Below are 72,089 nucleotides of genomic sequence, written 5' to 3'. Positions count from 1 at the left end.
ACTGATAAAATGCATATATATGTTGTATTAAAGTGTATCTGTATATAACACATATACACTATATATAAATATTCAGTGCTCATACAGTTGTATACACTATATATATGAAGTGTAAAATAAATTTATATATATATATATATATATATATATGAAGTGTAAAATAAATGTATATATAGTGTATAATGCATACATGCAGTGCATGTACAACTTATAAAATATGTATAAAGTGAATAACCGATATATCTTGTTTATATAAAGTGTATTTATAGATGGTGGAAGAGAAAATCTATGAATTCGTTGAAGAATATGGATCTCAACAACTTGTTACAGTGCTGCTTTGTTTTCTTGGCTACGATATGTCTTTTGATTTTATGTTCTCATCCGATTGTCAATTTTTTTACCGAATGGCTAGTTATGTACGTGTCCCATGCTTATATTATTCCAAAGATGGAAAATCTCCTCTTCTCAAACACTAACACGTCAAACACTAACTAATCTAACGTGAATATCAAGATTCTAATTGGAAAATAAGTGGGCTAAATAGAGCAAGGGAGCGAAGCATGCAAAATTCATAAATATAAACACCAAGCCCTCTTTTTGAGCAGTTATACTTTAAATTGTGTTTTGAAATTTTGTACTAGTAATTTTTACCATTTGGACTTGTTGAGGTGGTTCAGGTTGAGACCCGAGGGGCTCGAATGGGATTCGCACATACACCATGTGGGTCCTACCATATGTAGCTATGTATTAGTTATTGGACATGTGTTTTGCACGTGTATTCCTTGTTAATAAGTTTAAACTTTCCACAGCACATGAATATTCTTAAAACATGTACGTGAGATACAAAACAAAATTTGAAAAAAACTACAAATACAATTAGTAAAATGTGAAATGAATATTAACTGCTATATATGTCATATAATTTTTTAAAACAAAATCTATATCTAGATCAAATTTTATGCTGGGAAGATATAGTGACTGATGATTATATGAAATAATTAAGTAAACTTTTTTTTGCTTTCCTTTGTACCATTTGAATATAAGTCAAGAAAGTGAACAATATTACACATCTTAGCTATGAGAGTAAGTGAGGATTTTGACATGAATCTCCAATATTTGGGAGAACAAAAGCTAAACCATAAGGGTGTTGCATGTACTACAACTAGTTGTGATTCCTTCAGTATAAATATTTTAAAATAAAAAATTACAGTAGCTATCATTGAGCCTAAGTTGCAGCCTTCATGTAAATTTGGTAACTCTAGACGACATTTGGGTTTGTTGGTGGCACTTTCGCTTAAAGTTTTCTTCGCGACAAAGTTTTGTTCACATCAGCAAAGTGCCTCTCAAACTTTGTTTCTGTAACGATCCGATTGGTCGTTATGGTGCTAATAACCCTTTTACCCCTGTTAACCCTTTCCCTAGGTCATCGGGCAGGTTTTGGAGTGACCTTTGGAGGTTTGAGCCTCAAACTGGAATTCGTTTGACCAAAACTTGACTTTTGAGTAAACAAACTTTTTTCGGAATTTCGTCGATTCCAAGAAGTCTAAAATGGTCATTTATGACTTGATAGTGCATTTGGTTCGATCCCAATGCAATTGGGAGTGTTTTGGAACTGGGGTTGGAACCTTGACTTTAGGCCATTGGGGGTTGACTTGGTCAAATAGACCTCCGTTGGGAATTCCGAGGCCACGGGTGAGTTCATAGTGCGTTTTTATGTGTGTTTGCAAGTTTGTTTTATATTTATGGGGCCTCGAGTGATAATCAGATTTCGGGACGAGATTGGTCAAAAGTAGAACTTTATGATATCTAGTGTAAACGTTGTGGCGGCCTAGTAACCACTGTGGCAGTCCTGCTATAGCGATAGGCCAAAAGCCATAGCGTTCATGTTGTTTGGTGACGAGCCACCATAGCTGCCATGGCGAGCTCGCAGTAGCTGAATCCTTGCCGCTACAGCAGCTTGTGAGTTTTGGGATGGCCGCCATAGCGGGCCATGTGGCACCATAGCGCGTGCGCTGCTGTAGTTCCTCTAAACGCCATAGCCGATGTCGGGCAGAATTCTATTATTTTCTTTAGTTAAAATCCTTAAACCTTATCACTTCATTTTCATCACTTTCTAAGCACTCTTTGGGAGAATTGATCAACTTGTGGGCTGAATCCTCTTGGAGGTAAGACCTATGACCCTAGACTTCATCATTTACGTTCCTAGATTCCTAATTTATGCTTAGAATAACTAGAATCAAAATAGAGAAGATAAGTGTTAAGATAAATTTCTTGGAATGGGTTTAGACTTCTAAAATAGAAATTGATAGTGAAATTGACTAGTATAACCATAGAATTTGATGAATTCCTTGTTGTTAAGCTTGTTTCTTCCTTTATTAATGGTTAATTTGAGGATTGAAGAATTACGGTTCATACCCAAATTTGGGGGTTTTGCTTTAAATCTGAATTAGGCTTAATCTTGAGTTGTTTTAGCAATTGATTAGTGAGTTTGATCACCTAGAGCTTGAATTGCATGTTCCCTCTTTCAATTTCCCGTTTTACCCTTGTGGCCCCTTTTCCCCAATTCTTAGGTTAGATTTTGACCTAACTAGAAATATAGCAATATCGGTGTCGTTATTCGTGGTTTTTTCTATAGAATTCGATTATGGATATACTTTGAGTACTTAGAGGCGCAATGAAAGGGCAAGGCCAAGTTGTGACGGTTCGTGGCTCTTGTTCGGCTTTCCAGGTAGGTTAAGGCTAACCTTTTGGTTAGATTTATGTTACCGATTCATATGTAGAGTTAGTGATTGTTGGATAAAACATATAAACCTTCAGGTATAAAGTCGGGATGGAATACTTAGGTTGGCATTGTTGCTGATTATGGCTTGTCGCCTTTTGCATTCTATTGGGTTGTTACGTTTTCGTGAGTTGTTAGCTTGTCGCCACGTGATTGAATCTAGAGTTGATGCTTAGTGATTACTTGTGCGTCTGAAAGCATAGTTATCGTGATTAAATTGTTGGAAAGGAAAGAAAGGTTATGATATTGATATTGCGAGTAAGATTTGTGTCCATATGTGGCACCATTGATTCATATATCCTTGATGGCATTTTTATCATGCATTCACTCATTTATAAATATTCTGGGTCGGGTTGGGCGCCACAACACTTGCTTGGATCGCGTTGCATGTATCACAACAGTGCTTGGAATTGGGTTGCCGCAACACTAACTATTGGATAGGGATGTGCGCCGCAGCAGGTACATGGATTTAACGGTCCCCCATGGGTCATGACTGTCGAGCCAAAGAGATATTCCGCCCGAAGCGTATGTGTATCATTGCATTTGCATTGCATTCATCTCATATTTACTTACGACATTGTATTGGACTTGTTGGTTGATCTTTGATGATACGTGTACTTGATAGTGGTTCTTTAGATAGTGTTTCGGACTTATAGTAGACTTGAGGTGATATACTAGACTTGGTGATTGGTATAGAATATGATATTTGGGTTGTGTTGAGTATTATCTGATTGTTAGCATTCCTATTTTTTCAGTCTCTTTCTTATATATATGATTTTCTAACTATTGTCGGCCTATAATGCCTACTCAGTACTGTGGTTTTGTACTGATACTACTTTGTTGTACTCTTTCTATAAGGGTAGAGTACACTGTTGGAGAGTCGTCTATCCCTCGAAGCTGATCCTGAGGCTTTCTTTCAGATTTTCTAGGGTGAGCTTGCTTAATGGATTCTGCAGCCCGGAGATTCTTCTACTTACTTGTCTTTTCTAGTTTCTAGACATGTTGATTATTCCAGACTTGTAGTATTTGTAGTAGTGGCTCTTGTACGGCCTTAGATCAGATTCCTTGGGATTATTGTAATATCTTCCGGACTTATTCACTTATCTTTATTATTATCTACGTTTGAGACTTATATTTGGTTATCTTGATTGCTTTGTTGTGTTTGAATCTATGATTGGGAAACGGGTTCGCCTACCGAGGTGGGGAATGGTAGGTGCCTGCATGTTCCCTAAGTTGGGGCTTGAAAAGTTGGTATCAGAGCCCTAGGTTACCCGATCTATCAGTACAAGAGCATGTCTAGTAGAGTCTTGTGGATCGGTACGATAAGCTCCGTACCTCTCTGTGGAAGGCTAAGAGACATTTGGGAACTTCACATTCTTTCATTCCTTTGTACTACTTTATTCAAATTGGTATCTGACTTTTTCTAATTGTTATCTGATCCGCTTCTATTCTCTCACAGATGGTGAGGACACGAGCTACTATCGCGACGGACGAGGTGCCGGAGCTCGCTGCTAGGGCAGGCACAAGAGGATGAGCACAAGGGAGAGGTCGCAGCTCAGCTAGAGGTCGTGGAGCTGCACCGCTAGGGTTGGGGCCCCTGTGACTGGACAGAGACGAGCACGTTCAACTTCTCCAGAGCAGCAGCCCGAGAGAGCACAGGCAGCCGGAAGAGGTGAGGGACCAGACCAGACTCACCCCAATGCCATGTCTGATCAGGCATTCCAGGATATCATGGCCCGTGTACTTCTTCATCTTGACGGCCAGAATGCCGTAGGTGGCACCACTACTCCAGGTGGTTCCCAGACTCGAATAAGGTATAGACTCCTGAGCAGGGCTAGCATGTGGGGATGCATCCTGCTGCTGCTATGGCCCCGCGTTTAGGTGGTTTCTAGTCCCTGAGGGTGCTCTCAGACCCGTGCCATTCCATCCTTTGACCGTTGAGGATTAGGAGCTCACTGGGAGGTTCCTGAAGATAGAGTCGCCCAAGTTCTTTGGCTTGCGCAGTGAGGATACATATGAGCTTATTATGAAGATGCATTAGAGGCTCTATGTGATGCATATTGTGGAGTCTCATGGGGTTGACTATGTGTCATTTCAGTTTCGCAGCGACGCAAATACTTGGTGGAGGACTTTTATTAGGAGCAGACCTACTGGTGCACCTCCACTTACTTGGACCTTGTTCCTTCAGGCTTTCTTGGAGAAGTACATGCCGCGTACTTTGAGGGATGAGCGTAGAAATGAGTTTCTTCATTTGCGACAGCACGGTATGACCGTGTCAGAGTATGAGGCTAGATTTCTATTTTTGGCTAGGTATGCTGCTCAGTTGATTCCCACGGAGGAGAAGATCGTAGGTTTGTGGGTGGACTTGTGTATCCATTCCATATTGCTTGTCTTCCTTTGGTGGCTTTGGGATCTTCTTTCCAGACGGTTGTTAATCATGCTTTGGGTGTTGATTCTGCCAAGACTCGATCTTTTAAAGAGTCTAGTGAGAAGAAGTCGCGTCATCATGTTGGTTATAGTGGTTCTAGCTACAAGGTGGGTCACTGTCATCCAGGCCTTATCAGTCAGTGTTACAGGCTTCGTCACGTGGTCCTTCTAGACCCAGTGGTTATGGAGCTTGACAATCCCATGGTGGTTCGTACTCTTCCAATTAATCGTGGTGGTCCCTCTAGTTCATCAACTTCCGTGCATCGGCCTCCAACCCCCAGATCTTGCTATGTTTGTTGTGACATCTTCCACTTTATGAGAGATTGTCCAAGAGTCATACAGAGTGGGTCCTAGCAGGGTTTTCGATTCCAGATTTCGAGGGCTCCGGCACCATCTAGTGGCCGGGATGGTTCTTCAACCAGAGGCTGTGCTCAGTCAGGCCGCAGTGGATCTTATCAGTCCATGGGTGGACACCAGTCAGATAAAGGTGGTTCTCAGGCCTCCAGAGGAGGGGCACAGTCGGACCAGAGTGGCCGTAGTAGTGGTCTTTGCTATTCCTTTCCGGGTAGGCCCGAGGTAGAGACCTCTGATGATGTGATCTCAGGTACTATTTATGTTCGTCATCGACTTGCTTCAGTCTTGTGTGATCCGGGGTCTACTTTCTCATATGTATCTGCTTATCATTCTGTTGGTTGGGCTTTGACTAGTGATCATCTTGATGTGCCTGTCTATATATCTACTTCGGTTAGAGACTCAGTTGTTGTTGATAGAGTCTTTCAGTCTTGCTTAGTTACATTTATGGGGTATGATACTTAGGTAGACTTCGATATTATCTTGGGTATGACTTGGTTGTCACCGTATCATGTGATCTTCGACTGTCATGCGAAGATAGTCACATTAGTTATGCATAGGATTCCTAGATTAGAGTGGAGGGGTAATTCGAGCCCTGCTTCGAAGAAGATCATTTCTTATCTCCGCGTGAAGAAGTTAGTTAGCAAGGGGTGTTTGGCTTACTCGCCCATGTTCGTGATACTAGCATTGATTCTCCGCCCATTGAGTTTGTGCCCATCGTATGTGAGTTTGTGAGGTCTTTCCTTCTGATTTGCTGGGTATGCCACCGGACCGTGACATTAATTTATGTATCGATTTGGATCTGGGCATACGCCCCATTTCTATACCTCCCTATAGGATGGCACCCGCTGAGTTGAGGGAGCTGAAAGAGCAGCTATAGGATCTGTTGAGGAAGGGGTTGATTAGACCGAGTGTCTCCCCTTGGGGTGCTCCTGTTTTGTTTGCGAAGAAGAAGGACAGTATGATGAGGATGTGCATAGATTACCATCAGTTGAACAAGGTCTCCATTCGTAATAAGTATCCCATTCCTCGCATTTATGACTTGTTCGACCAGCTTTAGGGTGCTTCGGTATTTTGGAAGATTGGTTTGAGGTCAAGCTACCATCAGCTGAAGATTCGGGCCGAGGATGTTCCGAAAATGGCCTTTAGGACTCGTTATGGTCATTACGATATTCTTGTGATGTCAATTGGGCTTACAAATGCCCAAGCTGCATTTTTGACTTTGATAAATGGCATTTTCAAGCCATATCTTGATTCCTTCGTTATTGTGCTCATCGATGATATCTTGGTATATTCGAAGAGTAGGGAGGAGCATGAGCATCATTTGAGGATTGTCCTTGGGTTATTGAAAGAGAAAGAGCTTTATGCCAAGTTTTGGAAGTGTGAGTTCTGGCTTGAGTCTATGGCATTCTTAGGCCATATTGTGTCTAAAGATGGGATCATGGTTGATCCAAAGAAGATTGACGATATTAGAGATTGGGCGAAGCCCACTACTGTGACTGAGATTCGTAGTTTCTTGGGGTTAGCCAGCTATTACCGTTGATTTATAAAGGGATTCGCTTATATTGCTTCTTCGTTGACTAGATTGACTGGGAAGAAGGTTCTTTTTCAGTGGTCTGATGCTTGTGAAGAGAGCTTTCAACAGCTTAAGACTCTTTTGACTTTAGCCCCGATTCTGGCATTACCCGTGAAAGGTAAGGATTTCTTAGTATATTGTGATGCATCCCGTGTTGGTTTAGGTGTTGTGTTGATTTAGGAGGGTAGAGTCATTCCCTATGTTTCCCGTCAGTTGAAGATCAACGAGAAGAACTACCCTACCCATGATCTGTAGTTATTAATAGTAGTCTTCGCCTTGAAGATTTGGAGGCACTATCTGTATGGAGTCCGTTGTGAGGTATTTACCGATCATCGCAACCTTCAACACATGGTCAATCAGAGATATCTAAATTCCAGACAGCATAGGTGGATGGAGCTTCTGAAGTACTATAACATCACCATTCTCTATCATCGGGGGAGGACTAATGTGGTAGTTGATGCCTTGAGTCGCAAGGCAGTGAGTATGGGTAGCTTAGCCCAATTGGTTGCTTCTGAGCGTCCGTTAGCCATGGAGGTTTAGACTCTGGCTAATAGTTTTGTATGTATTTATCTGTTATATCTCGTACTTTTGCGTGTTCGGGAGAATTCGAAATCATTTTGGATTTGTAAGAAACAAGGCTATGTGTTGATTTGAATTAAGATATGTGTGTGTTGTCTAAGGAAAATATTATTGTGGAAGCGTTGAAGAAGGCCAATGGGGCAATTGGAATTTCGGAAATTAGTTTCGGGAATTACAAAATGGGAGTTTAATGAATTGGGCTCACCAAAATGAAAACAATTTTGGGCCCAAAACCACGAGGGTGGCCGGCCATTGTGGCTTGGCCCAAGCCCAAATAATTGTTAGCATGTGATAAATTAATAAGGGAGCAATATTATATAACCATGCCTATCCATTGGAATGTTCAAGAAACAATTACAACACAAGAAAAATTGAAGAAACCCCATTGAGGAGCTCTCAGCTAAGCACACCAAAACAAAAAAAATCCCTAGCCTTTGATCTTGAACCAAAAATCCTACTCTTCTTGAATCCTTAACAAGTGCAAGACACTCTACAACGTAGTGCAATTAGTTTGGCGAGGAGGTAACGTTTGTGGCAAGTGAAAGTTGGAAGAAAAGGTAAGGATTCCATGTTCTTGTTATGTTATGAAAGATTATATATGTGTTGTGATGTATGGAAATGAATGAAAGTGTGAAAATTTGGTGTGTTGAGAATATGTGTGTGTGGCCGTGTGCTATATGGGAGGAGGAGGAACATGGATTAAATTATTTGATATGTTAATTGTGGTGTTGTAGCCTTATGATGTAAATGGAAGTATAATGGTTCAAAACTTGCATGAAAATTGGTTGTGAGTTGTTGTGGAAAGATTATGTGAATTTACTTAGTTTAATGTAATCATGGAAGTGGAATTACTAAAGTGGGAAATGATGTTGTTGTTAATGAATTTGGAAGAAGACGACGTGACTTTATTGTTTTGTCGCATTTGTTGAAGTATCGGATAGAGTATGGAATTGGTGAATTGTTTGAATCCTTGAGTGTTGTTTCAAATATCGTCAAAATGTACTTGAGTGATCCTTAATTAGTTAATGGATATGGAAAACATGGATAGTAGCTTGATATTGTGGAGTTGAAATGAAAGTTTTTGCTTTATGAAGAAAAGAGGAATCTTTGCATTCTAGTGCGATCTGTGGTAGTTTGTTTATATTGTTGAATGGGTTGTTGTTGTTGTTGTTGATATATTGAGCCGAGCTAAGTCTCGGGGATGCTATATGTATAAGGGAGATGCTGCCGAAATTTCGGTAGGCCAGTATAGACTTAAGTGATTTCTTAAAAGCTCGCAACTCACAATTGGTAAATGTGACCATTTGTAGATTTTTGGCGAACTTGAGGCTTGGTTTTGGAGACGTATAGGTGGCGGAAAAGGTATGTAAAGCCCATCCTCTCCTTCTTTGGCATGCCCTAGATCTATTAGGTTGAGATTTCGGCCTCGGGGACAATTCTGCTCTTCGTAATCCGAGATTGGTTTTTGTTACTATTCATTCAGTGCCATTGAACCCCAAAAGGTGCATTTTGCTTGAAAAGTGGTTAAACCTCCATAACTTTTACAAATGTAACCCGATCACTCTGAAACTTTGCTGGATGACTCCGTAGAGTCTAATAGGCGTGATTCTCGTCCGCCGCCTCGACTTGGCCCGAGGTGGGCCCGCTATCCCCGATGTCTCTCTTATTGTTCTGTTTGTCTTATTCCCGTACGGTAAGTCAAGGGAGCTCATGGTTATTGTTCCGACTACTAAGCGGGAGATATTTTATCTATCCGAGACGGATTTTAATGATTATTGACCCAATTGCGGGGACAGAAACCCTGATATGTGTTGTATGGCTTTAGCCAATGTACTTTTGTCCGGAGTTCGCAGGTAACTCCTGGTTATTATGCTGTCTACTATACGATAGGTGTTATGACCACCTTTATGATCATTATAAAATGTTTTTGACATCTAAAAATCTTACCCTGAGATTTTAGACAAACTACTTATTTTCTGTGTTTTCCGATATACGATTTTGGTATACCTGAGTCCTGTGTGATGCATGATCCTGGCATGCGTGATTTACGTGTGGAAAGTGATAATTTGGCATTCTGTATGGTTATTTTATGTTTTGCCGAGTCCCGGGCCGGTTATGTGAATATGCGCATATGTAATATTGGCCGCTGGACCCTCGACCGCGGCGTGTCCGACATTGACTGCTGGACCCTTGACCGCGTCATGCCGGACGTGTGGCTTTGACTGCTGGACCCTTGACCGCGTCCGCCGCACTTGTGGTTATGCCCGACATAGACCGCTGGACCCTTGACCACGGTATGTCGAATCTGTGATAGTGACCGCTGGATACTCGACCGCGGTATGTGTGATTGTGACCGCTGGACACTCGGCCGCGGTTTGTGTGATAGCGACCGCTGGACTTAGGGCTGCGGAAACGGCGCGTTGATTTTCCTATGTGAGCGAAACAAAAAGGTTTTCCAAAAGAAAGCAAGCATTTTGGCATTCCGATTGCCGTGTTGATTTCCCGGAACTTCCTTTGCCCGTTGTACGCCGGATACGACTCCTTAGTATTCTGGCTATTGTGCCCGCTTTCTATATATCGTATTTCAGTTGTGACCTTGCTTTCTGTGTTGTATGCTTTACATACTCAGTACATATTTCGTACTGACCCCCTCTTTTCGGGGGGCTGCGTTTCATGCCCGCAGGTACAGATTCTCGTTTTGGTGACCCACCGGTATAGGATCTCCATTCTGCGGTTCGGAGTGCTCCCCTTGCTTTCGGAGCCGACGTTTTGGTATATACTCTTTTGGTGTACATGTTTATGCTTGTTCAGGGTACGGCGGGGCCCTGTCCCGCCATATGATTCTGTCGTTCTGGATTAGAGGTCTGTAGACATAGACGTGGGTAATGTACAGTTTTGTCTAGATGTGTTGTGTGAATTGGGTTTGGGCGGCTCATCCGCCGTGGCGACCCTATCGGCTGCATGTACATATGTTTTGGTACGTTATGTATGATCTGAAAGCCTTGCTGGCTTCTATGCAGCGTATATGATTGTAGGCACCCGTGGGGAGCCTCGTCTAGTATTTACTTATGTACAGGTCACTTGTATGCTGAATCTGGTAACTGAGCGCGTAGGGGGTGCCCAAGTCGAGCACCAGTCACGGTCCACGGGGATGGGTCGTGACAGAAGTGGTATCAGAGCAGTTCCGTCCTCGGATTGTCTACAGACCGTGTCTAGTAGAGTCTTGTTTATCGGTGTGTTGTGCACCACATCTATAAACAGGAGGCTACAGGACATTTAGGATGTTACCCTTTCTTTGAATCTTAGATCGTGCGATAGAGCTGTGCTATTAGGATAACTCTTTTCTGATCGGTTGTCGTATTTTTCAGCGATGCCTCCAAAGAAGGCAACAGCCGCCCAGAAGGGCAAGTCTACAGCGGCAGGTGAGACCAGCCGAGCTCAGGTGATTACTAGGGCCCGTACCCAGATCGAGCCAGATGTTGTACCTTCGACGGCCAGTTCCGTTACGCCACCAGTACCGGAGGGGTCTGGAGCAGCCACAGCTGCAGTACCGGGGGTGGCCCCACCGCCAGCTCCCGCGGCACCAGTACCTGTACCCCCAGCCCCCCAACCACAGGCAGATGATGGGACCCTGAGAGAGGCAGTCTAGTTATTGACTCAGTTGCTGGCGGGACAGGTTCAGAAACAGTGAGCAGGAGATGATCGTGTAGACGGACGCAATGGTAAAAGGGCTCGTGATTTTCTGCTTTGTCGCCCACCAGAGTTTTCCGGGTTAAAGCCCGCAGAGGACCCTCAGGAGTTCGTCCAGCAAATGCAGCGTTCCCTGCGATTGATTAGTGCCTCCGAGACAGAGTCGGTTGAGTTGGCGTCATACCAGTTGCACGACGTAGCAGCTAACTGGTATGAGTCTTGGATGTTATCCAGAGGTGAGGATGCCCCTCCAGCGGTATGGGGAGAGTTTACAGAGGCCTTCCTGACCCATTTTCTACCTCCGGAGATGAGGCGGGCCAGAGTAGACAGGTTCTTGCTATTGAGGCAGAGGGGCAGGAGTGTCAGGGAGTACAGTCTGGAGTTTGATTCGCTGGCCAGATACGCGTCCACCTATGTTGCTGATATGACTGACCGGATGCACCGGTACGTGATGGGGTTGGATGATTATTTGGTTGACAGCTGTACGGTGATGGCGGCCCAGACAGGGATGGACATTGCCCGTATACAGGCCCACACCCAGAGTATGGAGGACCGACGCCGAGGGCGCCAGCCTGACAGGGATTATGATAGGGGTCCGCCCAAGAGATCCAGATCCGCGAGATATTCTGGGGGATCGTGAGGCAGGCAGCCTCAGCAGCAGGAGAGCGGATATCCTCCCCAGCCAGCACAGAGCACCCCCCCACAGTTCTCCGGCTGGGAATCGGATGGTGCAGAGTATTCGAGGGCAGGCCAAAGCTCTAGGGCTTCAGACTTTCAGAGGGACAGAGATTCCAGCCAGTGGAGGCCACCTTTACCCCGCTGCCCTCTCTGTAGGAGACACCACCGGGAGGGGGAGTGTCGTCGTGCCACGGGTGCTTGCTTTACCTGCGGCCAGCAGGGCCACTATATGGTAGACTGCCCACTTGGGGACCGTGCCGGGGGAGCAGCCCAACCTACCGGGTCAGTCGCTGGTTCGTCTTCCCTTTCCGTAGCCATGCACCCGATGGGACGGGGCACACCGGCACCAGCAGGTCGTGACAGAGGTCGCGGCGGAGCCTCCAGTTCCTGCGGTCCATCGAACCGCCTATACGCGCTGACCAGCCGGCAGGACCCAGAGATGGCACCAGGTGCCGACCCAGGTATATTATTAATCTTTTCTTGAGAAATATGCGTGTGGATAGATCTGTACTCTATCATATTATGTGATTTTCTTCTTCCGGGTGTTAGTAAAGGTAAAGTGATCTTCAACCCAGTAGAACTATATGAGATAACCATAAACATACATATGGAAATGGACATTGAGGATTCAGAAGGGCGATACGATAATCGCATGGTTTAGACCCGGGGTGGGACCCGCTACGAAATCTTTTTGAAAATATGTTGAAACTACGATCTGCCCTAAATTGCATGACAAAGGTCGTGTGGGGCAGCCGATGCAATTATATTGAAATTAACGCATCAAAACGCATAAAAGTTTCAGAGTTAAGCGTGCTGGGGCCAGAGCAATTTTGGAATGGGTGACCCCCTGGGAAGTACCCCGAAATTTTCATAAAGCCAGGTATAAAAGATAAATGGGAAATGTGGTGTAACCTAAAGGGAATTAAATGTACTAAATGGTTAGAAACCCTGAATCGGACGAGTAGGCTAAGGCGAACCCAGCCGGTAAAGAGAAAGGGAGCGCAACACAATTAGGTGACCAGAGTAAGTTTGAGTAAATGTTCAGAAATGTTTCGGTGAGTAAAATGGCAGTAAATGCATAGGTATGTGTATGATTTCTCGTTCGTGACTGTACCAATCCGTAGTGGGCCCCAGCGACCAGTGTTACAATATGTGAAGGATGTTAGTTAAACGAGTTCCGGGAGACAAGTAAAAGGTGTGATATGGAAATGTTCTGAAATAAACGAGTACTGACCTCACCACAGTAAGGGTAGGAACTCATGACATGACGATATTGAGGGAAAAGAGAAAAGTAAGTGAACGGAAGGGATAATAGTTGCAACTTTTGGAAATCCTCGAAGGAAAGACGGGGACCTCCCCAGGTGTATCAAGAGACCCCACAAGGTCGGTTTAACATTCGAGGACGAATGTTCTAAAGGGGGGGAGGATGTTATATCCCGTACTTTTGCGTGTTCGGGAGAATTCGAAATGATTTTGGATTTGTAAGAAACAAGGCTATGTGTTGATTTGAATTAAGATATGTGTGTGTTTTCTAAGGAAAATATTATTGTGGAGGCGTTGAAGAAGGCCAATGGGGCAATTGGAATTTCGGAAATTAGTTTCGGGAATTACAAAACGGGAGTTTAATGAATTGGGCTCAACAAAATGAAAACAATTTTGGGCCCAAAACCATGAGGGTGGCCGGCCATTGTGGCTTGGCCCAAGCCTAAATAATTGTTAGCATGTGATAAATTAATAAGGGAGCAATATTATATAACCATGCCTATCCATTGGAATGTTCAAGAAACAATTACAACACAAGAAAAATTGAAGAAACCCCATTGAGGAGCTCTTGGCTAAGCACACCAAAAAAAAAAAATCCCTAGCCTTTGATCTTGAACCAAAAATCCTACTCTTCTTGAATCCTTAACAAGTGCAAGACACTCTACAACGTGGTGCAATTAGTTTGGCGAGGAGGTAACGTTTGTGGCAAGTGAAAGTTGGAAGAAAAGGTAAGGACTCCATGTTCTTGTTATGTTATGAAAGATTATATATGTGTTGTGATGTATGGAAATGAATGAAAGTGTGAAAATTTGGTGTGTTGAGAATATGTGTGTGTGACCGTGTGCTATATGGGAGGAGGAGGAACATGGATTAAATTATTTGATATGTTAATTGTGGTGTTGTAGCCTTATGATGTAAATGGAAGCATAATGGTTCAAAACTTGCATGAAAATTGGTTGTAAGTTGTTGTGGAAAGATTATGTGAATTTACTTAGTTTAATGTAATCATGGAAGTGGAATTACTAAAGTGGGAAATGATGTTGTTGTTAATGAATTTGGAAGAAGACGACGTGACTTTATTGTTTTGTCGCATTTGTTAAAGTATCGGATAGAGTATGGAATTGGTGAATTGTTTGAATCCTTGAGTGTTGTTTAAAATATCGTCAAAATGTACTTGAGTGATCCTTAATTAGTTAATGGATATGGAAAACATGGATAGTAGCTTGATATTGTGGAGTTGAAATGAAAGTTTTTGCTTTATGAAGAAAAGAGGAATCTTTGCATTCTAGTGCGATCTGTGGTAGTTGTTTATATTGTTGAATGGGTTGTTGTTGTTGTTGTTGATATATTGAGCCGAGCTAAGTCTCGGGGATGCTATATGTATAAGGGAGATGCTGCCGAAATTTCGGTAGGCCAGTATAGACTTAAGTGAATTCTTAAAAGCTCGCAACTCACAATTGGTAAATGTGACCATTTGTAGATTTTTGGCGAACTTGAGGCTTGGTTTTGGAGACGTATAGGTGGCGGAAAAGGTATGTAAAGCCCATCCTCTCCTTCTTTGGCATGCCCTAGATCTATTAGGTTGAGATTTTGGCCTCGGGGACAATTCTGCTCTTCGTAATCCGAGATTGGTTTTTGTTACTATTCATTCAGTGCCATTGAACCCCAAAAGGTGCATTTTGCTTGAAAAGTGGCTAAACCTCCATAACTTTTACAAATGTAACCCGATCACTCTGAAACTTTGCTGGATGACTCCGTAGAGTCTAATAGGCGTGATTCTCGTCCGCCGCCTCGACTTGGCCCGAGGTGGGCCCGCTATCCCCGATGTCTCTCTTATTGTTCTATTTGTCTTATTCCCGTACGGTAAGTCAAGGGAGCTCATGGTTATTGTTCCGACTACTAAGCGGGAGATATTTTATCTATCCGAGACGGATTTTAATGATTATTGACCCAATTGCGGGGACAGAAACCCTGATATGTGTTGTATGGCTTTAGCCAATGTACTTTTGTCCGGAGTTCGCAGGTAACTCCTGGTTATTATGCTGTCTACTATACGATAGGTGTTATGACCACCTTTATGATCATTATAAAATGTTTTTGACATCTAAAAATCTTACCCTGAGATTTTAGACAAACTACTTATTTTCTGTTTTTTCCGATATACGATTTTGGTATACCTGAGTCCTGTGTGATGCATGATCCTGGCATGTGTGATTTACGTGTGGAAAGTGATAATTTGGCATTCTGTATGGTTATTTTCTGTTTTGCCGAGTCCCGGGCCGGTTATGTGAATATGCGCATATGTAATATTGGCCGCTGGACCCTCGACCGCGGCGTGTCCGACATTGACTGCTGGACCCTTGACCGTGTCATGCCGGACGTGTGGCATTGACTGCTGGACCCTTGACCGCATCTGCCGAACTTGTGGTTATGCCCGATATAGACCGCTGGACGCTTGACCGCGGTATGTCGAATTTGTGATAGTGACCGCTGGATACTCGACCGCGGTATGTGTGATTGCGACCGCTGGACACTCGGCCACGGTTTGTGTGATAGCGACCGCTGGACTTAGGGCCGCGGAAACGGCGCGTTGATTTTCCTATGTGAGCGAAACAAAAAGGTTTTCCAAAAGAAAGCAAGCATTTTGGCATTCCGATTGCCGTGTTGATTTCCCGGAACTTCTTTTGCCCGTTGTACGCCGGATACGACTCCTTAGTATTCTTGCTATTGTGCCCGCTTTCTATATATCGTATTTCAGTTGTGACCTTGCTTTCTGTGTTGTATGCTTTACATACTCAGTACATATTTCGTACTGACCCCCTCTTTTCGGGGGGCTGCGTTTCATGCCCACAGGTACAGATTCTCGTTTTGGTGACCCACCGGTATAGGATCTCCATTATGCGGTTCGGAGTGCTCCCCTTTCTTTCGGAGCCGACGTTTTGGTATATACTCTTTTGGTGTACATGTTTATGCTTGTTCAGGGTACGGCGGGGCCCTGTCCCGCCATATGATTCTGTCGTTCTGGATTAGAGGTCTGTAGACATAGACGTGGGTAATGTACAGTTTTGTCTAGATGTGTTGTGTGAATTGGGTTTGGGCGGCTCATCCGCCGTGGCGACCCTATCGGCTGCATGTACATATGTTTTGGTACGTTATGTATGATCTGAAAGCCTTGCCGGCTTCTATGCAGCGTATATGATTGTAGGCACCCATGGGGAGCCTCGTCTAGTATTTACTTATGTACAGGTCACTTGTATGTTGAATCTGGTAACTGAGCGCGTAAGGGGTGCCCAAGTCGAGCACCAGTCACGGTCCACGGGGATGGGTCGTGACATTATCTCTTAGTTCCGGGTAGAGTCTTAGATTTTGTTGAGGCAAGGTCGTCCCTGTTGGAGCAGATTAGGGCCCAGCAGTTTGAGGATGGCCAGTTGTGTAAGATTCGTGATAAGGTTCTGAGAGGTGAGGCCAAGGAGGCCATGCTTAATAGTGAGGGTATTCTGAGGATCAAGGGAGGCGATGGAATTCCTAGTGTTGGTGATTTGATTCGTTTGATTCTGGAGGAGGCCCATTTCTCCAGATAATCCATTCCTCCGGGTGTGATGAAGATATATCGAGATCTGAGGCAGCACTACTGGTGAGGGAGGATGGAGAGAGATATTGTAGATTTTGTGGCTTAGTGTGGGAATTGTTAGCAAGTCAAGTATGAGGACCAGAGACCTGGTGGTATGCTTCAGAGGGTTGCCATGGATTCCTGGTGGTGTGCTTCAGAGGATTGCCATGGATTTTGTTGTGGGTCTTCTGAAGGCCCTGGGCAAGTTTGATTCAGTGTGGGTTATTATTGATCAGCTGACTAAGTCCGCTCATTTTATTCCAATTCAGGTCTCTTACACTGAGAAGAAGTTAGCCAGGATTTGTATTCGTGATATTGTGCGATTGCACGGGGTCCCTATTTCTATTATTTCGGATCGAGGTCCCAGTTTACTTCCACTTTCTGGAGGGCATTTTCAGGCAGAGTTGGGTACTTAGTTGGACCTTAGTACAACTTTTCATCCCTAGACCGATGGTCAGTCCGAGAGGACCATTCAGGTGCTCAACGATATGTTGAGAGCATGTGTCATTGATTTTGGTGATCATTGGGACCAGTTCTTTCCATTAACGGAGTTTGCATACAATAATAGCTACCATTTGAGTATTGATATGGTGTCGTTCGAGGCTTTGCATATTAGGAGGTGTCGTTCTCCTATTGGGTGGTTTGATGTTTTCAAGTTTCGCCCGTGGGGCACAGATTTGTTGATAGAGTCCGTGGATAGGGTGAAGCTTATCCAGGAAAAGCTTCTAGCAGCCCAGAGTCGACAGAAGATGTATGCATACCAGAAGGTTCGGGACTTCGAGTTTATGGTGGGCGAGTAGGTGCTTCTGAAGATCTCACCCATGAAGGGTGTTATGCGATTTGGAAAGAGGAGCAAGTTGAGCCCGAAGTACCTTGGCCCATTTGAGGTTCTCCATGGAGTTGGAGATGATTCTTATAAGTTGGCCTTGCTACTAGGCTGTCAGGTGTTCATCCGATTTTTCATGTGTCCGTGCTGAAGAATTATCATTCTGATGGTTCTTATATAATTTGTTGGGATTCTGTGTTGCTTGATGAGAATTTGTCTTATGAGGAGGAGCTTATAGCGATTCTGGATAGGCATGTTAGGAAGCTGAAAACAAAAGAGATTGCTTCGGTTAAGGTTCAATAGAACTATCATCTCGTTGAGGAGGCTACTTAGGAGACTGATTCCGATATGCGTGAAAGATATCCCCAGTCGTTTGCTGATTCACGTACTTTCCCCCATTCTACTCTTTGTCACTCGAGGACGAGCGATTATTTAATTGGTATCTGATGTAATGACCTCATTGGTCGTTATGGTGCTAATGACCCGTTTACCCCTGTTGACTCTTTCCCTAGGTCATCGAGCGGGTTTGGAGTGACCTTTGGAGGTTTGAGCCTCAAAGTGGAATTTATTTGACCCAAAGTTGACTTTTGAGTAAACCGTCCTTTTTCAGAATTTCATCGATTTCGAGAGGTCCGAATGGTCATTTATGACTTAGTAGTGCACTCGGTTTGGTTCCCAATGCAATTGGGAGTGCTTTGGAACTGGAGTTCGAACCTTGGCTTTAGGCCATGGGTGGTTGACTTGGTCAAATAGACCTCCGTTGGGAAATCCGAGGCCACGGGTGTGTTCGTACCGCGTTTTTATTTGTGTTTACATGTTTGTTTTGTATCTGTAGGGCCTCAGGTGATAATCAGATATCGGGACGAGATTGGTCAAAACCAAAACTTTTTGATATCTGATGTAAACACTGTAGCGGCCCAGTAACCGCTGTGGCGGTCCTGCTATAGCGATAGGCCAACGGCCATAGCAGTCATGCCAACTACCAGAGTAAGCTCGCAGTAGCGGTATCCTTGCCGCTATAGCGGCTTGTGAGTTTTGGGATGGCCGTCATAGCGGGCCATGTGGAGCCATAGCGCGTGCGCTACAGCAGTTCCTCTGACTACCGTAGTCGATGTCGGGCAGAATTCTATTCTTTTCTTTAGTTAAAACCCTTAAATCCTATTACTTCCTTTTCATCACTTTCTAAGCACTCTTTGGGAGAATTGATCAACTTGTGGGATGAATACTCTTGGAGGTAAGACCTATGACCCTAGACTTCATTATTTACCTTCCTAGATTCCTAATTTATGCTTAGAATCACTAGAATCAAAATAGAGAATATGAGTCTTATGATAAATTTCATATAATGGGTTTAGACTTCTAATATAGAAATTTATGGTGAAATTGACTAGTATAACCATAGAATTTGATGAATTCCTTGTTGTTAAGCTTATTTCTTCCTTTATTAATGGTTAATTTGAGGATTGAAGAATTCGGGTTCATACCCAAATTTGGGGGTTTTGCTTTAAATCTGAATTAGGCTTAATCTTGAGTTGTTTTCGCAATTGATTAGTGGGCTTGATCACCTAGAGCTTGAATTGCATGTTCCCTCTTTAATTTCCTGTTTGACCCTTGTGGGCCTGTTTTCCTAATTCCTTGGGTTAGATTTTGACCTAACTAGAAGTATAGCAATATGGGTGTCGTTATTCGTTATTTTAATATAGAATTCGATTATGCATAGACTTTAAGTACTTGGAGGCGCTACGAAAGGGCAAGGCAAGGTGTGACAGTTCGTGGCTCCTGTTCGACTTTCCAGGTAGGTTATGGCTAACCTTTTGGTAAAACTTCGGTTAGCTATTCCCAACTAGATTTAGTGATTGTCGGAGAAATCATGTAAACCTTCGAGTATGAAGTTGGGATAGAATACGTAGGTTGGTATTGTTGTTGATTATGTCTTGTGGCCTTTTGCGTTCTATTAGGTTTTTACGTATTCGTGAGTTATTGGCTTGTCGCCATGTGATTGAATCTAGAGTTGATGCTTAGTGATTACTTGTGTGTCAGAAAGCATATTTATCATGATTGAATTGCTGGAAAGGAAAGAAAGGTTATGATATTGATATTGCGAGTGAGATTTGTGTCCATGTGTGGCACCATTGATTCATATATCCTTGATGGCATTGTTATCATGCATTCACTCATTTATACATATTCTGGGATCGAGTTGCGCGCCGCAACACTTGCTTGGATCGGGTTACACGTATTGCAACACTGATTGGGATCGGGTTATACGTTCCGCAACACTGACTATTGGATCGGGGGGTGCGCCTCAGCAGGTACATGGACTTAGCAGTCCCCCATGGGTCATGAGTGTCGAGGCGACGAGATATTCCGCCCGAAGCGTGTGTGTATCATTGCATTTGCATTACATTCATCTCATATTTACTTACGACATTGTATTGGACTTGTTGGTTGATATTTGATAATATGTGTACTTGATAATGGTTCTTGAGATAGAGTTTCGGACTTATAGTAGACTTGACGTGATATACTAGACTTGGTGATTGGTACGGAATTCAATATTTGGGATCTGTTGAGTATTATCTGATTGTGAGCTTCAGTCTCTTTCTTATATATATGATTTTCTAACTGTTCTCAGCCTATGATGTTTACTCAATACTGTGGTTTTGTACTGATACTACCTTACTGTACTCTTTCTATGAGTGCAGAGTACATTGTTGGAGAGTCGTCTATCCCTCGAGGCTGATCCCCAGGCTTCCTGTCAGAGTTTCTAGGGTGAGCTTGCTTGGTGGATTCTACAGCCCGGAGATTCTTCTACTTACTTGTCTTTTCTAGTTTCGAGACAGTATTTCTACTACGAGACATGTAGACTCTTCCAGACTTGTAGTATTTGTAGTAGTGGCTCTTGTACGACCTTAGACTAGATTCCTTGGGATTGTTGTATTATCTTCCGGACTTATTCACTTATCCTTATTATTATCGACGTTTAAGACTTATATTTGATTATCTTGATTTCTCTATTGTGTTTGAATGTATGATTTGAGAAGGGTTCGCCTATCGAGATGAGAAATGAAAGGTGCCCGCATGTTTCCCAAGTTGAAGCGTGACAGTTTCATCCCTCGTAGCCGTCATAAAGTGCCTTGTTGTCACAACTAAAATTCCCCATCATGCAAAAAAATATGTTATATAAAGTAAAAAACTGATTTCCTTTACATACCTATAATTTCAGGCGTTCCAAAGCTCAAGTTTCAATCCCCGTAAACACCTCTAGCAAAAGATAACAATAAGAATTTTAATTAGAAGAATGACAAATGTGCTTTTTCCAACATATTCTAAAGGTGTGAAAAAGGACAAAATAAATAATATATATAAAATTAAGCCTGAGAGGAACAAAAGCTATAAAATCAAAGTAAAATTACGTAGATCTTTTATGCCACAACCAAAATCTTAATTCTTGAATCCCACTCAAAAAAATGTGAAGCCTCGTGTATTTATAAGCTAAGAATGATCACATATGATCTTCTAAGAATCTGAATAATCAAGCTTTAGCAAATGAGAAGTTTCGTTGGAAAACGTAAGGGTTTTCCCTTAAATCCGCCATTTAACACTAATGCACAATTAATACAATTTAATATGTGCTTCAATATTGCTCTCACAATCAGATCACGTAATTGTATGTTGGGTGAATGTCTACCATTTAAGTGCTTTAAACAATTCTTTTTGGTTAAAACTTTAAGAATTCAGTAGTATTTATGTGTGACTATTCAAATTTTCTTACTTCTTAACGGGATATACTAATGGCAAGAAGTGAAAGAGTTTCACCTACATTATTATTATAGTGATTATTAGGAGAATTTATTATGAGATACTTTACTGTTTTGCGCAAAAAATATTATAAGAGTTCTATTTAAATAAAGGACAAAATAGTTGCTCAACATTTGAAGGGTATTATCGTAATCAAATTTTTAATGCGCTTCCCACTTTTAGAATAGTATGCTGATTATTGATACTTTCAGCAATATAATATTCTTCTTGTGATATCGTTTAGCTGTTTAGCATGCGTTAGTACAGAGTCAATAGCTCACAAAGACTGGGCACAATAACGTCGCAAAGCCAACTAGTAGATTGAGCCATTACTAGGTAAGACGTGTGGTTGATATACCGCACTAAGAGGGATCAGATAGGCGCCAACGCACCGAAGATGGGTAAGATGTGTGGTTGATGCACCATGCCAAACAAGTCAGGCAACCAGTGGCGCAGCCACATGTAGTTGAGGGGTGTCACAACACCCCTTCGTCGGAAAATTACACTGTGTAGCTAGGTAAATTTTTTATTATTATGTATATATATTACATATTGATACTCTTTGGCTTCTTCGTGAATTTACTTCTTTATATTTTGACACACCTTAGTGAAAATTTTGGCTCCGCCACTGCAGGCAACACATGCCCATAACAGTTCATTAGCTATTTTAGAAGCTTTAGTAGTTTAACAACATTCAATAGTATCATGATTATCCCATGTGATTATGGGTGTGTTTGGTATGATGGAAAATGTTTTCCTAGAAAATGATTTCCTGGAAAACAAGTGATTTTTCTACTTATTTTCTTGTGTTTGGTTGGATGTGAAAAACATTTTCTAGTGTTTGGTTTGAGGGAAATACCAATCCACCCCCCTAACCACATGCACCTCCAACCCTCCAACTCACTATCTCTCACCTCCCTCCCCCCCCCCCCCCCCCTCCTCCAATTCCAACCTTCCGTACTACCTCTACCCCCCATTTTGAAAGAGATGCTACTTTCACATGGCTATTTTTATAAGATAACCAAATATGTGCATACCTTTGCAAGTGGCCTTTTCAAAGACAGCCAAACAAAGAACTACTTTGCACTTTGGAAGGCAACCCAAAAAAGGGACTATGTTTGTAAACTAGCCATTTTTTAAAAGTGACACAAAAATAGTTATTTTTTTAAATTGATAATTTTTTGAAAAGTGACATAAAATGGCTATTGTTGCAAAAATGATTTCTTGCAGAACGACCGAAAGTGTAACTTTACAAAAATAGTTACTTTTTGTCATTTTTCAAAAATAGCCACTTTACAAAAGTAGCCATTTTTAAAAAAAAAATTGTCACTTTTAAAAAATGGCTATTTTACAAAAGTGACCACTACCTTAGAAAGGGCCCATTGCAAAAATGGTTATTTTATACTTTCACAAAGAGGCTATTTTAAAAAATGGTTATTTTTGCAATTACTTAGTTTTAAAAATTGACTACTTTCACAAAATGACTATTTAGAAAATTGACTACTTTCAAAAAGTGACTATTTTTAAGAAGTATCTACTTTCACAAAGTGGCTATTTTCTAAAAGTGACTACTTTTACAAAGTGGTTACATGTACAGAGTGGTTACTTTTACAAAACGATTATTTTTTAAAAGTAGCTACTTTTCACCATTAATATTTTTAAAAAGAGGCTACTTTTGTAAAGTGATTACTTTTATAAAGTTGCTATTTTTTAAAGTTACTATTCTCACAAAGTGCTTAGTTTTGCAAAGTTGAGAGATAGGAGGGTGGTGGTAGGGAGGTGAGAGGTAGGGGTTGGGGGTAGGTGGTGATAGGGGTAGTGGGGGTGTAGGGGTGGTTAGGTGGTGGGGTTGGTGGGGTAAGTTTGGGTGGTGTATAGGGTGGGAGTGGGGGTTCGGGGGTGGCGGGGTGTGGGAAGGTCGAGGGATAGGGGTTGGGGGTGTTGTGTGGGTGGGGAGAAGACAATTAACTCGCAATGTTACTTGTGGAACTTATTTTCCGTACTTCTATTAAGGAAGTCATTTTCCTCATTTTCAAAGAACTTGTCTTCCTAGAGAAAATATTTTTCAAGACATTTTGACCAAGCAAACATGGAAAAATTGTAGAACGTTTTCCTCCATACCAAACACACTTTATGTTCATGATATTTATTCTTATATGCATACATGCATATGATTTTATACCTGTTATGCTTTGATTACAAATTGACAATTTGAGTCCTTACTCGCCAATTGGAGTTAAATTAATGCCTATATCTTTATGAAATTAGATCTAACAAGAATGTATCAACAAATTTCGGTTAAAAACTGAGGCAAAGAAATTGGGTATATGTCTATCCCAATCACCAATCCATCTCATAATGTCATTCATTTTTATTGCAATCAAGAATTCTCATTTTTTAATCAATTCAAGATTCTTAAATAGCATCCAGTTATTGGCTAGTAGACAATCAAACAATTAGCCGCATAATTAAATTAATAAACCAATATAATAAAATCATTCATCGACAGGTCAAGCTTGAAACACAATGTTCATGCAAAGGCCACGACCCTATAATTAAGAAAGATAGCCACACATAGTCATGACACAATCATACAAGTGATCCAATATTTAAATTACTAGTAAATAATGGATGAAAGAAAAATTCAATGACTCTTTGCTCCTGAGATTCTTTACTCGTGTCTTTGCCTTCTAAATAGCCGAACTCATCTAAAAATATTAGATTATGAAGCTTTTATACACAGTAAGAAATTCTAGGATATAATTTTTCTTTTCCTAACAAAGTTAGCCTTTGTGTGCCACGAGGCGCAGGGCGCGCGACCAGATGGGCAAGCCTTCAAAAATATTGCCCAGGCACGCGATAGGTGCGCAACACCGGTTTATCGCGTGCATTTCCTCTTGTGCTACTGCGCGTCAAACGCGTAGATCCTGAGTTGGTGCGTCTCAAACTGGTATATGCGACGGGCATGCAACACACAACTTGTCGCCTATTAGTCATGTTGCTCCAACTTATCATTTTGATCCTAAATCGTATGATTTTTGCTTCATTTCACTCTAAGTGCCTCCTGCATATAAAAATACCGCAATTAGACTTAGAACATCATGATTCACGCTACAATTATCAATAAAGCAAAATATATGCAAGGCAAATGACATTTAATTACAGAATTTATAACCTTTTTTTAAAATTAAATTTAGCTATCATGGCCATTTTATAAATTAATAAAAAAAGCTGAAATGTCCAAAACAATAAACAACATAGCTTGAAAAATAAAGCAAAAAATAAAGTCAACATTGGAGATAACAAACTCGAATCGGAGTTTCGTCAATTCCATGAGATCCGAAACATGATTTACGACTTAGTCAAATGATTCGGATAAATCCAAAGTGGCTCGGGAGTAGTTTGGACCTCTGGCTGAGAATCTAGTTAACTTACAAATTTTGAGTTGACCACGGTCAACATCGTGTCAAGACAACCCCATATCGATGTTTTGAGAGCTTCAGCAAGTTCGTCTGATGATTTAGGACTTGTCCGCATGTTGTGATGAGATTCCAATAAGCTTCAAACAGATTTGGGTTGTGATGCTGTTCGCAATAAATTTTGCTAACAGAAAATAAATAACTACAATCTGTCATGACCCAATTTAACATAAGTCGTGCGGGCACTTACCTTCCCCACCTCGGTAAGCAAACCCTCAACCCAACGATAAATAAAGACAGGAATAAATAATCGAGCAAGCGGAAAAGAATAATACGTAAGTCTCACAATATTATATAACAGAGATAGTGCGGAACAAGAAATACCCCCAGGGTCTAATCTAAATCATACAAGAGCTTCTAATGAAAATATACAAGTATGGAATAATAATACATAAATCCGTCTATGTCTTAACATAGCAAAATAAGACATAAAATGGGAAGAGTCTTCAAGGCAGCGAGCGTCCGTGCTCACCTTGTAAACTCTCAACAGTGCTGAAGATGACAATCAACCACGAGAGATGGAAGCAGACCCAACCTGATACTCTGCATTCATAAAGGAATGCAACAAGTGTAGGTCAGTACAATACAAAGGTACTGGTAGGCATCATCGGCCGACTAAGCATAGCTAACACAACTCAGATAATAAAGCAATATAGGCAAATAAACCAACAAGTATAAGTCAAGCATATTCGAAGCCAAGTATGTGTCATCGCCTAAGTAGAGCATCTAATCCCAAATGTGCCAAGTCTCAATATATCAAATCCGAATCCAACATCAAAAGTACAACACCAAAACATCTCAATGTAAGCCATGATGCAATGGAATGCAATAATGTATGGATGCAATGCAATGCCATGCAAATACTGTGTACACATGTACCCCGGATAAAAATATCGACATCTCGGTAGCACAACCCAAGGTGACTCGCGAAATCTAAGTGCCACTCGTCCCAGATCTTTGCCCAAAAGACAAACGAGACCCCGGATCTTTGCCCACGGGGGTTTCTCACCGGCACCACCCTGGAGGACCCGCGTAGTCCATGCACCCACTCAATCTACAATTCCGGAACTAATATTGGATATCAGACTCTCACATCACTCTCATTTTAAAACTGAGCCAAACTCATCATAATGTCTCATCAAGTATCATCAGTGTCTCAACAGTATATCATGAAGAATGAGAGTGCATGCAATGCATGTACAAACATCAATAATCATGCTCAATATCACAAGTTCCATCAAAGGGGTACGCCAACAATAAATCAGTGTCACAGGTACCAACAGTGAGTACGCCAACAATATCATAATCAAGAAGGAACAACAGATTCCAATAGTTACTAGCAGCACGTGACATCAAGCCAACACAATAGGACAATCAATCACAACACAACGGGGTGGCTAGCCCCAATCACGCAATAGGGCCCAACCTCAGACAATATCCAACCCAACACCGGAAGGTTTACTTGCTTTCTCCGACAATATAACCTAAATATATTCTTCAATATGGCCATACCAGACCTGCTAAAGCATGGTACACCTGCAATCTTGCCATTCAAAGAGAAGGAGGGAAAAGGAAGCGGGGCGGGGCTGTTTGGCTGAGAGTTAATAAGAAAGGGACCTTGCCTCTCTTTTAGTTGATCATTGGGCCGGGTCTGGCCCTTGTTGGGCTAAACTCGGCCAATTTTTGTTTTTTAAAAGACGGCCCGACTTATATATATATATATATATATATATATATATATATATATATATATATATATATATATATATATATATATTTCTACATGCCTATTATACATCTATTAGCGTACATATATATGAATAAATAAAAATGTGCAAATTAATAAGTGGGCAAAAATTAAAAAGGGTGATTACTAAAGCAATTTAATTAAAACTAATTAATCAATTAATTTAAAGCACAGTTGATTTCACGAAATTGATTATTTCAAATATGACCCTTATTTGATTAATCATTTAATTATTTCAATTGTAGCCATAATTAACACATCATAAGCAATTTACAAATATAACCACAATTAGTTGTCTAAAACAATTATGATTAATTTAAAAATTATCAATATGATTTGATTATGCAGAAATTGAAACTTGAGGGGCAAAATATTATTTATTTTAATTAACCAATTTCCTTGAAAATAGAGTGAAATACTTAACAATTGACAAATTGACAATTTTAACCATTAAATAAATAATTGTTGTAAATTATTTTCTCTTGGTTAATTTTAGAAAAATATCATAACTAAAAAAATACTTAAATTAATTTATAATATTATAGAAATTACTTTATCAAGCAAAAATTGGTAAAATATTATCTAAATAGTTTTATAAAATTACTTTGATTTCTAAAAATACATATTTCTCTCTGCTTGATATTCAAGGACTCAGGGTAATCAAAAAAAATTATGGTACGTAAAAAATTAGGTGTCAACAACTGCCCCTTCGGTGTTCGGGGATGGCAGAACTATTCTCGAGCAACGAAATTTGACTAACCCTGATTTTTGGCTGACTAGAGTCATAGCGCCTCTCATTTCTATGCAATTTTCAAAATATATTGCTGGACCCTAGTTTCTGGGTTTCCTACATATCTCAGGTTTCATGAGCATTCAAGTCAGTTGTAATTCGACTCGATTATGACTTCTAAATGCGTATTAAAGCAGATTTTTCGGCTGTCAAGCTGGGAAGTCCGGTGTGATTGGTAGGAGTGTGACTGACTCTCTGGCATTGAGTCTGCCTACATATCCCTCTCTATTCTTGGGAATCAAGTCACTTGTAGTTCGACTCAATCGGAGAAAAAAGGTCATCCCTTATGTGGGAGTGCCTTTGTGTGTGCCGGTGTGTGTCCGACCGGTAGCAAAATAATAAAAACAAACAAGGCACATAAGCGAATAAATAATCTTGTGTGGCTGAACATGGTGAGAAGTGATCTTCCAAGTCCTGGCTGGAGAGCTTGACTCTCATGGGAACCTTATCGCGACTGGTTGGGTAAGAAAAGGTTCCACGTTTGCTCCGCAATCTGCTTGGATTTTACTCTATTAACCTGCTTTGCTTGTCGGCAACAAATCAGCTCTCATTTCTTGAGTAACATTGATTTCGGGGTGACGAATATTGCAGTCATCTGACCGGATTTACATCGTCTTGTCTTTTTGAGCGAATACTGCAGTCTCATGACTGGTTTTACATCGCTTTGTCGTCTTGCTATATCCCGTAATTTATGCATATCCCTTTCGACAATTGAAATAAATGGCCCTCATGGCATGTTTGTATGAATGGCATTCTTGGCATGTTTGTATGAATGGCTCTCTTGACATGTGTGCATGAATGGCCCTCTTAGCATGTTTGTCTGAATGGCCTTCTTGGCATGTTTGTATGAATGGCCCTCTTGGCACGTTTGTATGAATGACCCTCTTAGCATGTTTATATGAATGGCTCTCTTGCCATGTTTGTATGAATGACCCTCTTGGCAAATAAGAAGAAGTGATGGCCCTTTCGGCAACAAGAAAATAGACATGTAATAGACCTCTTGGAAAATAAAAAGAAGTGATGCAAATGATAGATATGGCCCCTTTGGCTAAATCGTCTTTCTTTCGTCATTTCGACCGGCTGTGACCCTCTTGGTCAAGTATGCCGTTCATTCTTGTTGCGACCCTTTAGGCCAAACATTTTCCTTTGGGGTAATTTTAGTCATTTTGTAGACTTTGCGGCTTAATATTTTGCCCTCGTGGCATTTTTCATCCTTTCATAGCCTTTAGGGCTAGATATTCACCCTTTTGGCATTCAAAACAGTTACACCTCAGAATTTTTGGGTTGCTGAGCGATGAATGGACTAACGTAAGTTAAGGTGTACATGATGTCCCTACAAGTAAGAAGGGATGCTTAATGATTCTAATTAAGATTCCAAAGACATTTGAGGCAAGGAAGGAAAGTTCATCAAATGAACTTCACTGCAGTTCTGCGAAACGGGGGTTCGATGGTCGTTCTTTGTACCGTTGGACGGGTCGATGCTTCATCGATTGTGCCGTAGAATTGAGTTAGCGCGAAGACCATTCGACGGAGCAGATCGACGCTCCGTCGATCAGTTCGACGGACCGTCCTTCTCACCGTAGAATGAAAGGAAACGAAAGGTTGCTCACTGGAAAATGCACGACTTCGACGGTCAGATCGACGCTCCTTCGATCTGATCAAAGCTTAGTCGATCGTACCGTATATCTCGGTCGGGACTGATTTCATGATTTAATATAAGGACCCTCTCTCATTTTATTTCATTTCATTTCACTTCTCCACACACCAAGAAACCTCTAGAACTCTCTCCATTATTCATCCACAAGAAAATAAGGGAAAACCATGATCAACTATACCAAATCCACGAAATCAAGTGTATGAAACTTAGTAAAAGTTCATCTACACCAAGAAAACTCAAGGGAAGTGAGTTAGGGTTTTGGTGCAGGAAGAGAAGTTCCACTCAAGGGTTGTTCATCCATTATCTAAGGTGAGTTTAATGATCATTCCATGTTGTTTAAGGTATTGGAAAGCTAAGACACCTGGATTGAAGAATGATATAGAAAATGGGTCATGAATGTGTGAATAGTGTCATTGTTGAGTGGTAGTTTGGGGTGAATTATGAATATTGGTATGTTATGATTGTAAGTATGTTGTGAACGACATTTAGAATATGGAATAAGTATTATATGTGAGAAAATGCAATAATGAACTATGACCATGATTATGGAAAAATTGGAGTGAAACTACAAAATGTGGGTAATGTAGATGAATGATGATTGTTGTGTGTGATATTGTGAATGTGGTTATGAACGTTTGGGAGTTGATATAGAATATGAAAAAAGTTGTATAAACAAAGGAAATACTGCCCAATTTTCTTTAGCTTTAGTAAGCACTTTTAAGTAATTGATTAGCTACTGTTCATGCGACTTCTCTTAAAGGTAGGAACGTGGGCATTGAAGGAGAACAAGCAAGCGATAGATTAGTTAAACGAAAAAGGTATGTGAGGCTAGTCCTTTATTTCTATGGCATGAATCTTATAGCATGACTTTTCTTTCCTCTTCATGATTCTCCTATATTCCGGAAAACTAAGAGTCTATGTTCAGGAATAGCTATAAGAAATAAGAGATATGTTACGAGCCCAATAATGTTGATGATGAGCTTGAGTCTAAAGATTCTAGAGTTCATGATATGATGTTCCTATAAGTTAATGATGTTTTTTATTGTATACACTCACCTTATATACTATTTCCTTCAAGGTGAGGCAGAATACTTATAAATGTTCCATAATGGAATCGGGGGTTCATGACCTTATGTCACCTCGATAAAGTATAGCTATCTTTGAGTTACTATGCATGCATTATGATGATTACATGATTGATGATATTACACCGCGCCTATATGGCCGGGCAGTACCGCTAAGGCGGGCGGCTTATAGATGATTACACCGTGTCTATATGGCATGGGAACACCACTAGTGGGCGGCATGAGATGGTACCCCGGACGCGGGAGGCCTGGACGCAGGCTAATGATTATCACACTGATCCGATATGGACGGGCATCTTATACATTTATGCTTATATGATATGATGATGATTATGAAGTAGGCCAGCATGTGTTATTTCTTTTATAAGTGACAGTCATATACAGTTGCTCTCTTATTGATGCTTCCTTTATCTCATTGACGTATTTTCATTACTTATGCCTCTCATACTCAGTACAATGTTCGTACTGACGTCCGTTTTCCTTGGACGTTGTGTTCATGCCCACAGGTAGGCAGGGAGGTGATCTTGATCCAGACTCGTAGGAGCTGTTAGTTGATTTGAGAGCACTCCATTGTTCCGGAGGTGCCTTTGATTATTCTTTTGTGCACATATATGTATATTTTGGGCATGACGGGGTCCTTTCCCGTCTCTATGTCTAGAACTCTAGTATAGGCTCGTAGATACGTAGTGTGGGTTACATGGTCTCACAAGGTCACTACTGTATGTATACATATATTATTTTGATAGCCAAAAGGCTTATGTATATAAAAGTATTTATGTTCTCAAAAGAAAAATGATTTTTCTTATGATTTGAGTATGAATTTGATAAAAGAACGCTTAATGAGTATGATGAGTAGCAGAGCGAGCAGTGCTCGGTGGTTAGGCCTGGGTACCCGTCACGGCCCCTAGGCGGGTCGTGACAAAAGTGGTATCAGAGCAGTTCAGTCCTAGGAAGTGTCTACGAGCCGTGTCTAGTAGAGTCTTGTTTATGGTGTGTTGCACGCCACACTAATAAACAGGAGTCTACAGGACATTTAGGAAATGATCATCTTTCATCTTAAGAGATCGTGCGATAGAGCTGTGTTATAAGATTTTCTCCTCCTTAATAGTGTGCTATGATTTCGGCAAAGTTGATGAAAGGAAAGCTACCGCAGCCCAGAAGGGCAAGGCAGTGATTGCAGAAGAGGTGGAACGGGGGTAATCTACAGATATGGAGGAGAGTGAACCCCAAAATAAGGCCCTACCTCGGTTTTCCCACACTTCGCCCACTTTCGAGGATCGGAGGGGAGCCTCAACTTTAGCTCCTGCACCCCCAGTCCCTCCTCCAGATGCCTCGGGCCAAGAGATGAGACAGGTTATTCTTTTACTGACTCAATTGGTAGCCGCTCAAGCTCAGCGGTAGGATGTGGGCCACGATAATAGGGGTTGGAGAAAGAGAGTTACTTCTTCTGGGTTTGATCATGTGTTTAGGGGTGCTTCGAGGCCACAATTCTCTAGGCCCTCAGTCCGTTCAACAGGTAGTGCTCCTCCACAGTTTCCTAGACACAGATTTGATGGATGGACTAACGTAAGTTAAGGTGTACATGATGTCCCTACAAGTAAGAAGGGATTCTTAATGATTCTAATTAAGATTCCAAAGACATTTGAGGCAAGAGAGGAAAATTCGTCAAATGAAACTTCACTGCAGTTTTGCGAAAGGGGGGTTCGACGGTCATTCTTTGTACCGTCGGACGGGTCGATGCTTCGTCGATTGTGTCGTAGAATTGAGTTAGCGCGAAGACCATTCGACGGAGCAGATCGATGCTCCGTCGATCAGTTCGACGGACCGTCCTTCTCACCGTAGAATGAAAGGAAACGAAAGGTTGCTCACTAGAAATTTCATGACTTCGATGGTCAGATCGACAATCTGTCGATCTGATCAAAGCTTCGTCGATCGTACCGTATATCTCGGTCGGGACTGATTTCAAGACTTAATATAAGGACCCTCTCTCATTTTATTTCATTTCATTCCACTTCTCCACACACCAAGAAACCTCTAGAACTCTCTCCATTATTCATCCACAAGAAACTAAGGGGAAACCATGATCAACTATACCAAATCCACGAAATCAAGTGTATGAAACCTAGTAAAAGTTCATCTACACCAAGAAAACTCAAGGGAAGTGAGTTAGGGTTTTGGTGCAGGAAGAGAAGTTCCACTCAAGGGTTGTTCATCCATTATCTAAGGTGAGTTGAATGATCATTCCATGTTTTTTAAGGTATTGGAAAGCTAAGACACTTGGATTGTAGAAAGATATAGAAAATGGGTCATGAATATGTGAATAGTGTCATTGTTGAGTAGTAGTTTGGGGTGAATTATGAATATTGGTATGTTATGATTGTAAGTATGTTGTGAACGACATTTAGAACATGGAATAAGTATTATATGTGATAAAATGCAGTAATGAACTATGACCGTGATTATGGAAATATTGGAGTGAAACTACGAAATGTGGGTAATGTAGATGAATGATGATTGTTGTGTGTGATAATGTGAATGTGGTTGTGAACGTTTGGGAGTTGATATTAAATATGGGAAAAGTTGTATAAACATAGGAAATGCTACCCAATTTTCTTTAGCTTTAGTAAGCACGTTTAAGTAATTGATTAGCTAATGTTCATGCGACTTCTCTTGAAGGTAGGAACGTGGGCATTGAAGGAGAACAAGCAAGCAATAGATTAGTTAAACGAAAAAGGTATGTGAGGCTAGTCCTTTCTTTCAATGGCATGAATCCTATAGCATGGCTTTTCTTTCCTCTTCATGATTCTCCTATATTCCGGAAAACTAAGAGTCTATGTTCATGAATAGCTATATGAGATAAGAGATATGTTACGAGCCCAATAATATTGATGATGAGCTTGAGTCTAAAGATTCTAGAGTTCATGATATGATGTTCCTATAAGTTAATGATGTTGTTTATTGTACACACTTACCTTATATACTATTTCCTTCAAGGTGAGGCAGAATACTTATAAATGTTCCATAATGGAATCGGGGGTTCACGACCTTATGTCACCTCGATAAAGTATAGCTATCTTTGAGTTACTATGCATGCATTATGATGATTACATGATTGATGATATTACACCGCGCCTATATGGACGGGCAGCACCGCTAAGGCGGGCGACTTATAGATGGTTACACCGTGTCTATATGTCACAGGCAGCACCACTAGTGGGCAGCATAAGATGGTACCCCGGATGCGGGAGGCCTGGACGCAGGCTAATGATGATCACACCGATCCGATATGGACGGGCAACTTATACATTTATGCATATATGATTATGAAGTAAGCCAGCATTTATTATTTCTTTTATAAGTGACAGTCATATACAGTTGCTCTCTTATTGATGCTTCCTTTATCTCATTGATGTATTTTCATTACTTATGCCTCTCATACTCAGTACAATGTTCGTACTGACGTCCGTTTTCTTTGGACGTTCTGTTCATGCCCACAAGTAGACAGGGAGGTGATCTTGATCCAGACTCGTAGGAGCTGTTAGCTGATTTGAGAGCACTCCATTGTTCCGGATGTGCCTTTGATTATTCTTTTGTGCACATATATGTATATTTTGGGCACGACGGGGTCCTGTCCCGTTGCTATGTCTATCACTCTAGTAGAGGCTCGTAGATACGCAGTGTGGGTTGCATAGTCTCACAAGGTCACTACTGTATGTATACATATATTATTTTGATAGGTGAAAGGCTTATGTATATAAAAGTATTTATGTTCTCAAAAGAAAAATGATTTTTCTTATGATTTGAGTATGAATTTGATAAAAGAACGCTTAATGAGTATGATGAGTAGCAGAATGAGCGGTGCTCGGTGGTTAGCCCCAGGTACCCATCACGGCCCCTAGGCGGGTCGTGACAAAAACCCTATAGCCCTTGCGGCTGGATATTTTGCCCTTATGGTGTTCTGGTCTTTATAGCCCTCATGGATAGATATTTTCCCTTGGCAGTATTCATAACGTTACCGCCCTTGTGGCTGGATATATTTTTTGAAAGCCTGATCCCGGCAGTGGTTTCAATCTTCTTTGGCGAATCTCTTTCCTGCTCATAAAGTAAAATTAGAAAAAAGGATCGTCTTCCGACGTCTTGGGGACCTGCATCAGAAATGATTTAGTTTTTTCCTATTTAAAGTTTATTCGTATTGCTGGCGCTAGTGCATCTTCGGCTTTCTGGACTCGAAACCCTTTCTGCTGCAGTATTCGAAAGATAAATCTTTTTTCACTTTGCAAAATCATTTTTGTAATGTTACCATAAAGGTATATAATTTGTAGAAAAGTAAATGTCTTGAAAGTGGTAAGATTAATTATGATGACATGTGCTTTGAATGAAGGAGATCCTTTATTCCGGAACTGGGGTTCTTCGCTTCCTTACGGAGAATTTTTGAGACCTTTTCTCAAAAATTCTGCCCCAGTTAAATTTTGATTTGCGAATTCTCATGCCGAATCTTCCAGGAAATTTTGAGGTCTCCTCAAAATTTCTACCTCCGTTTACAGTATTGAGTAAATGAGGAATTTTGAGAGCTTCTCAAAACTTCTGATCCAGTTTGAAACTCTGGGTTAGTTGACTCTTCGTAGCGGATTGACGGCGCAAATTTTTGAGATCCTCTAAAAAATTCTGCCCTAGTCGGGCATGCAGTAATCTTTGCTCCTTTGTGAAGTCCTATCTCTAAGGCTTCCTAGGGATTTCTTGGCTTTTCTGGTGTGATCGAGCTCAAAGAGCGCCTACGTATCCTGTCGCAGTAGGAATTCAGGTCGAACATAGTTCAAAAATAAAAATAAAGGACTTTTTGGTTTTTACTAATAAAGCGACTGAGTCCCAAATGGACTGCCTACGTATCCCACTGTGGGAAAATCAGGTCATTGCATAGTTCATATTGCAAAAGATGTTTTGTTTTGCCTATCTATTACAAAACGATTACAAGCAAAGGGAAATAACTAATACAAGAAAATAGAATAACGATTACAAGTAAAAGTGCTATTACAAACTGAGAAACTTCCTTCTTCATGCATAGTAGTGCTTGATTGCATTTGAGTTGATTGGCTTTGGCCACTCTTGTCCGTCCATCTCTGCCAATACTACTGCTCCTCCAAAGAATACTTTGCGGACCACATAAGGACCTTGCTAGTTGGAAGCAAACTTCCCTTTGTATTCATTTTGATGCGGGAAAATTCTTTTGAGCTCTATTTGCCCGATTTGAAAAAGTCTAGTTCTGACTTGCTTGTTGAAGGCTCTTGCTATCCTTTGTCGGTACAATTGACTGTGACATACAACAACCATCCTTTTCTCATCAATTAAAGCCAATTGCTCATATCGAGCTCGGACCCATTCAACATTGTCTAATTCTGCTTCTTGAATGATTCTCAGAGAAGGTATCTCAACTTCAGCAGGTATGACTGCTTCAGTTCCATAGACTAGCAAGTAGGGGGTTGCTCCTGTTGAAGTTCTGGTCGTAGTACAGTATCCCAGTAAATAATAAGGCAACTGCTCGTGCCAATCTTTATGATTATCAATCATTTTCCTCAATATCCTTTTGATATTTTTGTTGGCTGCTTCTATGGCTCCGTTCATTTGTGTCCGGTAGGCTGTTGAGTTTCGGTGGGTGATCTTGAATTGCTCATAGATATCTTTTATCCGATGGATATTCAGATTAGCTCCATTGTCTGTTATGATGGACTTGGGTACACCGAATCGGCATATGATGTGGTTTCGCATGAAGTCAGCTACACTTTCTTTGTTACTGATTTGTGAGACGTTGCCTCTACCCATTTGGTGAAGTAGTCAATAGCAACTAAAATGAACCGATGGCCATTTGAAGTTGCGAGTTCAATAGGTCCAATAACATCCATGCCCCAAGCAACGAAAGGCCATGGTGAACTCATAGCATTAAGCTCACTTGGAGGGACCTTGATTATATCGCTTTGGATTTGCCATTGATGGCATCTCTGCACATATTTGCAGCAATCACTTTCCATGGTCATCCAATAGTATCCAGCTCGTACAATCTTCTTTGCCAGTACGAATCCATTCATATAGGGCCCACACGTCCCAACATGTAGTTTTTCTAGAAGTTTGGTGGCTTCGCCGGCATCTACACATCGAAGTAGATCCAAATTCGGTGTTCGTTTGTACAACACTTTTTTGTTTAGGAAGAAGCCATTTGCCATTCTTCGGATGGTCTTCTTTTGTCCATTTGTAATGCTTTTGGGATATTCCCATCTTTCCAGATACATTTTGATGTCGTTGTACCATGGCTTCCCATCTGGCTCAGCCTCTATATGGCAACAGTAGTCATGTTTTTCTTTCAGGCTTATCCTTAGCGGGTCGATGTGACTACTTTCAGGATGTTGGATCATTGAAGCTATCGTGGCCAGTGCATCGACAAATTCATTCTAAGCCCTTGGTGTATGCCGAAATTCGATCTTTCTAAATTTCTTGCAAAAACTTTAGGCCAAGTTCATATATGGTAAGATCTTTTCATTCTTGGTGGCCCATTCGCCTTGTACTTGATGAATCAGCAGGTCGGAATCTCCAATGACCAATAATTCATTGATGTCCATATCCAGTTCCATTCTGAGACCTAGGATGCAGGCCTCGTATTCAGCCATATTGTTGGTACAGCGGAATTTGAGCTTGGCGACCATGGGGAAGTGTTGCCCATTTTCTGATATCAAGACCACTCCGATTCCGGAACCTTTATAATTCACTGCTCCATCAAAGAACAGTTTCCAGCCAGTATAAGATTCTATTGATCTTTCTTCTATGGCCAACACCCCTTCGTTTGGGAAATAGGTGCGAAGTGGTTCAAGCTCTTCATCCACCAGGCTTGCGGATAGTAAGTCAGCCAAGGCCTTTCCTTTGATGACTTTTTGGGCTATGTACACGATGTCAAATTCACTTAACAGCATCTGCCATTTGGCTAGCTTCTCGATGGGCATAGGCTGGCGAAATATGTACCTCCGCGGATCGATCTTGGATATGAGGTGAGTGGTGTATGAAGACAAGTAATGCCTCAATTTCTGAGCCACCCAAGTTAGAGCACAGCAGGTTTTCTCCACCAGCGTATATCTTGCCTCACAGGCTGTGAACTTCTTGCTCAGATAGTAAATGGCATGTTTCTTTTTCCCTTCTTCATCGTGTTATCCTAACACGCAACCAAAGGCCTTTTCAGCAACTGCCAAGTATAGCAGCAATGGGCTCCCGGGCCCTAGTGGTACTAAGATTGATGGGTTGGACAAGTATCTCTTTATGGTGTAGAATGCCTCTTGGCATTCTTCTGTCCATTTTGTAGGAGCGTCCTTTTTCAAAAGTTTGAGGATGGGCTCCACAATGATGGTGGATTGAGCTATGAATTACCTAATGTAATTCGCCTTCCCAGGAAACTCAAGACTTCTTTCTTGGTTTGCGAAGGAGGTAATTCTTGGATTGCTTTGATCTTTGTTGGGTCTAGCTCCTTTGACTGACTATGAATCCCAGTAACTTTCCAGCCAGTACTCCGAACGCACATTTGGCCGGGTTCAATTTCAAGTTAAAATTTCGGAGCCTGTCGAAGAATTTCCTCAAATGTGTGGTATGCTCTGAACTTTCTCTTGACTTGATAATGAAATCGTCCATATAGATTTCAATTTCTTTATGGATCATGTTATGGAAAATGGTGGTCAATGCTCTCATGTAGGTTGCGCCGGCATTCTTGAGGCCGAAGGGCATTACCCTATAATGGTACACTCCCCATGGGGTGATGAAGGCTATTTTCTCGGCATCCTCTCTGTCCATTAATATAGCTGTCAAAACAATCCACAAACGATTGTAGCTCGTGCTTAACACAATTATCTATGAGTATGTGGATGTTCGAGAGTGGAAAATTATCCTTTGGACTAGCCTTGTTAAGGTCTCGGTAATCCACACAGATTCTTATCTTGCCGTCTTTCTTGGGTACTGGGACTATATTGGCTAGCCATGTGGGGTATGATGTCACTTCCACCACTCCAGACTCAATCTGTTTCTCCACCTCATCTTTGATTCGGATACTAAGATTTGGTTTGAATTGTCAGGTCTTCTGCTTTACTGGAGCAAAACCCTCATTGATGGGTAGCCTGTGGGATACTATGCCGATGGTTAGTCCTGGTATGTCGGCATATGACCATGCGAAGATATTCACGTACTCCCTCAGCAAACTTATGAATTCTTCTTTTAAAGGAGTATCTAGGTGTGCACTTATCCTTGTCTCTTTGACATTCTTTTCATCACCTAGATTTATGGCTTCTGTCTCATCCAAGTTTAGCTTCTGCTAATTTTCTAGTTGTTCTACTTCTTCCGCGAGACCCTCGTGTAGCATTGTGGTCTCATCGTATTCCTCATACTCTTCTTCCTCTATACTGCCCGACTCATTCGTTTCGCAACATGTCATGACATATAAGGTTGCTTTATTATTTTTATTATGAAGAGCCAGTAGCAGGGTAAAGGTCCAGTTAGACAGTTGCTCGCCTAGTTTTGCCTATCTAATGGTGGGTGCTCCTGCATTCTTCTAGAATCACAGAGAAATCTTCCTCTTGGAACAACATCCTTATCCCTTGTTCAATGTCAGCATGTCACGACCTAACCGGAGGGCCATGACAGGCACTCGATGCTAACCTACCCGGGTACCTCTTATCGTACTCTCATATTCACATCTAGGTGAGCCAAATGGCAGACTCATTATTTATATGCATCAATAGTGCTAATCTCGTTGGGCAACAACACATTTACTTCATCATCAATAACAATGCCCATATCCATGTATACAAGCCGACGAGGCTATCAAAATGATATACAAAATATGAGCCGATAAGGCTAAGGACATCTAATCATATACAACTGTCTACGAGCCTCTAAGAAGAGTACGTCACATCATATAGGCGGGACAGGACCCCGCCATGCACATGGCTCCTCTATGTAGTCCCTGAATAAGAAATCTACGAATTAAGCCTGTCTCCCTGTCCACCTGCGGGCATGACGTAGCGTTCACAAAAAAAGCACGTCAGTACGAATAATGTACTGAGTATGTAAAGCATAATCAAAATCATAATAGGAGCATAAGAGACAGCATAAGAAATAGTATAAGATGGGAGAATCAGGAGATAGTAGCCATCATCGTAATTACTTACTTGTCTTTCATAGGGACCTTTCATTTCTAGTGCGTGCTCATGTACATACATATATACATATACAAATATCCATATCCATGTTCATATTCGTATTTGTATTCATATACATATTCATAACCATAGCATACCCGACCATAAAGGTTCGGTGGTTTCACATACCCGCCCATGACAAGGCTCGGTGTCATACATACCTGGCCCTACCAAGGCTCAGTTTATCCATACCCAAGTGCAGTGGAGTGCGCGTGATAGGTATCATACCCAGCCATATGAGCTCGGTGTTACATAATGGTCATACATACATAAATCCGTATACGTAGGAGTTCATGAGCATCATCGTCATCATTGACATCATCATTTTCGTTATATCTATCCTTAGAGGATCAACTATCATATAAAAGAGACAATAGAATCTTGAACGTACCGAGAATCGTAAGCTTTGGCAATGTTAGAGATAGAGTAATTTGGAATACATTATGGAGCTCATGAAAGGATACATATAGCAAGGGAACCATGCCTTAATGAAAGAAGGGTTAGCCTTACATACCTCTTCGTCTCCTCAACTATTTAACGTTCACCGTTGAAGCTTGAGTAATCTACATTTAGAAGGATTTTATACCAAGGTTAAGCCTTGATGGTACTCTTAAATTCAAACTAGAATGATTCATGATCTAATGAAAATTGGGCAGCATTTCTCCTATTTCGGCAACTTCCACCATATCACAAAAAAACTCCCAACAACCACAATAACATCCTTAATATACTCATAATATCATAATCAAGTGATCACACTTCGCTAAGCCTTCAAAATTCATCCTTATATTTAACTTATGCTAGCCACTTAATACCCATTTTAGCATATTTTCATATAATGCTTCCTCATCACCATTATTACCTCCCATGGCAAGATTATATCCACATCATACTAAGAAATATAACTCAAGTTAGCATACTACTCAAAAACATCATAAAAACTACATTTATAACTCATTTTCTACTTTCTTCTTCTATCCAAGTTGTTCAATAACTAAAAATTCTTGATAACATGTAATAAGTATGAAAACTAACCTTTTATCTCATAAGAATGAGCTTTAGGGTAAGCTATCAACTTATATAAATACCCTAGCTTCAATATCCAAAGAATTCTTGGAGTTTATTAACCCTAGCAAGACCTCTAGCACATGGATATCTTGATCCTTGCCTCTTGATATTTAATCTCCCTTGGATTTTGGGTTGGATTATTTTATGGAGTGGAAGAGAGGGTTTTTGGTGAGCCTTTGGATTTGATTTGGTGAAATGAAATGTCCTAATGAAGTGGAGTAAATTATATAAAGCGGAACTTAAAATCCCGTCGGGCAATTCTGTGCCCATTTTGACGGACCGTAAATATTCCTATGGACCGGCAAGATGGTCCCTAGAACTGCCTAGTAAAATATGGTTCATTGTGACCATTTGACGTTGGGCTGGTGCAATTTGACGGACTGCAGAATTTTCTGCGGGGCGTCAAAATTTCTGCGGACCATATGGTCCGCAGAAATTTTCTGCTCAGACAGTCTGTCGTAAAACATGCATAACATTTTACTCAGATGTCACATTGATGAACGGTTTGTTGCGTTGGAAACTAGACTCGATGAAATTAAATTTGGACAAAAGAAACACACCAAAACTCTTCATATTCTAGGAGATATACCTCCCCCAATATGGACCAAAATCCTGTCCGAATATTTTGCCAAGTTTTACCAAAGTTCCCATAAACTCCATTCCTTTATTTGTTTGTTCTTAAATCCTCCATATCTCATTTCATGGGCTTAAACCCCCATAACTATAATATGGGAACATTTAATCTCATATATCCTAAGGTAACTCCCGTTTCCACGATTAGGACAACTAACACCTAACGAATCCCATCGGACGAAACTACAAGGTGTAACATTCTCCCCCTCTTAGGAACATTCGTCCTCGAATGATAGACTCTTGGGGATTCTACAAAAATTTCGCTAGAGTTTCCCCTATAATATGGCACTACCATATTGCACAGCAACCCAAAATACATCACCTCACAGGGCTATAACAACACGACAATAACCATGGCCACACACGACCAAGAAAACATCAAGAAAAGCATTACATACCTGAGATTAATGGCGTCTCTGCCTGAATCTCTTCTGAAGGTGAAAATAAATGCGGGTACCTGGACTTCATGTCCTCTTCGGCTTCCCAAGTCATTTTCTCTCTATTATTATTCTTCCATAAAACTTTAACTGAAGTTACCTCTTTGGTTCTGAGCTTTCGTACTTGCCTATCTAAAATGGCAATGGGGACTTCTTTATAAGACAATTGTTTAGTAACTTGGACATCATCTATTGGCACAATTATATAAGGATCTCCAATACACTTACGAAGCATCGATACATGGAAAACTGGATGGACTGACTCCAAATCCGCAGGTAGGTCTAGTTCATAAGCCACTTGGCCTACCTTGCGTACAATCTCATAAGGTCCGATGTACCGGGGACTAAGTTTGCCCTTTTTGCCAAATCTCATGACGCCCTTCATTGGTGACACCTTTAACAATACCCAATCTTTCTCTTGGAATTCTAGGTCTCTTCGACAATTATCTGCATAGGATTTCTGACGACTCTGAGCTGTTAATAATCGATCCTATATGAGCTTGACTTTCTCTATAGCTTGCTAGAACAAGTCTGGCCCTATCAATTTGGTCTCTCCTACTTCGAACAACCCAATTGGAGATCTACACTTTCTCCCATATAAAGCCTTATACGGGGCCATTTTGATGCTAGAATGATAACTATTGTTATAAGCGAATTCAATAAGTGGTAAGTGATCATCCCAATTACCTCCAAAATCCAATACACATGCCCATAGCATATCCTCAAGGGTCTGAATGGTACGTTCAGCTTGTCCATCAGTCTGCGGGTGAAAGGTTATGCTAAGATTCACCTGAGTCCCCAAGCCTTCTTGGAAATATTTCCAAAAGTTAGCGGTAAACTGAGTCCCTCTATCGGAGATAATAGATACTGGGACACCGTGAAGTCGCACTATCTCTTTAACATAAAGCTTTGCATAATCTTCTGCCACATATATAGTTCTGACTGGTAAGAAATGAGCTGACTTCGTGAGTCTATCCACAATCACCCATATAGAATCATACTTACGTCGAGAACGGGGTAAGCCTGTAATGAAGTCCATGTCAATTACTTCCCATTTCCAAGTTGGAATTTCTATAGTTTGCAATAATCCACCGGGCTTTTGGTGCTCAATTTTCACTTGCTGACAGTTAGGACATTGAGCTACGAATTCCGCTATATCTTTCTTCATCCCATTCCACCAATATATAGATTTAAGATCATGATACGTCTTCATTGCTCCTGGGTGAACAGAATAACGGGAATAATAAGGTTCTCTCAATATTTGGTGGCGTAATCCTGCAACATCGGAACACATAACCTGCCTCGGCATCGGAGAACTCCATCTCCAGAAATCTCAAATGATGACTTCTCCTTCTGAGGGAGTGTATTTCTGTAATGAATTAGCATATGATCTTCGTATTGGCGCTCTTTCACTTTCACTACTAGTGACAAGACCGCTGCATTTTGAATGATAGCTCCTATACTACCTAAGCCCACTACTCGAACTCCTAGGCTAGCTAACTGCTGGAGCTCACGAGCTATCTCTCTTTTCTCTGGCTGAACATCACATAAACTTCCCATAGATCTACGGCTAAGAGCATTAGCCACTACATTTTCTTTCCCGGGATGATACAGGATGTCAACATCATATTCTTTCAACAATTCCAACCATCGCCGTTGCCGTAAATTCAGTTCTTTTTGCTTGAAGATATACTGAAGTCTCTTATGATCTATATAAATATCAACATGGACGTCATACAAATAATATCTCCACATCTTCAATGCATGAATTACTGCAGCCAATTCAAAATCATGGGTCGGATAATTTTTCTCATGTTTCCGCAACTGTCTTGAAACATACGCAATCACCTTACCATGTTGCATCAACACACAGCCTAACCCAATGCCTGAAGCATAATAATAGACAACATAACCTTCTGATCCCTCTGGAAGTGTCAGGACTGCGACAGAAGTTAATCTATCCTTTAGCTCTTGGAAACTACGTTCACAAGCATCGGTCCATTGAAACTTAGCTAATTTCTGGGTCAGCTTCGTGAGTGGTGCATAAATAGAAGAAAAGCCTTCTACAAATCTCCTGTAATAACCTGCTAAGCCCAGAAAACTACGGACCTCCGTAGGTGTCGTGGGCTTTGGCCAAGTCTTCATCGCTTCAATCTTTTGGGTATCTACCCCAATACTATCGGTTGAAATAATATGCCCCAAAAGTGTCACTGAGTTCAACCAAAATTCGCACTTAGAAAATTTGGCAAATAACTCTCGAGTTTGAAGAACACCAAGAACGATACGCAAATGATCCGCATGTTCTGCCTCGGACCTAGAATATACCAGGATATCGTCAATGAACACAATCACAAATAAATCTAAGAAGGGCCTGAACACATTGTTCATCAAATCCATAAATACTTCCGGTGCATTAGTTAGCCCGAATGACATTACCTGAACTCGAAATGGCCGTATCTGGTTCTGAAGGCTGTCTTAGGAATATCTTTCTCCCTAACTCGCACTTGATGATACCCGGATCTCAAATATATCTTTGAAAACCATTTGGCGCCTTGTAACTGGTCAAACAAATCATCAATCCTTGGGAGAGGATATTTGTTCTTGATCGTTACCTTATTCAGTTGCCGATAGTCAATACACATTCACAAGGAGCCATCTTTCTTTTGCACAAATAACACGGGTGCTCCCCACGGGGATGAACTAGGCCTAATAAAGCCTTTCTCAAACCAGTCCTTCAATTGTTCCTTCAACTCTTTTAACTCTACGAGAGCCATTCTGTAAGGAGGAATGGATATGGGTTTTGTGTCTGGTAGCACATTAATATCAAAATCAATCTCCCGTTCAGGAGGGAGACCTGGAAGCTCTTCCAGGAATACATCTGGAAACTCATTCACCACTGGAACAGACTGAAGAGTTGGCGATTCAGCTTCTACATCTTGAACCCAAACTATATGGTAAATGCAACCTTTGGCGATCGTTTTCCTTGCCTTGAGATAGGAAATAAACCTACCTTTTGGGGACGCAGTATTTCCTTTCCATTCTAAAACTGGTTCTCCCGAAAACTAGAAGCGAACCATTTTCATTCTACAATCAACATTGGCATAGTAAGAAGCCAACCTATCCATGCCCATGATAAGATCAAAGTCCACTATTTTTAAATCATGTAAATCAACTATAGTACGATGGTCACAAATCAAGACTACACAATTTCTATTTACTCGGCTAGCTATTACTGGTTCACCAACGGGTATAGATACCTCAAAAGGTTGATCAATTTCGGTTTGACCCCAAACTGACTAGCAATATATGGAGTAACATATGACAACGTGGAACCCAGATCTATCAAAGCATATACATCATGATAAAATACCGATAATATACCTGTGATGACATCAGGGGAAGACTCAAGATCTTGGCGTCCAGCCAAAGCATAAATACGGTGCTGAGGACCACTACAACTAGAAGCTCTCCCTCTACCTCTACCATGGCTGACCGGTACCTGTGAACCTTGCCCCATAGCGCATATCGATGATGAAGACCCCACTGCCGATCCTGAAGGCTGGACTCTACCCCTACCACCAACCGAGGGGCAATCACGCATGATATGGCCTGGCCGACCGCATGTATAGCAAACCTCTGAACCTAGTCAACACTGGCCCCAATGTAACTTCCCACACTGGGAACATCGTGGTACGGGTGGCCTAGTCTGACCCGACTCACCCTGAACTGAGAACCTGAAGCCTTGAAATTCTGACTCGGCCTGGAATAAGTAGACCCATCAAATCTCTAGCTTGTAAACCGTGGAGGCGCACTAGTCATAGAATGGCCTGAATGCAAAAAAAAAAAAAAAACTGCTGTCTCTGCCCGCCTCTAAACTCTCTCGTCGGACCCGAAGATCTAGCCCTCTTGCTATACCCTCTGTCATGCTCACGCTCACTCCTTTGTTGTTGTTGGCTTTCTTCCAAATTCTGGGCATGGGCTTGAATGCATGAAATATCCATGTTATCCTAAAGGGATACAGTCAAGCACCTATCCATCAAATATGGCCCTAGGCCTCTCACAAATCGGTGCACTCTGTCACCCATATCCGCTACCATGGCCGGAACATACCTAGCCAAGGAATTAAAGCGGAGACTATACTCTAAAGCACTCATACTTCCTTGCCTAAGATTTAAGAACTTATCGGCTCTAACTCGCTGAACCTTTGGGGCAAGTAATGTCGGAGGAAGGCATCCAGAAATTCTTGCCATACCGGGGGAGGTGCATGGACTCCCCGTGAAGCCATCCAAACTGTGTACCAATGAACTGCGACATCCCTCAATCTATAAGATTCTAACTCCACCGATTCAATGTCCGAAGCATGCATTAACCAAAGTGTCCTTAACATCCCATTAATAAAATTCTGGGGGTCCTTATCCAGCTTCGACCCGAAGAATTTCGGAGGGTTCAAGTTAATAAAGTCACGGGCCCTTGCACTAACAGCCCTATCACCTTGCCCTGTACCTTGCCGCTGAGTCTGGGCGGCAACTAACTAAGTAAGTAAATGAATGGCCTCTTTTACTTCTTGGCCCGACGCATCTGGTAGAGGAGCTGGAGGTGCTGGAGCTGGGGCGGAGGCTCTCTCATGCTCCTCAAAAATAGGTACTGAGTGAGAGGAATGAGATTGAGCCGCATTTTGGGAATCACTTTCCTCTACAACCATTGGCGATGCTTTTTCAGCCCGCTTTCCTACCACTGTCTTGCCCTTTTGGGATGCCGTATCTTTTCTCTTTACAGGTATTTCTGAAATACATAATACATGGTTAGGGAAAAAGAAATCCTTATATCATGGCTCTATCGCCCGATCTTATGAAGAAAGAAGGTCATTCATTCCTAAAATGCCCGCAGCCTCCTGTTTATAAGTGTGGCGCGCAACACACCCTTAAACAAGACTCTACTAGACACGACTCGTAGACACACCCTAAGATAGAACTGCTCTGATACCACTTTTGTCACGACCCAACCGGAGGGCCATGACAGGCACCCGGTGCTAACCCACCCGAGTACCTCTTATCGTACTCTCATATTCACATCTAGGTGAGCTACATGGCTTACTCATAATTCATATGCATCAATAGTGCTAATCTCGCTGTGCAACAACACATTTATATCGTCATCAATAACAATGCCCATATCCATGTATACAAGCCGACGAGGCTATCAAAATGATATACAAAATATGAGCCGACAAGGATAAGGACATCTAATCATATACAATTTTCTACGAGCATCTATGAAGAGTACCTCACATCATATAGGCAGGACAGGACCCCGCCATGCCCATAGGTATGTACACAAAAGAATAATAGCAAAAGCTGTAGCTCCGGATGAAATGGAGCTCCTCTATGTAGTCCCTGAATAAGAAATCTACGGATCAAGCCTGGCTCTCTGTCCACTTGCGGGCATGACGCAGCATCCACAAACAAAAGGATGTCAGTACGAATAATGTACTGAGTATGTAAAGCATAATCAACATCGTAATAAGAGCATAAGAGACAACATAACAAATAGCATAATAAGGGAGAATCAGGAGGTAGTAGCCATCATCGTAATTACTTACATCTCTTTTATCAACTCTCATATAAAAGAGAAAATAGAATCGTGAACGTATCGAGAATCGTAAGCTTTGGAAATCTTAGAGATTGAGTCATTTGGAAGACATTATGGAGCTCATGAAAGGATACATATTGCAAGGGAACCATGCCTTAATGAAAGAAGGGTTAGCCTTACATACCTCTTCGTCTCCTCAACTATTTAACGTTCACTGTTGAAGCTTGAGTAATCTACATTTAGAAGGATTTTATACCATGGTTAAGCCTTAATGGTACTCTTAAATTCAAACTAGAATGATTCATGATCTAATGAAAATTGAGCAGCATATCCCCTATTTTGTCAACTTCCACCATATCACAAAACAACTCCCAACAACCACAATAACATCCTTAATATACTCATAATACCATAATCAAGTGATCACACTTTGTTAAGCCTTCCAAATTCATCCTTATATTTAACTTCTGCTAGCCACTTCATACCCAATTTAGCACATTTTCATATAATGCCTCCTCATCACCATTATTACCTCCCCTAGCAAGATTATATCCATATCATACTAAGAATCATAACACAAGTTAGCATACTACTCAAAAACATCATAAAAACTACATTTAGAACTCATTTTCTACTTTCTTCTTCTATCCAAGTTGTTCAACAATTAAACATTCTTGATAACATGTAATAAGTATGAAAACTTATTTTATCTCATAAGAATGAGCTTTGGAGCAAGCTATCAACTTATATAAAAACCCTAGCTTTAATATCCAAAAAATTCTTGGAGTTTATTAACCCTAGCAAGACCTCTAGCACATGGGTATCTTGATCCTTGCCTCTTGATATTTAATCTCCCTTGGATTTTGGCTTAGATTGGTTTATGGAGTGGAAGAGAGGGTTTTTGGAGCACCTTTGGATCTAATTTAGTGAAATGAAATGTCCAAGTGAAGTGGAGTAAATTATATAAAGCGGAACTTAAAATCCCGTCGGGCAATTCTGCGCCCATTTTGACGGGCCGTAAAAATTCCTACGGACCAGGAAAATGGTCCTTAGAACTGCCCAGTCAAATATGGTTCACTGTGACCATTTGACGCTGGGCTGGTGCAATTTGACGGACCGCAGAATTTTCTGCGGGGCGTCAAAATTCCTGCCGGCCGTCAAATAGTCCGCAGGAATTTTCAGCTCAGATAGTCTGTCGTAAAACATGCATAACTTTTTATTCAGACAACACATTGACGAACGGTTTGTTGTGTTGGAAACTAGACTCGATGAAATTCAATTTGGATAAAAGAAACACACAAAACTCCTCATATTCTAGGAGATATGCCTCCCCAAATCTGGACCAAAATCTTGTCCGAATATTTTGCCAAATTTTACCAAAGTACCCACAAACTTCATTCCTTTATTTGTTTGTTCTTAAATCCTTCCATAGCTCATTTAATGGGCTTAAAACCCCATAACCATAATATGGGAACATGTAATCTCATATATCCTAAGATAACTCCCGTTTCCAAGATTAGGACAACTAACGCCTAACGAATCTCAACTGATGAAACTACGAGGTGTAACACACCATCTCCAGGCATAGGCATTCTATAGGGAAATGACTGGTACAGAGTTGGAATGGGTTTGCAAAGATTCGCAACCTCTTATTTCTTCTTGGTATGTATCTTTTCTTCTGCTAGGACGTAACCAAGTCCAAAGCAAAAATTTTCTGGAAGAATGGGAATAGGCTTGTGATGCCCTGTAGGTTTCTCCCCAAACCTTTTCCGGGTTCAAACCCATCTAGGATCATAGTGGAAGCAATCATTTTTTAAACTCCTGGCATGCGAACTTCAGGGGAATCTATCCTATGGGCAGCTCCCACTAACTCCATGACATGGAAATCTGTTCCTTTGGGTGCGGCTTCAATGACAGGTACAAAATTATTTGGGTAATTGTGCATGTTGGCTTCTCCGTGGATTACCACTTCTTCTCATTCCCAGAAAAGTTTTACAAATTCATGGAGCGAGGATGGTACTGCCCCTGCTGTATGGATCCATGGTCTTCCCAGGAGCAAATTGTAATTGGCGGGTATTTCTATGACTTGGAATTCAGTGGTGAATTCAGCCGGTCCTATTTGAATATCCAAATAGACTACCCCGGGGGCATCGCAACGTCCTCCGCCAAATGCTCTTATGTTAGTGTGTCTTTGACGAACCTTTCCAAGGTCATACCCTAGCTGAGTTAGGGTAGACTCGGGACAAATGTTAAGTCCCGCCCTGTTTTCAATTAATACTTAAGTTACCACTTTGTTGCGGCACATGATAGTGATGTGCAACGCTTTGTTGTGATTTGTACCTTCCTTGGGCAACTCCTTCTCTGTGAAGGTGATTTGATATTCCTTCATATCATGAGCGACCATTTCGGCCAGATTTTCGCTGCTTGCTCCAGCTGGAACATGAGCTTCATCCAATACCTTCATTAGAGCCAGGCGGTATTAAGGTGAACTTTGCAGTAATTCCAGTACCGAGATTTGGGGTGGCATTTTCTTTAAATGTTCAACAATGGAGTATTTCTTTTGCTGCATTCAGCGCCAAAAATCTTCAGTTTCTCCTTTGGTGATAGTCCGTTTCTGATTTCCCTTACTTCGGGGTGTCCCCTGGGCCAGGTCCTCAGGAGTGTACCATCTTCCTGATCTTGTGATTTCATGTGCGGCAACAACTTAGACCACGAACTCTTTGCGGGCGTGGTGCTGGAGTCACTTGAGCAATGTGTGATGTCACTGGTGTAGAGATTAGTACCTTGAATTGCGGGCATTCTAGCAAAGATAATGACGCCACAGTGTATTCAAACTCTTTCACAACAAAATTATGGGTTGTGGGCCTTTCTGCGACCCTATCTTCTTCTCTCTCAATCATGTGAATCACATTGTTGCCATGGTTTAGCAAAGGGTTAGTGTTCACATTTGGAAGGGCCGTTTCGAGCACAATTTCCTTCCGTTCAATCAGGTCATGTATCTTGTACTTGAGGTAAATGCAATCCTCAGTACTGTGTCCAATGCCATTGGAATGATAGGCACATGTATGGTCAGCTTGGTAAAATAGGTTCTTTGGATCGACAACCTTTAGGGGAAGCGCCTGGATCATCCCAGCTGCGCTTAATCTTTTGAATAAATTAGCCCGAGATTCTATCAGCGGAGTGAATACCTGAGGGAGTTTCTTTTCGAAATTCGAACGTGGCACATTATAAGAATTTGGTGGTGGTTGATTCTGGTAGGTATTGGGTTGGTTATTTTGTGGGGTACGGTAAGTGGGTGGGGGAGTTTTATAATTTGGCTGTGGAGCTTGGTAATTTGGGGGAGGTGATTGGAAGGTTTGTTGCGCGTAATATACGGGCACCGTGTTGTAAGGGGTGCGTATGTAGGTATTTGGGGGAGGTGAAGCGTAGGCCTCCATCGGGAAACCTTCCCTTCTTTTGGGTTTGGGACTAGGAGTGTAGGATATGCTATCCACGTCTTCCTTCTTTTTGTGCATGAACCCGATTGAGCTTGAACCAGTGGATTTTCCGGTAATGCTTATGATTCGGCCGGTCTTGAGACCATCTTCTATGGCCTCTCCCATTTTGACCAATTCAGAGAAAGGTCTTCCTGCCATTGAAAGCATTCCTTCATAGAAATCTATTTCCTGTGAACGGATGAAAACCGACACAAGTTCTTCTTCGCCCATAGGAGGTTGTACTCGGGCAGCCTCTGTTCTCCACCTGCTTGCATATTCGCAGAAGTTTTTGGTGGACTTTTGTTTTACTTTATCCAAATAGTATCTATTCGACACTGTCTTCATATTAAAACAGAATCTTTCCATGAAAGCCGCAACCATGTCTTCCCATGTTACCCAACGTAGTATGTCTTGCATCGTGTCTTGTGCCATGAACCATTCTGAGGCTTCTCCGGTTAAGCTTCGGCTGAACAACCTCATGATGAGTGCTTGGTTATCTCGGACACCAACTAATTGGTCACAGTAGGCCCGCAGATGCTCTTTAGGATTGCCCGTCCCATTGAACAACTCGAAACGAGGTACTGTGAGGCCCTCGGGTAAATTCGAGTTGGGATGCATACACAAATCGTCATAGCTCAGGCCTGTGCCAGTGAGGATGGTCCTCATGGATCGTTCCAACATTGTGGTCATCTTCCGCTCGAGCCATTCTTCCTACTTTTCCTGCTCAGCCTTCCATGCTTTTTCCATCTCTTCATAATGGTCAATTTCCTGATCGGGTGAAAAAGTGCCCGATTTTTAACAGGTGGGTGGAAAGAAATAACAAGACGAGTTTGGGTGACAGGGATGCTTTTGTCGGTTGGTAGTGGGATGATGCTTGGTTTTATAGTGATGCCAGGATAGGTATTTTATGGCGTTGGGTATGAAGGGATAGAGTGAGCGATCCCGGGAATTTGGTTGGTGTTAAGTTGTGGTGGGGTATGGTTCGAGGCACCAATGTATCCATCGATTGGGGTAAATGGTATGGTGGTCATAACGGACCTGGTGGGGAAGTGATCAGGTAATGGTGAATTCAGAGATGGAAAAAATAGCGGAGGCCTTCCTTCCTCAGCAGGGGCCTCTCGGGCAGCATTAGTAACTTTGTTTCGTGCCACTTCTTCTTGAAGATGGGTGATCTTTTCAAATATCAATTTTATGATGTCTTCAGTAGGTGATGACTCAGGCAGTTCGCGCAGAGGCAATTCTCTGAGAGAAATGTCAGTAGGGGTAGTTTCGTTCTCTGAAGTTCCAATCATCTTTTCTTTGCCTCTATATTGAAGGGATAAGGATGCTATTGCAGCTTTGGATCTTGTGAAGTATGCCAGTGTGAACACGAATCAACTTCTTTTTCTATAAAAAAGAATAACTCAAAGGCAAACGAAGTTAGTTTGTTAGATAATGAAAAGAAAATCAAAATATCACACATAGATGGTAGTTTAAAACACTTAGCACATAAATAATCATAAGTTTGATTTAAATGCTTAGTGGATCTCTTGTATCGGCTTTTGGGTACTCGGGTTTTTGTTTGAGTGAGGAGAGTATAATATTTATAATATATAGGGATCGAGTCTTACGTAGACTGCCTACGTATCCCTCCGCGGAAAGTCAGGCCCTTCCGTAGGTCGATTTACATAAGATAAAATTTAAAACCTACCCGTGACCAGGCCTAATATGGGCTTCCCGCATATCCCTCCTTGGGACATCAGGTCGACGCAGTTCCGTTTACACAAAACAGGGGGGACAAATCCGTATTAAATACAAAAAATGGGATCCCCTAAAACTACTCAAAAAGCGACCTTTCTTTTGAGGGCAATATAGGTTGTTTGTCCGTTCAACCTTTACTGGCCCTAAAGGCCCCAAGTCCTTATATTGAGAAGGGAGCACCAGCCAAATGGTGCCCTTATGGACCAAATTCTTCAATTCAAACATGAATGCATCGCACTCCTTTATGTCGTGCCCTAAGGCTCTAAAATGGTACAGGCACATTTTGTGGCGGCCAACTCCTTCAGTTTGAGCCCTTCTAGTCTGATGGGGCTAATCTTCCCAATGTTGACCAACTTCTGGAAGATGCTGGCATAAAAGTCCCTGAATACTGTGAAGTCGTAATGCCAAGTACGAGTGTTTAGAGTAATCCCTTCAGTTGAGATAATGTTGTCATGGACCAAAAGAGAATGCGGTCCCCATATCTTTGTGATGCTTTTCTCATCTATCAGCCTGATGAGTCTCTTTATGAAGGCTAAGCATTCATTAATGGTATGTCCCGCCTGATCCTGATGATAAGGGAATCTTTTATGTGTGAAGACCGGAGGACAGGGTGGCAATCTGTCAAAACAAACACTGACTATTCATTTTCTTCAAAACTTGATCATCATTTCCTTGCTTGTAATATGCTTAGGCGAGACTCGATAGGGACAATCCAAAGTCTTGATCACAATAGCCCACCATTCAGGCGAAGATGGTCGGGCATACTCCATTCGCTCCACGAGCTCCTCCCTAGGGCTTGATAGTGTAACAGAGGCTTCTTCCCCCTTTTAGGCTTGAAGGTGCTGCGGAGGTTTCTTCCCTTTTTAAGCTTAATGGTGCAGCGGAGGCAGCCCCCTTTGATGGCCATGTGGTCTCTTGCAAGTCCGACTCCATTTCTTCTTCCTCGGATTCCTCCACTATCGGGATGTACTCGGGAAGAATCCCCTTTCCCTTGTCCAGGGCATTCTCTCCTTGGGCTTCGACAGGTTTCTCTGGGGAACTCTCTACCGAGTCCATTAACTCATCAGCCTCTTTAATCTTGGCTTTGACTGCTCAGATCTGCTTTTCGAGATATTGAATCTTTTGGCGTAGTGAGACCTCATTCCTTCTCATGACCTTGAGCTCGGGTGTCTTCGTGTTTTTCATCTTCAGATTCTGAGAGAGTCGCTAGGCGTAGTACGGGTAATTTTGTTCATTGTTTTTCTTTGGCTGAGTGGACGATATTCAAGATCAATTAAGCATTTAAATGAAACATATGAAAGAACATAAAGTCACACAAAGCAGTTTATAAGATTATACTATGCGCGCTCCTAAATATACTTAATCGTTTGAAACATAAATGTGCTATTTGAATTAAACCATTGCCCCATAATCATTAATAATAATATTCTTCTCCGAAGGGGTACAAAAGATAAAGTAAAGACAGTGCATAAAATAAATTGGTAGATGTGTCCTCCAGTGGTGGATGACGAAGCCCGATCCCTATTAGTCTTGGCTTTCTTCGCTTTCCGGAGTGTAGTCTGGATATGAAGATGGGCTGATGTCAAAGTTGCCTCCATAAGACACCCTTTCTGTGTGAAGGTCAGTGGAGCGACATCATTTAATGTCTTCTTCATTCGGTGTCTAGCTCAACCAAACAATCATTAGTAAGCTCCAACTCATGTCTCAAACTTTTTTATGATGTTTTTGTCATGCTCAATTTTCTCCAAATACTTAGCATCTCTGTCATCAGCTCTCCTTTGAATCAAACAGGCTCGGATCTCCGCTTGCTAATCCTTGTCTTGGACACAGCTGTAGAGAATGGGTCTAGGAGGAAGTGTGCCTTACAAATCGGCCCTCAACCAATCCTTATACCCCACGACACAACCCGGACAAAACCTATCTTCGGCTAAGGAATCGGGACCCTAAATCATGTGACCCTTCTATTCCCGCACACAATCCAAAGCTCTCAGTGGTCTATCATGTCATAGTCAATGATGAAATCCCCCATGCCTCCAATGTGGGGTATGACTTGGATTCTCCCAAATTTTCTGAAAATCCTGGCAGGGGCACAAGGGCGAATCCTTCGTATTCCCATAAGTGGCAAGAATGGACACTTTCTTCCTTTAACCACAACTTCAGTAGACACAAAGTCATGGAACATCCATTGAATGCTTTCTTCCTTCAGTCTGGAGAAAGTGAATGTCTAACTTTGTTTGTTTTGTTCTCCGAAATTTGGGCGAAAATCCCGAAGACTGTTCCTTTCAGCCGGCTTACTTAGGTGTTGTTCACCCCTAACCTTGACCATATGCTTGAGGATCCACTATTGTAGGAGTAAGTTACAGCCTTGGAAGTATTTGTAATGATTCTGTCAAAGGCTCAGGGCTCGGCACAAATCGGCTAATATGATTGGGGTTATGTCAATGTGTTTGGTTTCTTATTTTTGGGTTATGCCGTAAAAGATGGCATCGGTGACTGAATTGACTCGGGTATCTATGGCTATGGACCAATCTTTAGGAAAAATTATGGTTCCCAGAAAGCAGATGGCGAAAGCCAAAGTTTTTATGGTCGTCCATTTGGCATACGTCTTGAATTCCCCAGGATGCTCCACAAATCCATCCGGGCTTCCAAACCTTTTGTACAACTCTTTGAAGGGTATGGTGGGGCCATGGGCCCAATTGGCTTAATTTAAAGAAAGGATCCTATAAATTTGGGAGAAGGTAGGTTTTTCCCGAATCAAAACTTTTTGTCAGGTTTCTTTCGTCTTTTCAGCCCCGAGCCTACACTAGTCATTACATCCCTAAACTCCTCCAGAGTTGGTGTCATTTCGATGTCGTCCCCAAATCTGAAAACAATCCTATCTCTATCCCAGAATCCGATAATTACTTCTATTAATTCCTTGCAACCGGTCATAGCCATGATGGATGTCAAATTCCCTAAATAACGTGAAATTCCTCTTTTCTCTTCCGGGGACATTTGGCCCCACCAAATCCGCAGCAATTCAGGTGTAGTTAAGACTATATCAAAACTCAAATTGATTGACATCTACAAAACAGAAACCAAAGTTAATTCCCCTCCCCCCCAACTAGGCAATGATTTCATTCATAGGCACATTTAAACGTTTCCAAATAGCACATAATATGATACGCGGTGTTTTTTGGGTCATAGACCGTACTTGACATGGGATAGTCTCCCTATCAGGTTTGGATACGTCTAAAACATCCAAATCACTCGGTCTACTTCGCATTTGGATTTGGCTTAGCTCTAACCTAGGTTTATGTAAGAGTGGGTTTTTCGAATTGACCTTGGACCCGAGCGGACTACTCAGGGTGAACCGTTGTCGGCCGTTGGGTGACCGCACACCAACTTAATGTTCAACGTGTTACAAAGAAAGGGTGTTTCGGGTTTTTTAGTGAAGGCTAGACTGTGATCCCGCGTGTCCCCTTTGAAACCATGCTTTTTGCCAGAAGTAGCGGAGTTTTATGATATGAAGTGAATGACAGTTATAATTGCGGAATTTAAACATATAAACAAATAAGCACAGTTAAAATCACATTATATTGAAACTCTTATAGTTAGAACCTAGGAAATCCCCAGTGGAGTCGCCATCTATTACAGTTCGCTTTTACGTGGGTAAGGCATAAAAGTTACTATGAGGTTGTTGGTGCTCTAATTAGATTTTAGTATTTTTTTAGAGTCGCCACCTAATTTATTATGAAAAACTAGGAAAAAACGGTTTTAAAGATTTTTCCAAAAATAAGTAAAATCTTTTGGACCAAAGTTGGAAGTAAGGGTTCTGGTGATCTCCTAGAGAAGGTTTTACTCACCCTAGTATTAAAGATCCGTAGAATACGGTTGACCTACGAGCTTTAATGTGTGATTAATGTACTTATTTGTTTAAAAGGTGCTTAATTTTTTGCAAAATGTCATTTCATATATCATATCATAGTTTAAAGGAAAAATTTGGCAAAATAATCCCCTTATAAAAAGGGGTTTTGGTTTTTAAAATCCGCGTAAGTGTTCAACTCACTTTGTCGCTGGACTAGGACACACTCGGGATCTCTCCCAAGTAGAGTCACTACTGTTCTACTCCTAACAAAATGGATTTAGTACTTACGGGTTTTTATACGTATATATGAAAATATGGAGTATATCTCCGTTTTGTGTGTATATATATATATATATATATATATATATATATATATACTAGTCTCTGGACACGTGCTCCTATATGAATTGTCACAAAATGTTGCAAAATACAAGTATATTGAAATTTGTTTTATAATGAAATTACATAAATATTATTTTCTGACAAGAGAAGTCAAATTTTCGGGATCTACCCTTTGTTCAAGACTTTTATACTTTTCCAATCTATATATATATATATATATATATATATATATATATATATATCTTAGATAATGCATGTAGTTTATTAGAGTATTCTGATAATGCAAAACTTTTATGTTAATATGTAAAAACTATACTCATTTTTTGAGTTTTAAGGACAAAATAAGTCAGTTGTTATATTTAATGAATACTTGAATCTTAGAACACGTAAGTTAATAATCACCATATTTGTACAGCTCCACCTTATATCAACATAACTGAGTCCAATAGAGTACCTAACTGTATAAGTATGTACATACAACGAATTGCGGAAAAAAAAATATGAATCACGATTGATTTGCTTTCGCCTTTGGTTAATCCCCATAGTATAATTTCAATATGACTTGTTCACAAGCCAAATAAATTGCAGCTACTCGTACATTGCAGACATAAAACACGTATCTAATACAATACCAACACATAGTTATAAAAGCAAATTTAGAAGGCCACACAGTTTACAGTAGCTTTACCTCTCTGAACTTTTTGAAAGGCACACCTTTCAGCCCTTTGTAGGTTTCTCTTTTAACAATCTTAAATTTATTCACTTTAAAATTAAAATTAAGAAGTCAACATCATATGTGTTCATTTAAAAACAAAATATTCAAAACTCCTCCTATCATACGTTCATAGTAGGAAATAAATAGGAATGAAAAATCAAGCAATTATATCAAAAGGTTACCAAAAGTGGCTAAAAGAAGTTACAAACAGAATCAAGGAAACAACTCGTGAAAAGACATATAACTCACAGTCACAGACACAATCTAGTTGTAACAATCTGTCAGAAATAGATAAAAAGCATTAAAATCCATAAGATATTGTAGGCAAAGAAACAAACATATATTACGAAAGAAAAACGACCATGTGATAAATATTGACTTTTCATATTTTGATTTAAAGATCTACTGACGGAATAAAAATAGATCAACAAAGATGTAATTAAATTACAGTAATTGATAAGGAAAAAAGATACAAAAACTTGCCCAGATCTAAGAGACATTAGTACTCAAGATGCAATGGAGACTAATGTCGTCGCCATCTCGACTTCTCTTTTCAAGGAAATCACCAAAAACCCTCTCTTTTGTTACTGAAGAGTTGTTTTGATTTTATTTCTGTAAAGATCGATCTTAAATAGGAGAATTACAATTAATTAAGTTGAAGAATTATAACTTAAACTTTATGTAAGAATTTAAGGGGAATTGAATGGAAGAATGTGAATAGGGGAAAAGGGTCTCTCCAAACGTCATTTTGTCTCCAGATTTTCACCATGTATAGGATTTAATATATGAATATGGTCCACATATGTATTAAAATTTTAGTTAGCTGAATTTAGTACATTAATTATTCAAAGTAACTCTTCAAATCCTTTACATTTTATGTAACAACAAAGAGTACGTTGATTAATGTACCAGATTTATGAAGGTAATATATCTATTTTTCAAAGGGTGTTATAATTACTTAACTTTATAGGGTTATTTTCGTAATTCAAATTTTAACTTTGTTGCTTCCCATTTTTAGTATAATATGATATGATATGATATATAAAATACAAGTTTTATGAAAAAAAATAGCTCTGTTTATTATTTTTTATTTATTGAAGTCATAAGTCAAAAATATTCTAAATCCAAATCCATTTTATCCTCATACTTGGCCCAAAGTGCATTTTAATCCAACAAAGTTTTAGGCCAATAGTAAAAAATGCTTGAGTTCAAAACGGTCCGTTTTCCACCAGCCCAATCTTTCTCAAATCTCAATTTTTTTTAGTGTCCAAGCCATTTTCAAGAATTGCTCAATATTAAAATGTTTCAAGATTTGTTTGTCAGAACCTCAAACCATCTTCCCTTTTTTTTAATCCAAAATTCATTGCTTATCAAAATTCGCAAATGATCAAAGCCAACAGACGGAAGGCCCAAAATCGTTTTTCCACTTCTTTCGGAATAAGCTGTTTCTAGATTTTCTTGCCAAAAGTCAAGATTTGTTAATCAACCATTTTGAAAAAAACATTTACTTTATCAAAATGTGAGCTAATTTTTTAGACTTTTAGCAAAAATCAAGTTAAGTACCAATTTTAGTCGTATAAAAATTAGAATTTTAAACGATGATTTCCTAAGTTCTACACATGCATAGGGTTTCATTATTGACATGTTTGATACATATACAACACATATAGGGCAAGCAAAAATAAGGAGGGGAAAGAAAGTAAATTTTTAAAACTGATGGGTCTACCCAAGCTCATCAGTGCCATTTTCACCCATTGGTTGGGCCTTTCTAATTCTTCAGCGGACTCGATCAAAAGAAGGAAGTTGGGCCTTAGGCCCAACAAGAATTTGATGCAAGAGATGGTCATAAGGGCCCATGATTGGTTCCCATGAAATATACAAGAAGGCTGGGATTAGTACTTGTCCAAGTTGAAAACTAAATCACAAACAAGTACATTCAAACCAAATCAGCGCATAAAATAAACAAATGGGTCATATAATCGCAATATATTTTTTTCATAAAATAGTGTCAGACCCATATGTTAAAGAAAATCCCAAAGCCCACATGGACCATTTACTCGGATTCAAGAAGAAAGGGAAACAAAATATTCAAACCAAAGATAGAATTTGTTTAAGATACTAGAAGAGGCCCAAATATTAATTCAAACAGTTGGCCCAAGAGACTAAGCTGACGCAAATATGGGCTCATATTCACAAGTGGCAAGAGTGATATACCTCAAGTATACACGAATATATTCAATCCTATACACCTGTGAGGGTATAGAGTGAATATACTCTGTACACTTTGGTATATTTCCCAGTATACGTAGAAGAAATGCATTAAGAAGCGATGAGGGAAAATAAATTATTAAAGGCTCTTTTTAACTTATGTGAGCCAATCAGTAGTAAAATTAAAGCCCAAAACCAAAGAGTAAACAAATAAGATCATAAGGTAACTCTCTTAAGAAAAATGGAAAATACTAAATAAATGATCCTACACCATCACCAGCCAACATACCATGGGTTTACACACCCATGGAGAGATTAGAACAACCCAAAAGGAAAAGCTCTTACTCTCTTATTCCTGATGTCACACAAGATCCAAGGGATTTCGAGGAACCCCAGGCATGGTAGACACCAGGGAAGGTTTGAGCTTCATCCCCAAGTGTTGTTTTGCCTCTTCACTTATGTGTTAGGCTCACAGTATTATAGGAGATGAAGCGTACATGAATAGTGTCAACAAACAGCCTTCTAATCAATATGTCTAGGTGTGCATTTTAATAGAATTGGTTATCTTATCAGACATTAATATCCTATTAAGTTCAAGCAGGATTGATGAAAGGTTTAAGTACTTCTATCACACAGTCATGACAAAAGCAAGCGACAAACCACAGTTACAGAACCAATACATCTAACAGCATCAACACCTAACCAATTCAAGGAGACATTCTCCAAGCAAGTACCAAAAAACATACAAATGAATTTAATTAGTGATTGATTAACCTCCAAAGAGAAACAATTAATTGCCATGGGGTGCCACACAGAAGTAAACAACAGTTTCCCGAACTAGTTCATCTGCCTAAAGAAGCTAAGTTTTAAAATCAACTTTTACTTGTCAACACGAGAAAGTAGTAGGACTGTTGTATTTACTTAGTAGACTTTAATGTACTCAAGTGGATTGCCCAGATATTCATTTAGTTATCTTTGTACTGAACTAGCAAAACATAGTTTTTAGGACCAGTATTTCATGAAGGACAAGCACTTGTTCTTTACCTTAATGAATAGGTGAATTCACCTAAGCCAAACAAAGTGATTAAGCAAGCCACATAGCAAGTTATTAATTACTTAAGTTAGTCTATCCTAAAACCAACACAGTAGATGAATTTTACCAAAAAAGAAGTTTAACAGTTCTCTAATAAAATGTTCTAGTTTTAAAAGTCCCACCGACCAACTACAAATTGAGTAAAATGGACTCAGTTTAAAGCAACTCAGTTTAAAGCATGGCTATTTACTAGTCCTCGAAAGCCTTTTTGAAACAGAACTCAACCAAAAACAGGAGGTATTGCATACTCACTTAGCTTCACATTGTTGAGTGAATCATGTAAAAAGCACAAAACTGGACTCAGAGAAGGGAAAATAGTGGTTATTCAGGAGCTAAGCTGAATCAAACATCAAATAGGACTGTTTTTTAAACATGATAAAAGACTCCAACATATTAGCTAAGACTCATAAAACAATCAAGTAAAGGTTATGAACTTTAAGCATGTTGTGACAAAATGACTTTAAATCTATCAGATACCAAAACTTACCTATGACCTCTTCCTAATTACTTAGTTAAGTAATAACCTTCATTTTTATTCAAACATCATGTGATAGTATCAAACCCTTCCTTTTAAGTGAATGATTTGAAATCAAGTGTATTCTAGAGTCAAACAACCATCATGCCATTTAACCATAATAGAAGATGATGTGCATGAACTAACTAAAAAAGAGAGGATTGATGACACTCCTCAGATTCAACTAAGACTCAGATTAGTATGCCTTCTCAGGCTCATAAGCTAACAAGTAATTAAGATTCAATACTACAAAACAATTTCACACTTAGTTATATTTAAAGCCAACAAAATCCACAAACTAAGACATTTAGTAGATTAATCAAGGCATGTTACTGCATTCAATAGCAGGTGACTTAAACTTAGTTAAATACTATAGTTTTCATGGGTGACTCTTATCCAAAACAGACTTATTGCCATAAAAAAAACATGCAAATTATAAGCCAAGTCATCACTTCTTAATCACAAGAGCATATCAACTAATTAGTGTGATCAAAATCCCAACATATACATCTAATGAGCTTATACAGTTCATTAATAGGAGACAAAGGCAAATTGGACATGATTAAACAGATCCTGAATTTTATCACACATGACTGACCAGAATTAAACAGACACAATTAAATTAGGAGTTTTTAGACTTAATAGACTCATGACTAAGCAGTTTTGAGCACATAGATTATTAAAACACATGTCTTCGTAAATTAACAGGTTATTGATTCATAACCTAATCAAGTGACTTAAATGAGTTCCTAAGGCCTACATAATTAATAAATAGGTGCACAAAAGGCTAAACAACTACAGAACTAAGTAAAACAAAATTAAGCTAAAACAAAACTAACATTATAAGGCTAAGAACATCATAAATAACCACAAACATCAAACATCAGACCATACAAGCAACTAAAGCATAAATAACTAAAATGAAAAAAAATAACTAAGGAAAGAAAATCACCTCTTTGATGTGCAGCCCTTGTCGATTGTTGAAATTGGAAGTTTTTATACCCCTTTTCAGCTCACACTCAGCCACAGAACAAAGAAAAGACTCAAAATTTTCCACAGAACAAAGAAAAGACTCAAAATTTTAACTTAGGACTCAAAATCAAACTTTCAAAGAAAAATTGCCAAAACTAGACAATCAAGTTCCTTTTTTCGTGAATATATGTATATATCTCCCCGAAAGTCCTCTTTTGTTTGCAATGTTGGGGTTCTATTTATAGAACCCCTAAATCATAAAACCCTAAGTCCAAACGATGTGGGACTTCTCAAATTTATCAATAGCATGCCATCATAAACAATATCAACAGCTAAGAAAAGAGAATTCACAGATAAAGGGTCATATTTAACCCTCAAAAAGGTCGATCTTCTCGGTTCCTCATGAACCAATAGCTACCCAAGATTCAAATTCACAAACAACCAAAAGTAATTAAAGATTCACAGAGTATTACCGTTGAATCGACTAAAAAGCAAAGAAAAATAGTGAAATATACCATGTTTGGACAATATTTGATAGCAAAAATGTAAAACATTAAAAGCATTACTCAATATGGCCATACCAGACCTGCTAAAGCATGGTATACCTGCAATATTGCCATAAATGGCAAGGGTGACACAGTCACAGGTCCACCGCCCACATGGCGGCGCTAGGCTTTCAAAGAGAATGAGGGAAAAGGAAGCGGGGCGGGGCTTTTTGGCTGAGAGTTAATAAGAAAGGGGCCTTGCCCCTCTTTTAGTTGATCATTGGGCGGGGTCTGGCCCTTGTTGGGCTGGACTCAGCCAGTTTTTTTTTTTTTAGAAGACGGCCTGACTTATATATATATATATATATATATATATTTCTACACGCCTATTATACATCTATTAGTGTACATATATATGTATAAAGAAAAATGTGCAAATTAATAAGTGGACAAAAATTAAAAAGGGTGATTACTAAAACTAATTAATCAATTAATTTAAAACATGGTTGATTTCATGAAATTGATTATTTCAAATATGACCCTTATTTGATTAATCAGTTAATTATTTCAATTGTAGCCATAATTAACACATCATAAGCATTTTACAAATATAACCACAATTAGTTGTCTAAAACAATTATGATTAATTAAAAAAATATCAATATAATTTTATTATGTAGAAATTGAAACTTGAGGGGCAAAATATTATTTATTTTAATTAACCAATTCCCTTGAAAATAGAGTGAAATACTTAACAATTGACAATTTGACAATTTAAACCATTAAAGAAATGATTGTTGTAAATTATTTTCCCTTGGTTAATTTTAGCAAAATATCATAACTGAAAAATACTTAAATTAATTTATAATATTATAGAAATTACTTTATCAAGCAAAAATTGGTAAAATATTATCTAAATAATTTTATAAAATTACTTTGACTTCTAAAAACACATATTTCACTCTGTTTGATATTCAAGGACTCTAGGCAATCAACAAGTTATGGGAGATCAAAAATTAGGTGTCAACAGCCCTAATGCATTCCTTGGATGCACATCTAAACAACAGACATTTCTGAGAGATGATCTTTGCAGTTCAAGCTCAATGCTCGCCAGCGGTTAATGTAGTCAATCACTGGTTCATCCTTTCATTGCTTGGTGGCCGTCAACTCAATCATGCTTACCATTCAATGTGTGCTATAAAAGCGATTAAGAAACTCCTTTTCAAGTTGCTCCCCAACTATCAATTGATTCTCGCTCGAGATCAGTGTACCAATCAAAGGTGTTTCCCTTCAGCAAGCGAACAAACGACTTGATACGAAGATCATCATGTGTCATGACCTATTTTGCCTAAGTCATGCGGGCACTTACCTTCCCACCTCGGTAAGTGAACCTTCAACCCAACAATGAATAAATACATAAAAGAATGAAATCAAGCAACAGAACAGAATAAATACATAAGTCTCACGATATATATATATATATATATATATATATATATATATATATATATATATATATATATATATATATATATATATATATATATATATATATATGTATGTATGTATGTATAAGTAGTATAATAGTACAGAATGATGATAACACCCCCAGGGTCTAGTTTGAATAACACAAGAGCATCTAAAAAGGAAATATTACAATATGGAATAGTAATACATAAAGTGTCTATGTCTCTGAATAGAATAGGACATAAAGATTAAAAAAAAAAGTCTTCAAGGCAGCGGACGGCCATGCTCACCCAGGAAACTCGAAGAGGAAGCTGAAATGACTATGTTACACCTCGGAAATTTTTCCGTGAACGTACAATGAATAGACTAACGAAGAATACGAGTATACGATGTTTAATTCAAAAGGGAATGACGTTTGACAACCCTAAGTAAGATTTCAAAGGCAATGGGAATAAGAGATAGGTTATGCTCCACAATGACTAATTATAGATTCTGAAGACGTGAAAGTTGCAAATTTGCACTTCGGCCCAGTCGATCGTAAAATGAAATACGGACCATAAAGTAGTTTACGGGTCGTAAACTGCCATGTCGTATTTCAACCTACAAACCTTCAACTTTCTGCCAAAGACTTGAATGGTTAAAAATGACTTAAAATACGGACCGTAAACTGAAATACGGCCCGTAAACTGAGTTCGTAAAACACCATGTCCTCAGCCTACCTTTCTGGTTCTATGATGCTTAAATATGCTTGCAGAATACAGACCGTAAACTGGAATACGGACCGTAAACTGGGTTTACGACCAATGTGCACTTCAACTACTGTTCATTTTGGATCAGATTTTAAGTCATTAAAAAGGAGACCCAAGCTCATTAATTCATTTCATTTCCACGATACTTCTCTCTAGAAACCTTTAGAATATTCTCCACTGTTCATCTACAAGAAAACAAAGGAAATCAATGATCAATATCAAGAATCCAAGTGAATCAAGTGTATGAAACTCATCAAAGTTCATCCAAGTTAAGAAATTTCACGAGAAGCAAACTAGGGTTTTGGTGCAAGAAGAGTAATACCACTCAAGGCTTGTTCCTACAACATCTAAGGTAAGTTTTATGGCATTTACATGTTATTTAGGGTATGGAAGAGTTGAAACACTTGGATTATAGAAGGATGTAAGAAATGAGTCATGAAAGTGTGAATAGTAGCATTGTTGAGTAAAGGTTTGAATTGAGCCACGATCATTGATAATTTATGATTATAAAAATGTTATGAATGACATTTAGAACATGGAATAAGTATCCTATGTGAGAAAATGAAACAATGAACCATGGCCATGATTATGGAGAAATTGAAGACAAATTGTGAAATACGGATATTGTAAATGAATGATAAGTGTTGTCTATCATATTAAGAATGTTGTTATGAACGTTTGAGAGTTGATATAGAATATGGGAAGAGTAGTATAAACGAAGGAAATGTTGTCCAAATTTCCCTAGAAATAGTAGTGCGTTCTTATAGTCGACTAACGAACGTTAATGCGAATTCTCTCTTGAAGGTGGAAACATGACATTGAAAGAGAACAAGCGAACGATAGCTTAGTTAAACGACAAAGGTATGTGAGGCTAGTCCTTTCTTTCTAATGGCATGAATCCTATAACATGACTCTCTTTCCTCTTCATGAGTTCCTATATTCCAGAAAGCTAAAAGCCTATGTCTATGAATAGCTATATAAGATAAAAGACATGTTATGAGCCTTATAATGATGGTGATGAGTTAAAGTATAAAAATTCTAAAATGTATGATATGATGATCCTACAATGATAATGATGTTATTTACTGCTCACACTCACCTTATATGTTAGTTCCTTCAAGGTGAGACAGAATGTCAATGAATGCTCCATAATGAAATTGGGGGATCATGACCTTACGTCACCCTGATAAAGTATAGTTGTCCTTGAGCCTTATGCATGTACTATGGTAAGCATACTATGATGAGCATATTATGTTGAGCATGTTATGATGATGATGTAACACCGCTCTTATATGGCTGGGCAGTCACCGCTAAGGCGGGCAGCGTATACACCATGGCCAGACGGCATGGGCAGACACCACTAGTGGGCAGCATGAGATGATACCCCGGACGCGGGAGGCCTAGACGCAGACTAATGTTATGATTATCACACCGATCCGATATGGACAGGCAGTTTATACACTATCACACCGTACCTATATGGGCGGGCAGCTTATACATTTACGCATATATGATATGAAGATGAGTATGAGTAAGATAGTATGCATTACTTCTTTTATATTTGGCAGTTAGATACAGATGTTTCATATAGGTATTTCCTTTGTATCATTGTCTTATTTCATTGTTTATGCCTCTCATACTCAGTACAATGTTCGCACTGACGTCCGTTTTCTTTGGACGCTGTGTTCATGCCCACAGGGAGACAGGGAGGAGAGCTTGACCCAGATTCGTAGTAGTTGTCAGCCGATTGAAAGCACTCCTTTGTTCCGGAGGTGCTTGAATATTCTTTTGTGTATATTCATGTATATGTATTTTGGGCATGACGGGGTCTTGTCCCGTCTTCATGTTCAGCACTCCAATAGAGGCTCGTAGATACGCAGTGTGGGTTAGATGGTCTCACGAGATTGTTACTATGTATATATATATATATATTATTTTGATGGCCGAGAGGCTTATGCATATAAAAGTATTTTATGTTCTCAAATGAAAAGATGATTTTCATATGTCTTGAGTATAAATTGATAAAAGAGCATTAAATGAGTAAGATGAGTAGTAGAACGAGTGGTGCTCGGCGGCTAGCCCCGGATACCCGTCGCGGCCCCTAGCTGGATAGTGATAGACTATCAGCCACGCGTCAAAAATGTAAATCCAACCTGATACTCTGCATTCATAAAAGAATGCAGCAAGTGCAGGTCAGTACAAACAACAGTACTGGTAGGCATCATCGGCTGACTAAGCATAGCTAACACAACTCAGATAATAAAGCAAACAAGCAAATAAACCAAAAAGTATAAGACAATGTAATCAAATCCAAGTATTCGTCATCGCTTATGTAAAGCATCTAATCCCCAAATGTGCCAAGTCTGAATATATCATATCCAATCCAACATCACAATACAACACCAACATCTCAATCAATTCATAATGCAATGCAATGCAATAATGTATGAATGCAATGCCATGCAAATGCGGTGTACATATGTACTCCAGACGAAAATATCAACGTCTCGGTAGCAAAACCCAGCGTGACTCGCGAAGTCTAAGTGCCACCCGTCTCGGATCTTTGGCCAAGAGATAGACGGGACCCCGAATCTTTTCCCATGGGAGGTTCTCACCGGTATCACCTTGGGGGACCCGCAGAGTCTATGCACTATCAATGATTCCGCAACTAACATCAGATATCGGCCATGCAATCAACGATTCAGAAATTAATCATCGGACATTAGCTATCTTACGTCACTCAAGTAAAAGAGTTTTATCAAGTATCAATCAATTTCACTCAATCAACGATTCTGGGATGAACATCGTCCATCTCACGTCACTCAATTAAAACGTAGCCCAGCTCATTAAGTGTTTCATCAAATATCATCAATATCTTAATAGTGTAGCATCAAATGAAAGTGCGTACAATGCATGAATCATATCAATAATCATGCTCAATAACACAAGTACCAATCATGAGTATGCCAACAATGTATACGAATCACAAATACCAACAGTGGGTATGCCAATAATATAACTGAATCACAAGTACCAACAGCGGGTACGCCAACAATATATACGAATCATAAATAATAACAGTGGGTATGCCAATAATATAACTGAATCACAAGTACCAACATCAGGTACGCCAGCAATATATACGAATCATAAATACCAACAGTGGGTATGCCCATAATATAACCGAATCACAAGTACCAATAGCGGGTACGCCAACAATATATCCGAATACAATTACCAATAGTGGGTATGCCAAATATATCATAATCAAGGGGATAAAAAAGAATCCAATATCTACTGACAACTCATGGTATCAAGCCAACACAATAGAACAATCATACATAACACAACGGGGTGGCCAGTCCCAACACACAACAGGGCCCAACCTAAGACAATATCCAACCCAACTTCATACTCGAAGGTTTACATGCTGTCTCCGATAATATAATCTAAATATGCACTTCACTATACAAAATCTCACCAAGGGTAAATCATAACCTACCTGGATGGCTGAACCGCAACACTAATAACTCACTCATTTGCCTTGCCTTTCCGCTGAACCTCAGAACCAAAGTAGTCTAAGAATAATCGAATTCTAGATTAGAAATCATGAAGAATGATACTAACATTGCTACTATTCAATTTAGGTCAATTCCAATCCTAGAAATTGGGAAAATGGGCCCACAAGGGCAAAACGGGAAATTCGCAACCAAAATATAAGATTAGGCACTAGGTGACCATAACCCAACCACTAATTACTGATTTAACTCAAGGATTAGCCTAATTTCTGATTTCAAGCAAAACCCTCAATTTGGCTATAAACCCTAACTCATTAATTCCGAAATTCAACACTAGAAATGAAAGATATAGGGTTAACAACATTAGATTCATCAAAATCTAACATAAACATCATCAATTTATCATTACTAAGCCTAGAGAACATGTTCATCAAAACCCTCTTCCAACTTCCATCATTAAGGGATTATTAAAAGGAAAGGGAAAATCTAGGATGATTATGGTTAAAGCAAGAGTAGAGGAATAAGCAAGATTGTTACACCTCGGAAAATTTTTCGTTCCTGCACAGCGAATAGACTGACGAAGGTTACGACGTATGCGATGTTTTGATAAGTGTGAAAGAACATTTGATGATTCTAAATGAGATTTCAAAGACATTCGAAGTAAGAGAAGAAAGTTGCCAAGAGGAGGCAAGACATACGAGATATGTCGGAAAAGATTTACGAATAACGAATTAACGATGACTTAATGATTCTTTGGAGAAGAGTTATAACGACCCCTAGATTGTTAATAAAGTGATAAACAAGTGTCAAGAAGGTTCCATAAGGATTCGAGATCAAACGAGTCGACGAAAATGATTTTCGGAAAACTGTGAATTGTACAGTTCATTATACGGACCGTATAAAAGATATGGACCGTAGATCTGGCCGTATAACTTTTCCAGATAAGAGACTCCACTAGAACCATTATACGGTCACACATATGGACCGTATAAATTGTACAGACCATATGTGTGTCCGTATAAATGGGTCAGGACAAAATTGTGTGTATTTAATAAGGGACCAAGTTCATTTCATTTCATTTCCCTTCACACCATACTCTATAAAACCACTCTCTACACTCTCCTACAAGAATTCAAGGGATATTAGTGATCAACTACATCAAACCAAGGAAATCAAGTGTAAGAAACTCATTAAAGTTCATCCAAGACAAGGAATCCAAGTGAAGGTGAAACTAGGGTTTTGCTCAAGTGAAGTGTTTACACTCAAGGTTCATTTCTACACCATCTAAGGTACGTTTTATGGTATTTACATGTTGATTAAGATATTTGAAAGTTGAAACACTTGGATTGTAAAAGGATATAGGAAATGGGTCATGAAAGGGTGAATAGTGTCATTTTGAGTGATAACTTGAATTGAGTTATGATTATTGACGTGTTGTGATATAGTTATGTTATAAATGATGTTAAGGACATGGGATAAGAATTATATGTGAGAAAACACGCTAGTATACTATGACCATGATTATGGATGAATTGAAGTGAAATTGTGAAATGAGGGTAATATGGATGAATGAAGATTGTTGGTTATGATATTGTGAACGTTATGATGAATGTTTGGGAGTTGATATACGATATGGGAAAGGTAGTATAAACAAAGGAAATGCTGTCCAATTTTCTTTAGCTTTAGTAAGCACGTTCATGTAATGGATTAGCTAATGTGAATGCAAATTCTCTTGAAGGTAGAAACGTGAGCATTGAAGAAGAACAACCAAGCGATGGAAATTGTTAAACGAAAGAGGTATGTAAGGCTAGTCCTTTATTTCTGAGGCATGAATCATATGGTATGAATCCTCCTATCTCCCTATGATTTTCCTACATATTGGGAACTGTGAATCTACGAGTATAAAGGTCTTCATATGAGATAAAGAAGAGAGATACATTACGAACATGACAATACCGATGATGAATCTAAGTCTAGAAGTCATAAAGCTCATGATATGATATTCCTACGAAGCTAATGATCCTTATATGATTCCTATGATAGTACTTCCCTTACCTCTCCATAACTTTCCTACCTTCCGGAAAACTAAGAGCCTATGTTCATGAATAGCCATATTGGATAAGATAAGAGGTATGTTACGAATGCGATAATGATGATGATGAGTCTAAGTCTAAAGATTCTAAGTCCTATAATATTATGGTTCTACAAGGCCAATGATCCATATTATGATCCATTGATATTGTTCATTGACTACTCTCACCTTATATGCTAATTCTTTCAAGGTGAGGCATAATGCTTATGAATGCTCCATAATGGAATCGGGGGGTTCTCGACCTTACATCACCCTGGCATTGTTATAGATTATCTATACGCTCTAATGTATGTCCTATGACCAAAGTTTCGAAAAATTACGAGTCTATGTTCATAGAGGATTTCATATGAGATAAAGGTAAGAGATATGCCATAGATACGATGATGGTAATGATGAGCCTTAGTTAGAGATTATAAAGTCTATCATGCGATATTATTACGAAGTTCATGCTACGAATACGATGCGATTCTCATAGATTGTCTTTAAATCCAAATGTATGCTCTATGAAAGGTTATGATAAGTTTATGAGATATATGAGATGATAATGATGACGATGTTGATAGTGATGATGACAATGATGACGATGTTGATAGTGATGATGATAATGATGACGATGATAATAGTGATGACGCTAAAGATATTTATGGGATTTTATGTATATATATATATATGTTCCTATGTATGACTATTATGAAACCTCGAGCTTATATGACCGGGTAGAATGTATATGAATGTGTATATATTTATGTAACGCGCGCGCACCTCTGCAGTTGGGTACGGATAACCCTGAAGCCTTGGTAGGGCCAGGTAGATATAACCCTGAAGCCTTAGTAGGGCCATGTATGTATAAACATGAAGCCTTGGTAGGGCCAGGTATGTATAACCCTGAAGCCTTGGTAGGGCCAGGTATGTATAACCCTGAAGCCTTGGTAAGGCCAGGTATGTGTAACCCTGAAGCCTTGGTTGGCTAGGTATGTATATGATATGAATATGTATATGATATAGATAGGTATATGGTATATGTAGGATAGGCCCGGAAAGTATGTATGTGATATTGTCGAGCCACTATGTTGCCGAATGCGGATAACGTTAATGTGTATGAGCAAATACGGTATTATGATACATGTATGATACGATGATGTATGCGCTATGATGATACATGTACTGTGATTATATATATGATATAGGCATGAAAGGTATCCTCCCTTAAAAGTTACGCAGGTTATGTCTACATCTTATGCCCTATGATTTCTCTAATATGTTTATTTCATTCATGCCTTACATACTCAGTACAATATTCATACTGACGTCCGTTTTCTTTGGACGTTGTGTTCATGCCCACAGGTAAGCAGGGAGGAGACCCAGATTTGTAGAAGTCGATAAGCAGAGTTTTGAAAGCACTCCATTATTCCAGAGGTGCCATTGAGTTACTATTTTATGTAAATGTATGTTTTGGGCACGACGGGGTCCTGTCCCGTCCATATGACTAGTACTCTAGTTGTTATATCCCGTATTTTATACGTTCGGATATTTCAAGGTAGTCGTGGTAAGTTAAGGGAATGACCATCTTCCAAAATTATTTTAA

At 40.0% G+C, this 72,089-nt stretch overlaps 2 protein-coding genes across 2 annotated transcripts; both read right to left on the bottom strand.

Moving 5' to 3' along the window:
• Positions 1–34,286: 34,286 nt before the first annotated feature.
• On the bottom strand, positions 34,287–35,957 carry LOC132612184 (uncharacterized). Its single transcript, XM_060326508.1, has 2 exons — positions 35,658–35,957; positions 34,287–34,430 (listed from the first exon to the last, which is right to left on the bottom strand). Exons 1-2 carry the CDS (start codon positions 35,955–35,957, stop codon positions 34,287–34,289), a joined length of 444 nt encoding a protein of 147 aa, XP_060182491.1.
• A 13,607-nt stretch (positions 35,958–49,564) lies between these two features.
• On the bottom strand, positions 49,565–51,452 carry LOC132612177 (uncharacterized). The gene is made up of 2 exons (XM_060326500.1): positions 50,070–51,452; positions 49,565–49,744 (listed from the first exon to the last, which is right to left on the bottom strand). The coding sequence occupies exons 1-2, from the start codon at positions 51,450–51,452 to the stop codon at positions 49,565–49,567; spliced, it is 1,563 nt and encodes a 520-aa protein (XP_060182483.1).
• Between the last annotated feature and the right edge of the window lie 20,637 nt (positions 51,453–72,089).

This window comes from Lycium barbarum, chromosome 1, assembly GCF_019175385.1.
Source record: "Lycium barbarum isolate Lr01 chromosome 1, ASM1917538v2, whole genome shotgun sequence".
In the NCBI taxonomy this organism is placed as follows: Eukaryota; Viridiplantae; Streptophyta; class Magnoliopsida; order Solanales; family Solanaceae; genus Lycium; species Lycium barbarum.
This window is presented reverse-complemented; position numbering and strand designations above follow the sequence as displayed.

What these genes read in the sequence shown, in the direction of transcription:
- LOC132612184 (XM_060326508.1), bottom strand. Translation starts at nt 35,957, where the DNA reads ATGAACGGAGCCATAGAAGCAGCCAACAAAAATATCAAAAGGATATTG. An exon ending in ATGAGAAAAGGATGGTTGTT is followed by an intron (nt 34,431 to 35,657) that starts GTATGTCACAGT and finishes CTTTATGAGCAG; the next exon opens with GAAAGAGATTCGCCAAAGAA.
- LOC132612177 (XM_060326500.1), bottom strand. Translation starts at nt 51,452, where the DNA reads ATGACCACAATGTTGGAACGATCCATGAGGACCATCCTCACTGGCACA. An exon ending in TAGAATGCCCGCAATTCAAG is followed by an intron (nt 49,745 to 50,069) that starts GTACTAATCTCT and finishes GCTCTAATGAAG; the next exon opens with GTATTGGATGAAGCTCATGT.